Source organism: Carya illinoinensis, chromosome 14 (genome assembly GCF_018687715.1).
Source record: "Carya illinoinensis cultivar Pawnee chromosome 14, C.illinoinensisPawnee_v1, whole genome shotgun sequence".
In the NCBI taxonomy this organism is placed as follows: Eukaryota; Viridiplantae; Streptophyta; class Magnoliopsida; order Fagales; family Juglandaceae; genus Carya; species Carya illinoinensis.
Window position 1 is genome coordinate 25,707,154 of NC_056765.1, and position 72,089 is coordinate 25,779,242.

The following is a 72,089-nucleotide window of genomic DNA, read 5'->3' on the forward strand; positions in this document are numbered from 1 at the left end:
GCTCGTGAGAAGAGAGAAACAGAAATGAGAGGGAGAGGGGCTGTGACAAGAGGGAGGGGGATGCAGGATGGGGATCAGATTTAGGGTGTGCTTGATGAATAGTAGCTGATTAGTAGAAAGACATTTTAAAAATTTCACAACTCATAATACGTTGTAATAACAAAAATGCTAAAAAGAACAAGGGAGTAAGGCATAAAAATGCAAGAAAGACAAGTCATCATTATGAAATGACTCTTTTCCTTTTTTATTTTAGAATTCATTTTCAAATAAAAAATGTTCCACACAAAATGGAGGAAGAAATCCTACCAGAGAACTCTATATAGTGGAGGATGCTTCTTCGAAAAATGACCTTGACATTATGGTTCTCCCCCAACACATTTTCTGAACCTTCTCGTGGTTCCCTAGGTTTAGCTTTTCTATTTTTGTTTATGTTAATGTGAGAAGACGCAGTTTTCAAGTCCCATACTTTCTTCCATTTACATTTGCAACTCTATTGGCAGAAAACTTCGAAGACAATGAAGCTGCTAGATGAGCCAAGACCTTATTTACAGCTACCTTAGAGGTCCTTGACATCCTCTTGACATCATTCTTTCTTAGGCCACCACTTACTGTAGAATTAGGAAAAGATATTGGCTCTACTTTCAAAGAGTTTTGATTCAAAGAAGCATGCTAAGCAGACAAGTCCAAATCTTCTTTCTTTCTTTCTTTCTTTCTTTCTTTTTTCTTTCTATTTTTTTTTTAAAGTAAGAAGAGACAAGTCCAAATCTTTAGCCTTCAATGAACATTTTTTTTTTTTTGGCAGAGACTCACACCTTTTCAGCAAATGTCACTTCCTGCTTCACAGCTTTGAGTGTATTAGATGTATGGGTTTTTTTAATAGGGTGAAGATTTAGGTTGCGTTTGAATGTTAAGTTGAGTTGGGTTTTTCATTAATAGTAGTGAATTGAGATTGTTAAGTGAGTTTTGTAGGGTCCACTTAAGATGAGTTTAAGTATGTTTGGATGTTGATATGAGTTTAGATATATATATATATATATATAGAAAGTTGTAAAAATAAATAAATTTCATAATTAAAATCTATTATTTACCTAGCATTCCTTCTCACTATCAGTGCAAAAGACAATTTTTTTTTTTATTGTACAAACTTACCTACAGCCATGGCGCCAATATGCAAAAGCAATAAAGTACAGCATAAAGTAATAAAAAGTACGTAGGTGGTTTGCCAGTATGGTGCTAGCCATGTGGGCCCCATGAGAGAGATGGAAAAACAAGAGGGAGAGCCATTGAAGTTTGACAGTTATGGGCCCCACAATGAATTCAATTTTAACTGGACTCAAAACTGTATAAACCTTGTATTTGGATGTTGAGAGCAATCTAAAATAAGTTGCACTGAGTGCAGTCAAAGAACCAAATGCAGCTTTAAGCTTTAAGCATGACCCCAGATTTCTTTTTCCTTTCAACTAGAACTTTATTTTCCACATGAATTTTTCTATTAAATGGTTGTATTGACACTTCCTACTTAATACAATCAAACAAGCCCACATGATTTCTCAACCAGCAAGGCTGACCAAATCATCCTTCAGCCATTTGCTTGAGCCTAGAACTAATGTGATTGTAATTGGGATGCTAACACATAATTTCCAGATTCAACAAATATCCATTTTTGACAATTCTTACATCAGTAGACACTCTCATATTCATATTTGCTCTTTCAAAACCAATAAAACATATAATGTTCAAGGCCGTCATCCATTGATAACCAATTCTCTATGTAAATGATTATAATCACAAATGTCATAGTAACAAAGGGTAGATAGGTAACTTGCAAAACTATCAAGTTTCCAATGAACTATAATTATTAAGGTGGCTTATGCACATACAAAGAGCTCCCAATCTATTACATCCAAAGAGCTCCCTGTTTATCTATAATTGTTATGGTGGTTGTTGCATATCCAAGTTTTCATGCTAATCAAAGCTAAACACAAGTCTCATGGCAGCCATCAAAGCACGCATTAGAATCTAGTGGGTGATGTACATTCTTCTTATAGAGAAATAAATGGAAAAAAATATTAGTGAGAAATTTAAATGCATACAAAAGCACAAAAAACATTTTTCTTGCCAAGAAAAGCACAACAAAATACCGAAATTATTGCAGTTACTTGAGTTGGAGGGGTTGGTAGCATATCATTTGATTCACTTAGGTTGAGGGGCTGGGTGGAAATTAAAGGTGAGTGTCAATATAACCAAATCGCACGACAGTAAATTTAAAACCAAATATAAAAACAGTCACATTTTGTTTCTTGAGGTTATTTTTCTTCTTTTTAACAATCCTCTCAACTGTGCCCACTTTGCGCTGTGTTGGCAACCTTCCTTTACCTCTCACAACATTCAAATTGAGGACATCTCCAAAGTTACGACATCCCCAAAGTATAGGTATGATGCCCTACTTCGTGCATCAACCCAACATACATTTTTAATCTATTTTCCTCATCCAAGTATATAGTGGAGTTAAAATTACGATCCATATCATGCATCCAAGAGTGCCACCCTACCTCCTTTGTCTTGCCTTGTTAATGAAATTTGGGTAATCTTTTTCTGTGAACTCAAGGTTCTCATAGCCTCCCCCTTCAACAACGAATGTACCAAAGCTCTTATTCATTCTTATCCCAACTCTTTCATTCAATTCTAGCTTCTATTTAGTAAGTGAGTTTATTTTTCTATGGCATCTAAAATATCTAGATTTTTGTGGGCTCAATCCATGATTGTGTCAAATCCTATAATTGTTAAACACCACTCACCATTAACAAATTGAGCATTGATTTTTGCTTTATATTCAATCTTTGTTGTGGGACGTGGCTTCGATACATTACTATCGCTACTTGTATGCTTTCCACCTCTTGAACAACTAAGTGTAATATATTTCATTGTCCCATTTTATTCTCTTTTAGTCCTTTATGTCCTCACCCCAAATCTCTCCTGCTTTGCATAACGCTTGTAATAAGCATTTAGTGCAGCTTTATCCTTGAAAGTAATCCCAAATGAGGGTTCATCAACAAGCGTAGGTTCAGGATTTCCCGCACTACTATTCTCATTAGTACCCCTCTCAGCATCTATATCACAATCTTCTTCTGACATTTAATAACAAGCATATATAGTTAAACAACTAGAATTCAATAAGGAATTTTAAATGAAATTCCAAATACAAAATATTTCAAATTATTAAAATACTAAAATTATAAAAGAGACTATGTGGAAGCATTTGTTAAAATTTCTCAAACTTTGTTACCATTATAATCATAACTTAAAAAGCTATGTGCATAATTTAGGCCTTTTCTTCACCTCCTTAGCCAAGTCCCATGCTACATCTCCATCTTCATATATATTCTCACCTGACATATTTTAAAACATGAAATAAAACTAAAATAAGTCAAAAACTCAATAATAGCACATTATGCTTTAAACATAACTTAACTTGACCTTAGTCTTGTTTTAAAAACTTTCATGCATAATCATACAAATATTTAGCATATGGATCATTAGGCAATACATAGGAAAAATTTAAGAATAATCATGACATATAACATGAAGAAATGAATGATTAACTCCATGCATCTAACATGATTCATGCATAACTTGTTCATCTTGTCTTTCACTTGCATAGTGGTGATCATAACATATGTGTATCGGTTTGATTGCATATATTGTAGTTTAATATATGGTGAACCACGCTTAGGTTTGTAGCACCTCGCACATCATAGCATATGTATGGTGAACCACGCTTAGGTCTGTGGCACCATATAATCATAACATGTGTAAAGGCAAAAATTGGCTAGAATTAGATGACTAAATGATGAGATTTATTTTATCATTATTTGATTAAATTTGGATGAATATAAAATAAGAGATGACTTTATCTTTAAACAACATTGAGTTTATCTAGATATTTATAAGGTTGTTTAAATAAGTCAGTTACATGAATTTCGAATACATAAAAGTCTGCAATTATCAAGACCTGAAACTGAACACAAATAAGAAACTACAGTGAAGAGTTATCGCAAATGTTAGCAACCCGTTATGAAGCGTTCTCGCGATTGTCTCTACTCGTCAGTAGAATCCTACTGTGACTAGAACTCTTTCTAGACATTCTATTTAAAAGGTTTCGGTTTTGTATCTTTTGAGAGACTTGGAGCCATGAATTTCAGAGAATATATTCTGAGCATTTATGAGAGAAAATTCACTTGAGAATTTTCATCGAGTTTTTTTTATCTCTTCTTGAGTGTGATCATGCTTTGAGTGTGAAGGAACATCGATTGGATTTCAGCCTCTGGAGTTCCAGAAGGGAAGTCAACATTTGAAGATCGCCAGAGGTTCTGGTTGCTCCTGCGGTAGAAGACAAACGAGTCGTTTGTCTAGGCAAGTACTAGAGTCGAATTGCAAAGGTTTTGTAATTAATTATTGTTTGTAATTGTTCTTCAAATAATAAGATTGACTTTCCTAGATTTGGCTGCCTTGTAGGGTTTTACCTTTAAAGAGTTATTTAAAGAGTTTCCCTTCGTAATCAATCATTGGTCTTACAAAGTTGATTATTTATTTTAAAGTATTTTATTCATTTTATAATCTTGATAATTGAGATCTAACATATTTGTTCAAGGAGATTGGTAGACAATTTCATGTTCCACAGGGGTACCTTGAGAATTTCAATTGGCATCAGAGCGTGGTTCACTCATTCGAGTGTCATCTGTGCCCTTGTAGATCATGTTGACGTCATTATACGTTCCACCATATTTCGATGGGGAAAACTATGCTTATTGAAAAGTTCGTATGAGGACTTTTCTCAAGTCTTTGGATGAACGTGTATGGCATTCGGTTGAACGAGGATGGACTAAACCTGAGACATCTATAGATGCTTGGACAAAAGATGAAATCTTCAATTGCAATTTGAATAGCAAAGGACTTAACGCTATTTTCATGGCGGTATCTCCCGAAAAATTTAAAAGAATCTCCATGTGTGAGATTGCTAAAGAAGCTTGAGATATTTTGGAGGTTACACATGAAGGCACAATAATAGTAAAAACTTCAAAATTGCAGATGCTAACCTCAAAATTTGAAGAGATTAAAATGTTAGAAGAAGAAAATTTTAATGATTTTTATGCTAAATTGAATGATATTGTGAATTTCAGGTTTAATCTCAGTAAGAAGATGGAGGATTCAAGGATTGTGAGGAAGATTTTGAGATCTCTACCGGAAAGATTTCAGCCTAAGGTTACTGCCATTTAGGAAAGTAAGAATTTGGATACAATAAAGGTTGAAGAACTAGTCGGTTCCTTACAAACGTATGAATCCTCACTTCCTCAAATAAGAAAAAGTAAGTCCATTACTCTCAAAACAATAAAAGAGGATCAAGATGATTTTTTTGATGAAGAAAATCTTAACAATGAGGATATAGATCTTACAGTAAGAAAGTTCAGAAAATTCATGTTTAATAAAAAGTATATTGGAAAGAAAAAAAAGAGGTAAATAATTTTCTGCAAAGAAAAATTATTTTGAAAAATGGAATAAAGAAAAATATGATAAAGTAAAGTATCATGAATGTTCTGGTTATGGTCATATAAGAATTGCGTGTTCAAATTTTAAGAAAAGTATTGAATGTCACACTTAGTGATAGTTTAGAATCTGAAACTTTAATTTCATCATCTGATTATGACAATACTTTTGTGACTTTTTCTACTGTTATTAATGATTTTTCGATATTGAGCTAACAAAATCTGAAAGTGATGATGACAATAGTGATTCGAAGGTTGCTCTAGTTGTGGATGATCATGAGCTGAGTTTACAAGAAACTTACAATGATGTGTGTGAAAAAGTGATCAAATTAAAGAAACTCAACAAGAATTTGTATAAGAAATTCACTGATATGGAGAGTGAGAAAAATAACTTGTCTGAGACATTCAAAATTTTTGATATTGAAATAGCAAGATTAAGGGATCAAAAAATTGCACTAGAAAAGGAATTGGAAAAGATTCAATAAAAAGCAGCAACACATAAATTAGAAGAAATGTTGAGTTTTCAAAAATTTAGTTGTGATCGCACGGATTTGGGGTATATGACATCCCAAGGTATGGAATTTAAAAACTCATCATCCGCTGCCAGCTCATCAAAAGATATCATTTTTGTTAAAGAAAGTCAAGATGAGGAGACTCCAAAGAAGGTCGTGTCTAAAACTCAATTTCCAAGAGCCTCACATGATAGATCAATGACAAAAAAGCCCAATCAAGGTAAGTCCAAAGGTAAGTTTATTCCTACTTTTTATTATTGTGGTGTTGTTGGTCATATAAGGCCAAATTACTTTAACTTGAATAAAGTGAAGAAAAATGGAGGTGAAAGAAATCTAAAGAGGAAAAGAAAGAGTTTAGAGAATCAAGTTGGTGATATGAGTCAACAAATCAATTTTTTAAGTCTCAAACTTAGTGAACTAGCAGATTTTTGCTTTTCAAATATCATACAAAGTGATGTTGATAAAAAGAATAGGTCAAAATTTAAAACAAAGTGGGTGGTCAAAAAAGATGTCACGTCACATTAATTAATAGGACTACTTGCATGCTCTTACATTCTTTATATTATTGCATTAGTCTATGACATGCATTTTATTTTTTTGTTTTGCTTTTTTCTGTTTTTTTGTTTTTAAATAAGAAAAATATAATATATAAAAAAATTTCTTGTTTGGTTCAAAGCTTTTCTTTAAGGAAAGTACATGCTTGATATGTCAAAATTTGAGCATTTGTGTTATCACTTAATAAATTCTTGAACCTATGCATCTCTTTATTTTATGCGATTCACTTTGTGCATACTAACCCAATGGATTATCTTTGCAAATTTCATTTTCAATACACAGTGATGAACTTATATGTATGCATTTTATAATTAAAGTTCGTATTATTTAATGAGATGTTCATCAAAGAGAAAGTTCATGCCTTGAATTGACTGATATTAGTTGAACCTAGTACATCAATAAAGAGCTCTCCTCTTGCCAAACACAAAGAGTTGATCCATATAGAAAAAGTCGGTGTTAATTCATTGCGGAAAAAGACACACCCTACACGGATCTATCACCTTAATTTCTTACAGAAAAAATCGTTGCTCTAATCATTATGGAAAAAGATGAGCAACAAACATGAACACAAAAAAGGAGTGTACAAACTAGTATTTGGAGGAGATGCTCATATATCTAGGCCCTAGTATAAAGTTTAACTTTCAAGGTGAAGCAACAAACTCTTGTAAGCATCTATAAGAAGCAATCCTTCATAAGTAAAGGTATTAAAAATATATTGAATAAAGGAGTTCATAAAAATGTTATGGTATAAGTATACTCACTCACACACTCATATGAACTTTGACATTGATGATCTTATGAGGAGTGAACATCCATAGTGATTGTTGCAAATAAAATGGTGTACTTTATTGAATTTGTTTTGTGAGTTATACTATATTTGAACTAAGATATATTTAGGCATGTTATTTGCCCTATTGCTTATTCATATATTTATATATAAAAAAAAATTCAATTTTTTTTGTTATTTTTTTTCTAATCTCTATTTATTTGGTTTCTATAAATTAAATACAAAAATAAAAATATAAAGTTTTTTTTTGGTCAGTTTGAAATATGTGCCTAAGTCTGAGTATTGGACTCTTACGTTGATCTTGCAGTAGTCCCAGTGAGACTCTAATTTCTAGCACGTGCATAGGCACACGGCACTTATGTGCTTTAAGTTTTTTTCCCTTGCCTTGTGTCGCATATATGAGAGTTGTTCATTATGTCTTTTTTAGTGTCTTCATCTTGGCACACATAAATGGTATTTATTCTATTTTGTATCTTGTCAAATTAGTGAAAAAAAATGGGGAGTATTGGAAGAGCAAATTGGAATATTTTGATATTGTGAAATTTAGGGGGAGTTTAATGAATTTGCTGAAAATAAAAAGGGGGAACAACAAAATATTGAGGGGGAGTAGGGGTGTAACCGGTCTGGTTTGGTCCGGTTTTGTACAAAATCTAGGACCGAACCGGTAGGTACCGGTTTTGCATTTTTCAAAACCGATTACGCACCGATTTTCCTCCTAAACCGGTATTCCGGTTTTACCGGTTTCCGGTCCGGTTTTCCAGTTTTAATAAAATACAAATTTTTTATAAAAATTCTGTTTAAAATAAAAAACTGATTTAAAAAATTCTGTTTACCATTTACAAAAATCTGCTTTGCAAAAAAAAAAATCTGCTATGTAAAAAAATTCTGCTATCAAAAATCTGGTTTATAAAAAAAAAATCTGTTATGTAAAAAATTCTGATATAAAAAATCTGCTTTATAAAAAAAATCTGTTATATAAACAAAATTCGCTATATAAAAAACTACTATAAAACAAAAACTAAAATAAGAAATTTAGTGTAAAAAAAAATCTGCTATAATCCTATATTAGACGATTAGTATTAGTATATATATTAGTATTAGTTATAGCTATATAATATATTGGACAATATAATAGTATTAATATTAGACTATTAGTATAGTTATATGTTAGTGTTAGTTTTGATGATTTAGTATAACTATATTAATATGAGTATTAACTATAATCTATATTAGAATATTAGTATTAGTATATATGTGATTATTTTTTATGTGATTAAAAATTATATATAATATAAAATATATTATATATAATATTAATATATAAATAGTACCGGTCCGGTTCGGTCCAAAACTAACCGAAACCGAAACCGGACCGGTTCCGGCCGGTTTTTTATTTATGAAAACCTGTTCCGGACCGAACCGTTCCAAAACCGGCACAACCGGTCCGGTCCGGTTTGGTCCGGGCCGGTTTTCCGGTTTGCCGGTTTTTTTTTACATCCCTAAGGGGGAGAACTAACTTTTGATTATTGTTGAGACTAATTTCAAAGAATGTTCTATATCATTTCTTCTCATTACTGTATTTAATATTTTTTTCATGAGATCTTGGTCTGCTGGTTGTTTTGTCTTAGGTACACACTATATTCATCAAGTTAGTTTTGTGATCGATCCGCCAAAAGAGAATATTGTAGATGCAAGACATTCATCAAGTTGGTTTAGTCATCAATCCGCCAAAGGGAGAGATTGTAAATACAAAAATTGGTTAAGATTAGATAACTAAATGATAAGGTTTATCTTATCATTATTTGATTAAATTTAGATGAATGTAAAATAAGAGATGATTTTATCTTTAAACAATATTGACTTTATCTAGATATTTATAAAGTTGTTTAGATAAGTTAGTTACATGAATTTCGAATCCATAAGAGTCTGGAATTATCAAGACCTAAAACTAAACACAAATGATAAACCACAGTAAAGAGTTATCGCAAAATGTCAGCAACTCGTTAGGAAGCGTTCTCGCGACTGTCTCTACCCGTCAGCAGAATCCTACTGTGACTAGAACTCTTTCCAGACTTTCTATTTAAAAGGTTTCGGTTTTGTATCTTTTGAGGAACTTAGACCCATGAATTTCAAAGAATATATTTTGAGCATTTATGAGAGAAAATTCACTTGAGAATTTTCATTGAGTTTTTCATATCTTCTTGAGTGTAATCAAGTTTTGAGTGTGAAGGAACATTGATTGGATTTCAGCCTCTGGAGTTCCAGAAGAGAAGTTAACATTTGAAGATCGCCAAAGGTTCTGGCTGCTACTGCGGTAGAAGACAAACGGGTTGTTTGTCAAGACAAGTAAGAGAGTCAAATTGCAAAGGTTTTGTAATTGATTATTGTTTGTAATTGTTCTTCAAATAATAAGATTGAATTTTTTGGGTTTGGCTGCCCCGTAGGGTTTTACCTTTAAAGAGTTATTGAAAGGGTTTCTCTTCGTAACCAATCGTTGTATCTTAGAAAGTTGATTATTTATTTTAAAGTATTTTATTCGTTTTATAATTTTGATAATTGAGATCTAACATATTTGTTCAAGAAAATTAATAGACAATTTTATGGTTCACAGGGGTGCATTGAAAATTTCAATATGTATGGTAAAACACACTTAGGTCTATGTCACTGCAAAATTGAAATGTAAATAAACCCTCAACAATGTTTTATAGTTAACCAACTTGTAAATAAACCCTCAATAGTGTTTTATAGTTAAATAAACCCTTAATCTTATACTTCATTCGCGAAGGTAATTTACTTGTGGCTACATAGTATGTCCAATTTAATTCATACTTACATATCCCTAATGTCTCAATATTACTTGTAAAGACTTCCATGCCTATTATACTTTAATTTAAGATACTTAAAAACCTCTTGCTTATAACAATCCTCAAAATTTAAAATACCGCAATGATCTTGGACGTATGGGTTTCAAGTTTTCTACATTTCCAATGTGGTACTCTAATTATGCTTATATAGCATCCATGTATAGTCCATTAACAAGTGCCTCAATTATACACATAGCAACATCAACTAAAACTTCCAAATCAAGCTTCAAGATCTCGTGACATTCTTCGATTATGTTGGCCTAATCATTAAATCTATTATGTGTAGGACTAAGATATACAAGTGCTTTTTTTTAAATGAAGTTATTCTTTATTAATCAAGCCTCACTAAGGTGGAGGAATACATGTGGAACATTGACCCAACAAAGGAAATACCCCATACGAGAAATCAAGAAAGACAACGCCTAAGGACCAAAAAATAAATCCAGAGAAAAACATAACTATACAAACTATTTCCAAAAGCTTAACAAACCCAACTTATCCATCCATAGGATTCCACACAAATCTATAGGCAAACTTTCATTCACCCCCCACCTGCATACCAGACCATCTTCACCCCAATGTGCCAATAAATCTGCTGCGTTGTTTCCTTCACAAAATTGATGCACCAATTTGTAACACATTGCTTCCAAAGCCACCATCAGCTTCTACCATAAACCCCAAAGATACTAGAGATTACATCTTTTGCTTATCAACCATTCAACCACTACTTTCGAGTTGCATTCAAGAAACACCAACCGGTAGCCCAACTCCTTGCATAAATGGACTCCTCGAAGTGACGTGCGCAACTTAGCCTCATTATTAGTGCCTTCCCCAAAGTAATTTGAAAAGGCACTTTTGACATCACCATGGTGGTTTCAAATGACACCACCACCCCCACAAGTACCAGCATTTCCCCTACAACTTCCGACGACATTGAGTTTCCACTGACAAGTATGAGGCTTTGACCAAGCAACTAGGATAGATCTTGCAACCTAACCATTAGAAAAATTTATGTCCAATTCATGAAGGATCTTTGCATCAAAAGAAGAAATTTCCTTTTTATCAACCATCACAGTCACAAACCTTCCAAGCCAAAACCAAATAGATCGCCATACATTATCTATAGAGTCATAAATCCCTTCCATTCTTGTCTTACATCTCCTCTGCCACAACCTCCAAATGAGAATACTAGGGAGTATCCCAAAAGTATACATTGTTTGGATGATTTTCTCGCACAAGCTAGCCAAAGAGAGACATGGTGCCACCACGAAGCAGCCTGCATACATGATACACCTAGTGCCATTGATGATGACTTCTAGACATTGCTAGCAAACTCATCTGTGACAAAAATATGATCCAAAGTTTCTTCCTTAGAAACTAGACAACAATCACACTTAGATGCTAATGCAATGCCCCGAGATTTCATATTGACATACATTGACAAGCAGTAAAATCGAGCTCTCCACATGCAAACTGAGATCTTTCTAGGAAGAAATTTATGCCAAATCCAATCAAACCATGAAGATGGCTGACCCTTAACTCAAATCAACTCCCATGCGCTAGCCGTAGAAAAAGAAACATCCTTGTCAGTCTTCTAAATCAAAACATCATTACCATGTTGATCAGAGCAAATATTTCTGAGAGCATCCTCAGCAATTTCCTCACCTGCCAGCTAAACTAGCATATTCATATTCCATTCATTACCAAGTCATACTTCCTTGATCAACAGATTCTAATTTACCACAGTCTAAAGAGTCTCTAACAACGGGCTTGCTGAGAGCCATCTATCAAATTAGAAAGAGAGATGCCCTTCATGCACATTATATTTCATCTGTTCACAAACTTCAGGGATAACCAAGATTATTGACCAGTCGAGATCCATTAGCAGGCCTGGAAACCAAAGAGACATAACCCTATTTCACATATTTAGCCAAGAAATATCAGGACCATAAGAAATCCATAGACATTAATCTCCAAGTTAATTTCATATGAATAGTATGTTGTATTTCCACAAAACCCCTGATCCTCAAACCACTTTCAGTTATTGGCTTACAAATTTGTAACCAAGATCGCCACTTTGTTTTCAATCTCCCATTTTTCTCCCCCCAAAAAATGTGGAGAGAATATAATTTATTTTACAAATGATGACCTTAGGCACATTCATAACAGCAAGAATATGAGACACCATACAAGACAAAACATGCTTAAGGAGAACAAGTCTACCACCTTGAGATAATAATCTCGCCTTCCATCCCATCACTTTTGATCAAATTTTATTAATAAAAAATTTGAAACGACAAGCCTTGAGTCTTCTATTCACAAGAGAGGCTCCCAAATAAATCACTGAAAAGTGGCCTTAAACCAAAACCTAAAATCCTTGCCAAACCTCTTCTTCTTATTGTACTAATGCATTGAGAGGGAAAAAAACTAATTTTTCCTTGTTAACAAGCTGTCCAGACCATCTCTCGTAAGAGTTTAGAGTGTCCATAAGCCTTCTTGAAAACCTTTTTCACCATAGAGAAAAACCAAAACAACATCCGCATAGAGCAAATGTGAGATCAGTGGTGCTCCCCTTGGATGATAGAATTGACCAATCCTTCCCCCCTCAAATTGCTTCCAAATCAAACAAAAGAATACTTCTTCCATCAAAATAAACAAATAAGGCAAAAGAGGATTGCCTTGGTGGAGTCCTCTTCTTACCTTGGAAAAATACTTAGAAGTCTCATTCATCATAATAGAATACTACGACAACTTCACATACTCCTCCACCAATTTATGGAACTGATGAGAAAATCCAAAAGGATCCAGCACTACGAAAAGAAACTCCCAATGCACTCTATCATAGGCCTTCACCGTATCAATCTTTACCATGATATTTCCACCTTCAACCCTCTTGTTCATGGAATGTACCATTTCCTGGGTGAGAGAGATGTTCTAAAAAATACTACGCCTAGGGATGAATGCTCCTTGCTCAGGAAAAATCAAACAAGAAAGCTAACTAGTTAATCTTTTCACAATAATCTTGGAGAAAATTTTGTAGGCCACAAAACATAGACTAATTGGCTTAAATTTGTCGAAACTCTTCAGATCAAGAACCTTTGGAATGAGCACAATATAAAAAGAAGAGTAGTACCTTGGTAGCTCCCCCCCCCCCCCAACACCTCCCAAAAAAAAAAAAAAGAAAAAAAAAAACTCTTGAGCTGCCTCTACAACATCCATTTTCTCAAAATCCCAACATGAGATAAAGAAAGATGAACCAAATCCATCTAGTCCTGGACTGCTTTGACAGTGTATAGAAAATAACGCCTCTTTAATTTCATCCTCCAAAGGTGGTTTGCAAAGATCAAAATTTACTTCATCTGTAACCGCCTTATACAACAAAACAGAGATATCAATTTGTTCCACCTCAGGAACCAAAGTAAGAAAACCCTGAAAATAGGTTACTACCCCTTGGTGTACCTCTTTTGGACTCTCTACTAAATTACTATTCTCAAGCTGCATGTGAGAAATAATCGAGGCCTTCCAACCTTGATTCACAATTGCATTGAAGAACTAGAAATTCTGATTACCCTCCTGGGCCCATTTCTTTTTTTGCTACCTGAGATAGCCTTACCTCTTCTCTTGTCTCCCATACATCTAATTTGACTCTAGTAAGTTGAAACTTGGCTTCAACCTCATGAGAAGAATCAGATTGCAATTGAAATTCTAGCTCTTTAAGCTTGTCCTCAAGTCTCTTGATATTTAGATCCACACGACCAAATACCATTATATTCCAGTTCCACAACACCATCTTCATTTTCTTGAGTTTAGCCGCCAACTTTACCAAACCAGAACCATGTGTTGGCTGCTCCCAAACTCCTTGCACAAAACTAGAAAAAGAAATATGTGTACACCTCATATTGTGAAAATGAAAAGGCAACAGATACCTCATTGCCATATCAGAAAATCAAATCAACATAGGACTATGATCAGAAGCTTGTTGTTGAAGGTACTCCAAACTAGCCAAAACAAACTTAATTGAAAACGACACATTAGTTAATGCCCTATCCAGCCGTGCCCACCTTCTTGCTGCCCCTTCTTGGCCATTACACTAAGACATATTATTTCTCAGACTCCTTAGTTGTACCATCCCACAAGTATCAATACATTCATTAAATTCATCCATAGCCTGGGAGGGCCTCGGACAACCACCAATTCTTTCTCTATCCTCCCTAAAAAATGAGACACGAAATTTCGTATTATCCAATGAGAACCACCCAGAAAACATCTAATTAGACGACATGAATACCTTAAAACGATATGGATTCTTCCAGAGAATCCATATTTTGCCCCCTATCTGCTCAATACTACAATAACTAGAAAAGCCGAGAAAACTTGCTAATCGAGGCAATTTATTATCTCTAGCAAATGGCTCAAACAGAGCCACCATAAAAACTTGCTAATCAAACTAAGCAACCTTTTCAAAATCTTCGCAAACCTCTTATGTTCCATACAAGAAATCCGTTTATCATAAATTTACATTGGCAGTGCGAGTAGACACTCATTGGGAATGATGTACACTCAAAACTTTTTTCCCCTTTTGCTTAATAGAAGAAGTCTAATTTACATCCAAAGTCTTTACACCTTAAAAATTTATTGACTCTACAAATTCTTCCCACAACCCTATAGATATGAAAATTTAGGATACATAAAAGTTTCCTGAAATCCTTTAGGTCCACCATTCATGCTAGGCAAGAGAATCACATTACCTATAGAACATAATATACCTTCCACCAGTCAACTTGAAATACCAACCACCATACATAAATCTATGTCATAACTCCAAAATCTACTAATTATATTTCTAATTTCTTTGAATAAAAACTCCATAAAGTATAAGACCATTTCCATTCATTCTTATGAACAACATACACCATCAATCTTAAAAGCAGAAGTGTCCTAATTTCATCTTTCTTCTTCTAGTCTAAAAGTATACAAAATCTTTAAACCTTTGTCCGCCTAGGGCCCTATAACTAGTCTACTAGTAATTGCCTCAATTAGCTATACAACCATAACCATAAAATTTTCAAGGTCCCATGAGCTTCTTGCACGGTTCCTACCTCATCCTTTAGAACCCTTCTTAGCTAATGTGCTAATTCTTTTTCATGTAGCAGGTGTCATTTTGACATGCATGTGTCCAAAATAATTATTCAAACATTTCAATAGAACAATAAACTAGTAACAATTCAGATACTTACTACAAAGCAGGACATGCCTTGAGGAGAATTTGGCCTAGATTTCTTACAAATAAATTAATAATATTAATATTCTTACTAATAAATTAATAATATTAATAGTATGTGCACTATCAATAATTAATAGTTAATACATTGTCTTAAAATTCTTAAACTTTAAATTTTATATAATCTAAGCATAAATAATTAGGTTAAAATAGAATTAAATAATTAAATATAATTAGTTAGAAGAAAATTACATAATTACTTGCTTTTAATTTATATAATTACTTAAAAAAATTATAAAATATCATATAAAAATTTATTTAAAAACTTATATATATTGAATTCAGTCAGTTTGGTTTGTTTTGGATCATGGTGAAAAGCCCTACCCCTCGGACTGAAAATCTAACTTCTTTACTTTCTTGGACAGAGATGGACTGGTTCCCTAATCGGTCAATCCAGTTTTCTTGATCCGAAGGAAAAATCTTACACTCTTAATTAATCCCCTTCAACTGGTTTAATAGTTAGGCATTTAGGCCCATCCGGGGGTTATATAGCCCCTCCCCCCATAGAGTGGGTTACTTCTCTTACAATAAATGAAAATCTCTCTGCCAAAATGTCTATCTAGTTTTAGCATTTAGGGTGTGGAGTATGCGAGTGTTGCTTTGGTTTTTACTATATGGCACACTCCACTACTGATGAAGATGGATACGGATGAACAATAATGATAAAAAAGTCCATGGAAAAATTGCATCCAATCCAAAATTTTATGCTTGAGACAAATGCTTCCACTTTATACTCTAATTTTGAATTTTTAATAGACCATATGTTGTTGAAAGGATTCCATTTCCTACTTTCTATAGAAAGTTTTTTTAATAGTTCCTGAGACCTTTAAACTTCATATATTCCTTCATATTTGCTATTGCACTCAGAAAGCAATATTAGATACATAGTGTGCAAGTCATATGCACTCCCTTAAAAAAAAAGTATAGGCTACTATAAAAAATGGATTTTTTTTTTTTTTTAACTTCCGAAATTTGCCCCTTTTTTTTTTAAATGAGTGTACGTGGTTTGCGTATGCTAGGACTATCTAGCACACTTACAGTCAGATGTCTCCCTTTTTTTTTTTTTGCTCCATCTATTATTTCCAAGTGATTTGCACTTTTAACCGAGAACAAGCCATTTGCATACCCCTTCAAAGTCATCTTGTCCTTTGAGTTTCTAAAGTTTAGTGGCATACGACAAATAAATTTTGCTTCAGTTTAAAAATGTCCTTTATTAAGCACATTCCACTGGCCTATATCCTCATCCGTCATATCTTTCACTATGGATTCTTCATCTAACAACTTCACAGGCAATTGCACTCGAAAAGAGGAAGGGTTTGGAAGCCATTTGTCCCTCCAAACACTCTGTGCTAATTGGTAAATTGTGAGACTGTCTTGATAACATTATCATAATTATACTTTTTCCACTATTTTATTGAGTTTTGGCCTGTTAGGAATTTGATATTGCTGCAAGAAGGATGTAGAGTACCTCCATTTTATAATCCAATTTAATTTTGGAGTTAAAACATTTGCTTTTCTAATGTATGTTGTTAAACTCTGCCCTTGTTATAGACTTTTTACCATACCAAGGAATGAGCATGAAATTTGTAATGGCGTCCATCTCTTAAGCAGAATAATACTAAAGCATTTAATTCACTTATTGTAAGTGGTTTGATAGCAACTTGAACCAATATGTATAAAAGAATATTTTTATTCAATATGTTGCTTAATATATTATAAGGAGAATAGATGGATCATATCTTAAGGGATCATATCTAGAGGGAACATAAATTTAGTACTCTATATATGAAAAGTTATTCTATACTATAAACATTACTATATATATTTTTAGAAAAAAAAATATATATATATATATATATATACAGATATAATATATAAATAGAGTTTTGAACAAACTCATCAAGTTGAGTTTAAATCACATGGGTGTGATTCAAGAGTTTAGATCAAGCAGAATTGAGTTTATTTAATTTGACTCGTTTAATATTAGATCTAAAGTTACTTTTTATTGAAAATTTATTCATTAAATCATGACTTAAGTTCGAGTTGAGTTTGAACTATTTATGAACAACTTTTGAGTTCATGTACTATCATGCAGGTTTTATTAGCCTTTTGTAGGAGAAAAATAGTTGATTTCATGGTAAAAATGACATTAATTTCTTATACTAATCCAAAGGTAAGAAAATGTACCTCAAAAGTTGTAAGCAAATGGAGGATCCCGCCTCCTCCCCCTCCTTCCCTCATTCCTCTATTCACCTATCTTGTCTATCAAGATTTCTTTAGTTTAATTTTATTTTGCTTTCATTGATGTTGAAAAAGACAAATATATAGTTTTCTGGCAACTCTCTTAAGACAGGTGCAGCACAAGCAGATTCACAGGTCGAAAATTGTAGGAAAAAAGTAGTATTTTGCAAAAATCACTACACGTGGTTCTCACGCACCACCCATTCCAGTAGCTCTTATTAACACATGCGCCAGATCACCGAACTCACCACTACCAGACATTTTAGATCTGACCTTTGTGGCTGAAAAGAGACAAGTGTGTTGCATTCATGGGCCGTCACAGATTCTAGAGTCTATCGGAATTGGTTTAAATTGTAATTTGTCCTTTTTTGCATTTATTCTACTGTTTTCCTTTTTAGTTTCCTTATTGTTAATTAAAAAAAAAAAAGCAGTAGTGAAGACCAGACCGGTCACAAAAGAAAAAAGTTTACTGGCCGGTGGAACTCCAAATTTATTATTTTAGTTTATGATGTCATGTTTGAATTGAGGACATCTCAGAATATATCTAATCACAGATGTCAGTTTCTTTAATGAATGAATGATAACAGTTTTCTTTAAATAAATAAAAAAAAAAAAGAAGTAATAATGACATGCTTTATTTATTTATTTATATATTTTGTCTTCAATATAATTTTATTACTATAAAAATGCTAAGAGGTTAGAAGGCCTTAACATTCATTCAAAACAAAAATCTAGCACAAAAAATAAGCATAAATCGAAATTTGGTTCAAATAATTGGTCTAGCCTTATAATTAAACACTATTGAAGCGATTATTGGAACAATTCATTAGTCGGATTTCTTTAAAACATCCATTACAAACAGAATCCTCGAAGAAAAGTAGTGCGTTATGTTTGGATGTGTGAACGAAGGCAATGTTTGAAGATCTCTAATTTCACATCCTTTAAATTCTCAAATCGAGACAGAAAAAGAAAACACCAGCATGCTTTCAAAAATGAAAGGAGAACTAGTCATCTTAGAAGCAATAATAGATCTAACTTTTTAAGAAATTGAAAAAAACAAAAACAAAAGAAAAGAAAGAAAGAGGAAAAAAATACTGCTCATATGAAAGTCGAAAGGGTGAGCCTGCCCACAAGCCTACACCCACTGACTGTGTAGCACAAGAGAAACTCCCGATAAGGTCAAATGGCCTTTTTTTCATAAATTTTTTTTAATATCCTTAAATATTTAAAGAAAATTCAAAACATCATTAAAAAATAATTCTTTAATCATTAAATAAAAAAAATCGGTAGACTTTCTCGATGGACTAAGTGCATGTTTAGGATTACGGTGAAAAATATAGTTTATAATTTTTTGACTTATAACTTATAATTTAAGTAATAAGTTCTACTATTAAAAAGTTATTTATTATTTGGTAACTATATGTTTAAAACACTTTCAATCATGTTACGTTTGTTTGGAAACAAATTAAAAAAGTACTTTCAAAAGTAGAAATGACGATTATTTGAATTTTTAAAAGTTATGATCATATTCCTGAAAGTTTGAAAATTGTAATTATCTTAAAGTTGTATGGATATTTTCGTCCATTGACAGTCTTTTTAAAATTCGAATTACGTTTTGCATTATCCGTAAAAGCACTTTTGAGAAAAAACATCAAAATGATAATTTTCCTTAAACGTACTTTTTAACTTATTTGAGATTAAAAATACTTTAATATGTAATAGCCAAACAACCTAATTTTTTCATTAAAGAGTTTTTAACAATATTTAAATATTTTTTAATATTCCTAATGCAATCCCAAATAGGCCCTAAGCATTATCTGACTATTGTCTGTAAAATCACTTTCTTTTCTTTATTTTCCAGTCATCTTATTAGATACTTCTATAAACTATTTTATGTCATTAGTAGCTATGAATACCTAAATTTAACTAACACGTAGATGAGGGACAATTCAAATATCTGAGATTTTAGTGCATACAAGATTTCTCCTTGTACGATGACTACACTAGTCTGTTAAAGTTTATAAATAAATTTTATTTATGACGTGATGGATATAGCTTAATATGATCTATCAGGTTGAAAAATAATCTTTATTATAAAGTATATTTGACGAGTCCACTAAACCTAGTCTGATTGTAAACTTGCTTGTATAAAATTTATATGTAGACCAAACATTTCTCTTAATTATAATATTAACTGTCATGATAGCTTAAAATTTAGAAATCCTGATTTTGGGCTTGCCTTAGTTGATAAGATTTGTCGTACAAAAATTTATATTTGCAAGCCGGTGTGAGGCATAAACCCTTTAAACTACTGATGTGGCAAGATTTGATTTGTAAAAGAACTTAATTCATTTTTTTTTTTTTTTAACAAATCAAATCTTGTCATATTAGTATTGTGAAGTTGTCTTCGATGCTGACTTGTAAGTGTGTGGAGAAACTCTTGTTGTATAGTGTGTTATTGTTCTCCTAACTTTAGTCCTTTAGTTATGTTTCCTTCATAGATTCTTGTAGAGGCATTCTAGACTTGCAATCTTTCAATACGCAGACAAACATAAGGCATGAGATCATTTTGTGCCATGTTGCTTTAATGTTTTCTTTGTCAAGGAATTGTATTCGGGGTACAAGTAATTGCTGCAATGCAAAGCCAACACTATGACATTGACAGAAAAGGGCTCATGTGGAACCCATCCTGGGAGCCTTGTCCATATTTTGGATTATTAACCATATAACATGTACATTATCCATTAACTTATGGCCGCCCATCCTGGATGTCTTTGTAAGAGCACTCTCATTGAAATAGCCAAAGTCAAACCAAAGTTCTAGTTAATATGACATGAATTTATCTTTGTCTATTCCATTCACATCAAATCCCCCATTAGATTAATTTTTTTATTTTTTTTTTAAATTGAAACCTTCATTTATGAAAATGAAGTTATATCTGTGACCCGATACATAGTACAAGCCAACTAATTTTTGTTGGGGCTCCTACTAGTACGAAAATTTATTTGAGACTGGTTTGATTTTAACTTCTATAAATTCTCAATAGACAATGTTGTAGAGGCAAATTCTCTACAAAAACACAAAGATAGCTTTGATCCCTCTCTCTCCCCAGAGGAGGAGAGAGCTTTCATCCTCATACTCCAGAGGAAGAGAGAGTTTTCCTCCCCCATACTCCAAAGGAGGAAAGGGTTTTCCACCCACATCCTCCATAGGAGGAGAGGGTTTCCATCCTACACTCTCTAGAGGAGTGGAGGGTTTTATTGCCACCTAAACCACACACACACAAAAAAAAAAAAAAAATACTTACAATGAGAAAATAACGAATTAAAACATATAAAATTGTAGATCCGAATTTTCAATCTTAAATAAAAACAAACCAAAACAAAAATATTGCATGAAAAATACTGTGGGGGCATGTGAGGGACACATGCCACCCTAGAAGAGTGGTGGATAGGTCGGTCTGAAGAAACTGAGGGCCTTGGTCCCAAAACTGTCGCTCATGGTGTTGTAGGAGGCTCCCCTTGTGGTGGCACATGGAGGCCCATGGATCACACGTGTAACTTTGACTCACATGTGTGCCTCACGCACCACTCATTTCAGTGAAATTCTTTGCCTGTCTGAACAATCTGAGGTTTGGGAATCCTACGGTGGGGCGCATGGTGGTCTTTGGGCTCTGAAAAGTAGCAGATCAGCGATTCGTCACCCTTTGAAATGAAAAACCAAAAAAAAAAAAACTGGAAAAAAATAAAACCCGCACTAGTTTATTTTATTTTATCTTATCTTATTTTACCATTTTGTTGATTGTATGTTAATTAGTAATTATATTCTAATTAAATTATTAGTTAAAAATCCATATTTTCAATAGTCATTTAATGCTAATAGCCACAAACGTCTAATTAAACTCATCTAAAATTCTATATAAATATCTTAATTACAAATAAAATTTATATATTCCCCATCCAACTACATTTAGTACTATCATGTATCCACATTGGATACTGTCATGTATCACACTAACTGACTTACTTAGTACTGATTAACCATAAAAGTATATGCAGAAAATAGTCTTCACTACACAAAGTTCATACATTGACAACTTCTTCCTAGGAGCAAGTTTCGTAATCTTCTCCTCCTTGCCTTCCTAACACTACTTATGCGCGGGGAGAGAGAGAGAGAGAGAGAGAGAGAGAGAGAGAGAGAGAGAGAGAGAGAGAGAGAGAGAGAGAGAGAGAGAGAGAGAGAGAGAGAGAGAGAGTTCTCTAAAAGAAACAATAAAATACAGATTTGGTTGTTCTAGGGTATAAGTGTAGCTAAAACTAACTGTAGTTACACTTTGCCTAATCCAATGCAGTTCACTTTCTTGTCCTAATAGCTATTTAAAGCATTTTATTTACATATAGTTATTCCAATAAGAGTGCTCTTAACATGATGAGCTTGGTTTTGATCTGGTTTAACAAAAGAGAACAATGTATTTCATCAAAACTGTCTTTGTGAACTTGATTGGTAAAAATGTCAGAAGGCTCTGCAAATTTATGATCAATGGATAATTTAGAATATATACCCAAAGTTTGAATGTGCTCCATTAGATTGACTTTAACTGTGATGGTTCCTATATGTTAGTGAATATCAAATATGTTGAATGCAGAGTCAATACCCAAATGTCAAGAAATTTCACTTGGTTCTGCATTATAATTGTAAAGCATTTATCTTGAACAATTTCGAATCATTGGCCACTATAAAAGTATTAAGTTATAGTTGTAGCTTGTAAGTTACCATCTGCACTCTGCAGTGTAACTGTCATTCAAAACTTGTGATTTTTCCTAGCTTCATCTCCATCCAGCAATATTTTTCTTTGCATTGCTGCTGGTGTTACCTCTGATTGGTGTCTGAACCATATCCCGAAAACTGCAATCGCTACTCGTAATTATCTCAATTAAATTGGTGCCATTGCAATGCTCTAAAAAATAATTGTGTAGTCTGAGATTCTAATTTGAACACTTCATGATTCTTTATAATGCCAATATATGCAATGCAAGTGTAAGAAATTTAAGAGGGGATATTGGCAATAGCCTCAAGTCACACAGCTTCTATCACTTATCGCTAAAATACACAACATTGGTGTCGATGAAAAGGTCATAAACTATATCATCAAAATGAAAATCTTGAGATATTCTCTATGAAATATCTTAGAACAAAATATTCAGACCTAATATTCTAGTTGTTTCAGTTGAAAATAGGAAGTATTGATGGCATCAAAGTTTCAAATTGCATATCCAAATTCTTTGTTGGCCCTATCTGAATGACTTGATAGAATTTCGAGAACTAATGCACCTTCTCTCTCTCTCTCTCTCTCCAATAAATCAGAGTTATAACGGCTATAGAAACAAGAATCGTTACCATTCAAGTTTTCCAGTAGCAAATGTAATGTACATATGTTTCAATCTCTCAGAGAACAAAAAAATAAATCACCTACACATTCATCAATTTGAATGATGAGAAGTTGTGACAACTTTAAGGTAGTACTCTGGATTTTCTAGGCCTATATAAAACTGCTTCTTCTCTAAGCAAAAGAGCCCTTAAGATTGCCTCGCTAACACCATTGTAGTGCACAATTAAATGTCCACCATCTGGAACTTCATGATATCGAATCCAGGGAAGCTTCCCTGAAACAAATCTTTGAAGCTGAACAGGCACAACCTTATCTTCATAGCCTTGCCATATGTGCACAGAGCTTTCATTCTTTGGGTATGGATTGGTTATACCCATTGGATCAAATTCCCATTTGCCAAAAGCCAGCATAAAGTCACGACGGAGAGTGTCAAAAACGCCTTGTTCTCGTAACTTATCCTGTAGGATGAAACAATAACTTTATTAACAATCATCATAAATTTTCTATGGTTACACATTGTTTAGCATAAAGTTTGAATCGCTTGAGCCAAGTATATCACCAAGAACCTTTTTAACTTCCTCTTTTGTGCAGATGGAACATGTAGTTACCTGGGTGAGCATTGGGAACCCTGATATTGTCTTCAAAGTATCTATGTCTCGTTCGTTAAAGAATAATGGGTTTCTTTCCAGGACAGAAGTTGAAGGCAGCCATTTCTGAGTAGCCCACCAGTATAGTAATCCAGGAGCATGATTTGCAAACCAGATGGACCACTGCACAAGTTTTCTCCTGTAGTCCTCCCTTATCAGACTATCAGGGAGAGAAGGCCACCGATAATTCACCACTGGGACTACAAAGGCCACACCTGCTAGCCTGGAAAAATTGTTTTCAGGTAAAACATAACAATATGTTCTTGACATGGCCGAGTGGGGAAAAAAAAAAAAAAAAAAACTTGAAACTCTAAATCTGAAGACTGTGTTTTACCTGTCTGGTATGTATTTGAGGCAACTCCATGTGGAGTATGATCCCATTGAGACTCCAATCACATAGAACTTGGATCCTAGCTGCAGTTGGTCTGCAAGTTCTTGAATGTCAAATGCTTCACTCTTTACTGTGTGCTTTGGGTCAGGATCACTTTCTCCATATCCCGCTCGATCAAATAGCAGAAAGTATATGCCCAAGTCATCTATTAGTTCCTGGAAACTAAAGCAGTTTGAAATTCACCTCCTTCAATAATTTTAAGGTTATTTCTCTTAACAGATTTACCGAAACATTATTGCTTCCTTGACTGGTAGGCATATCAGGATTCGAATTTATACCTGCTATGTATGAATTTTGATGATCTCTAAACAACCCAAAACAAATAGAGGACATTGTAGCATATATTTTATATAACAAACACCCCTTGATATGTGCACGTGTGATAAAAATTTCTTCCCAGGCCCTTCTGCAATTCTTTTCCTTTACATTCATTCATAAGTTTGGTATCATTTGCGTTTTGCATATGCTTCTTCAGCAGTTTCTATCCGTTGAAACGGTTTTCTACTATTAGTCATTCAATGCAGACATTTCACCAGGATGAGCCAAAATTCTCCTAGTATTTTAATCGAGATGCAAACCAACAGAGAATGTCTAAAGCTTCAGGTTCTAATAAAATAGGTTGAGAAGAGACATTGATGTGCGTACTTGGGGTGCCAGAAAATTCATCTCTTTAGAGCTTCCAAGGCCATGCACAATAATGATTTTGTGCCTTGCATTTTCCTTTGGGACACCTCTTTCTTTGTAAGCCAGATACCTTCCATCTTTGAGCCTGATTCTTGATGAGGTCACAGGTGAATCCTCTGCCGACCCATTACTTTGAGGAGGGGGTAGTTGTGTTGCCTGATAAACCATTCCAAGAAGACCCACCAGCAAAACGACGGCAGCTTTGGAAACCATCCCTGAAGGAATAAAAATGGTTAGATTTGGCTGATATCTTTCAACTCGAATGATCAAAGCAATATCCCAGAAAGAAGCAAGAATGATTGGAAGTGAGCTGCATACCTGACACAGATTGTGTTCTCTATTGGAGGGGACTCCAAAAGATTTAAGATGGTCTCCGATTTCTTGTTTCCTTCTCCACTCGACTCGTAGATGGAAGGTGGCTTAATTTTCTAAGGTGTCAGTGCAGGGCTGCAAGGATCTTGACAGCCCAAAACACCAACCTTGCAACGTCGATTGCTTATAAAGTTTTTAACTTCTGCGGGCATCCTATGAAGGGTCGGCGCAATGGGCATTTTCGTTGGCCTCCTATAGCCATATTATTTATTTAAGAAAAAAAATTCCCACTCAGTAAATATTTATAGAAAATTCTTTATTGCTTCCACCTGCAGAGAATTTCAACAGAAATTTACTAAAAACTCTGTTTTGTGGGGGCTGTAGGCAGTTCTTCAACCCCCCAAAAAGCACACGCCCCCATCTTCCTCAAAAGATGCAACCGTCTTTGCTGAGTATAAATTATTATATATGTATGTATGTATATATATTTATATTGGGAATTGCTAATTTTGAGTATGTGTTAAAGTTGGAGAATAGGCCATTACATAGCTGGCTGATATGAACCTGTGGCAGATCTTGTCTAGGAAACATCGATCTTACACATCCAACTCACATGGCTGGTTAATCATGCAGCGTAAAATTAGTAGCTTGAGCCATGTGTATTTTATACACTGTAATTGGCAAGTCCGAAAAGTTGTGCTTTGCATCTCATTTAACAACTATATAAAAATAATTATATATATATTCTCCAAAATTCTAAATTTTCTTAAATAAAACTGACTTTTCGTTTGAAAAATTTTAAAAATTTCCATAAATGAAGAAAATAACTTATGTGATGGTTGTGAAATATAATTGTTAAATTCAAATGGGGTGATCTCTATTACAATTCACAACTCATTGGCAAGTTCGCTAAAAGTGAATGGAAGTCTAGAATATATTGTAATGGCTAATGCGAAATGACCAAAACTCCCCATGTTCTATCAAAATAGATCCCTTCTATTACCTAACCGAAATGGATGATTCTATTTTGAAGAACGATAGAGACAAAATAGGATACTCTCCATTTTAAGTGAAATTGATAAGACTCTATGTTTTACACTAAGTGGATACTATCCATATCACTTGAAATAAAGAGAATCCTTGTCTAGATAGACACATCATTTGAGTCTTACATAATTTAATGCTCACAAGATTTTTGGTCAATATACACCCCACATGAGGAATTAATGTGAAGAGAATCTCAATTACATGTTCTACACTACATATTTACAATAAATGATGTAGAAAGAGATCAAAGCAATTTGACATTTTGCATGTTACATTAGTGCCAATGTATCTCAAAGGGAGAAATAGGGGGCCCATACGGTAGGCCCAAGGATCCACAGAAGGCCCAGAACCCTAGGGCCAACGGCCCACCCTCCCCCTCTCTATGAGGGGCCACTGATGGGAAAGAGAGATCCCTTGCATTTAATGAGGCATTCTAGGATGTGTGCAAATGGGACTTGGGAAAAGAAAGGCATTAGATAGACCAACATTTCGGGAAGTGCAGGAGTACGAAAATATGGGAAGATGGGTCGAAACGGAGGGAAAGAGGGATGGCATTTAAGTAAGTAAGATAATTTCACATTCTCTCCCTGAAGGTTTGAGACTCCCTACGTCAATTGACTTTGGTATTGGAGGCTTTTTGGTTGTAGCCACCCTTCTTCTTTTCCCCTTGTAGGTACTGGTTAGCTGCATCAGTGGACATTACAAAACACACCTCCACAATTGATGCCATCTATGGGATCCGAGTTATCTTGGTCCAATAGCATCAGCATGCCTTTTGTAACGCCCACCGCGATCCTCCAGTGTATGACTGAAGTGTCGTTAACCTTGACAGATGATGGGCCCTCACCCCTAATGAAGGAATGGACGACAGAGCCTTTCCCCGAAGTGGAGAAGCCTAAGTAAGGTGAGGGGGTGGGATGGAGCCAACATACCTTGCCCTGCCGGCTCTCCCTCCATTTCCTGGTCATCGACTAGGAGATGGAGGTCTGAGACGAGAGAAACTTGAAACAAGGAGAGATTGACGAACCTCTAGAGCTGATACCCTTGGACGCTGCTTGCCTGGAAAGAAGGGTGAAGATTGAGACAAGAATGGGAGCGGAAATGAGGTCCCAGTTAATAAAGCTCCTCATGGGTCATTAGGATGTGTTTGCCTAACAACACTCAAACATGCGCAGCATCAACAAAGGAATAAGCAAGCATAGCTTGAGCATTCGCCTGGACGCTAGATAGGTCCGAAAAAAAAGGTGGAGTTTTAGCTCAGAGAAGTATTTCACGATCGTGGAGGAAGTCGATCAACTACTGGCGGTAGGGTTCATCTGGGAGGCTCACTACTCGAAATGGCTTTCCAACATGGTCCTGGTCTGAAAGTCGAGCGGAAAATGGAGGAAGTATATGGACTTCATCGATTTGAACAACGCTTGTCCTAAGGATAGCTTCCCCCTGCCACCTATTAACCTGATCGTCGACTCAATAGCAGGCCACAATGTGTTGAGTTTCATGGACACCTACTTTAGATATAACCAGATACATATGAGCCTGGAATATGAAGAGAAGATTGTTTTCCTAATAGACCGTAACCTTTACTGCTACTGCCCGATGCCCTTTGGTCTTAAAAACACCAGGGCCACTTAACAAATGCAAGTCAATAAGATGTTCAAAAAGCAGATAGGGCGCAATGTGGAGGTGTACATCGACAACCTCTTGGTTAAAATTTGGGACCCTAAAGGTCATTCAGATGATTTACAGGAAGCTTTTGTCATCCTCTGGAAGTATGGGATGAAGCTTAACCCCACGAAATGCACGTTTGGGGTTGGGTTGGGGAAGTTCTTGGGGTTCATGGCCTTAGAGAGAGGGATAGAGGTGAATGTGAAGAAGATTCAAGCCATGCTCGACATGAAGTCCCCCGAACCCTGAATGAGGTCTAGACGCTTACCGAGAGAGTGGCGGCCATTGTCTCCCCCTGGCCCTTCACGAGATTGGACATTGTCGGACCGATGCTGAAGGGAAAAAGCAAAGCTAAGTTCACCGTAGTGGTAGTGGACTACTTCACTAAGTAGGTCGAGTCAGAGTTCTATGCCACCATCACCTTGCTTAGCGTGACCCAGTTCTTGTGGAAAATCATGGTATGCTGGCATGACATTCTCCAAGTTATTATAGCCAACAACGACAAGCAATTCGACTTAGACCATTACAGAAACCAATGCACTGAGTTAGGAATAAAGGCTAAGTACTCATCTTCAGGACACCCGTAAGCCAACAACCAAGTAAGGGTTATAAACAAGAACCTTGTGAGAATTTTGAAGAAAAGCCTGGCAGCCAAGAAGGGGGTGTGGACAGAGAAGTTACAAAATCTCGGAGCGAACCCTCTTCGGCCTAGTATATAGAAGTGAGGTGTTCGTGCTCATTGAGGTGGGCATGCCAACCTTTCAGGTCCAACATTTCGAGGAGAAAGCGAATGACAAAGGCTGTCGGCAAAAGGAAGATCGAGTAGTACTTCAATCGAAGTGTTAGACCTCGATTGTTCAAGGAGGGAGACTTGGTATTAACGGAAACATGAGTGATAACACAAGACGAGGGAAAGCTCGGGTTGAGATGGGAGGGACCTTACATGGTGATGGCTTGCCACAACAATGAACGTACTGGCTTAAGGACGCCAATGGACAAGCACTACCATGACCGTGGAATGCCAAGCACCTCAAAAAATACTATGTATGGGAGTGGAAGAGTCAATAAGGGGGATGTACCCGATAATCAATGATATAATGGAATGGTTTAATCATATCTACACCAATGATGCATCCCTAGCCCAACGCAATCGATCCTAGATCCCTCCTAATCCTTAAGGCCGATGCTCTGTGCTTAGACCTATTGAGGTGAGGAGGGAAACACCTCTCTAAAGTGTCCTGATTCCCCCTCTTCACCCAATGCAGTCGATTCCGGGTCCTACCTGGTCCCCAAGGTTGATGCTTTATGCTCGGACCTCCTAAGTCGAGGAAGGGAACACCTCTCCAAAGTGCCCCGATCCTCCATTGCTGCCCAGCTCAGTTGATTCTAGATCTTGCCTAGTTCCCGAGGCCAATGGTCTGCGCTCAAACCTCTCAAGTTGATGAGGGGAACACCTCTCCAAAGTGCCCTAGTCCCCTCTCGCTACCCAACGTGGTTGAATCTAAATCCTGCTAGGTTCTCGAGTTTGATGCTCCATGCTCAAACCTCTCGAGTCAAGGAGTGCCCTTGTCCCCCCTCATCGCCCAACACGGTCGATTCTAGATCCTGCCTAGTTTTTTAGGCTGACGTTTCACGCTCTAACCTTTTAGGTAGAGGAGGGGAACACCTCTCCAAAGTGCCATAATCCCCTCTTGTCGCCCAGATCAATTCCAGATCCCACCTAGTGTCCCTAGTGTCAAAAGTGTCCTAGTCTCCCCTCGTCTCCCAACATGGTCGATTCCAGATCTTGCCTAGTCTCCAAGGCTGATGCCCCGTGCTTGGGCCTCTATAGACAAAAGGGGAACAACTCTTTTGAGTGTCCCAATCCCCCCTATCGCCCATTGGGCCACTCACAAAGTCGAAAAAAAACAAACAAACAAATAAAAGAGAGAAAAGGGAGCAGCGGAAGTGAAGAACAAAATAGGAACAATTGCATTCCTTTCCAAAATTGTGAATTACAAAGTGCCATAGTTCAAGAGAAGAAAAAAATAATAACAAGGATAAGTACAACGGGTACACATGGACATGAAAAAAAGTAGAGTGAAGAGTTGCTTGGATGCAAGGACCTCAAGTTGAGTTGCGGGAGGGTGACCTCGAGATTCTCCATGATGAAAGATGCATGATCTCCAAACCCTTCCAATATCCCTGGGCCTAGGCCTTGTTGCGCACCGTCCTCGCCACTGATAACTAGGGGGAGACCTTCATCAAATTCCCTTGTGAAGAAGCCAACTTGAATTCAAGTAAAGCCACCCGAGAACCACCATAGACGACCTAGGCATGGGTGAGTGCCAACTTAGCCCGAAGCAATTCCAGCTCCCCCACCCGCGATCTGATCTCCTCTTGACTTTGTCGAAGAAACCTTGCGCTTAGCTGATCTCTCAACTAGACATCCCTCTCAAGGTACTGACGCTCTAGCCTTGACTCACCCAACTCCCTTTCGAGTCTCTTGATCTTGATCAGGTAGGGTTTAAGACTCCAAGTTCCTGATTCCGCTTGGCAACGTCCATGCGGGAATGAGTGACTTGATTATAAAGATAGGCACACTCCTCATTTTCCAAGCATAGCCTCACACGAATGGCTGTGAGGGCTTCGACCGTGCCATCCCTCTCCAACTGAACCTTGGTCACCATTTCATGGGCTCGAGCCTTGAACTTCCATAGCTCCTTTACTTCCCTCTCTATCTCTTTCTGACCATTAACAATCCAAGCGGCCAGATGATCGATCCCCTACAATGCCCGAGCCATGAAACTATGAGAACCAAAGGAGGTGGAAGACCAAATTGGAAAGAGAAAAGGGAGGGGCATACTAGAGACAAGATCCCTCTGAGCTGGCATGCAGGCCTAAGCCATGTGCCTAAGCCAATTTTGGACCCTCCTATTTTACGCTGTCTCGCAACGAAGAAGGGCTACTCTAGCAGAGTCGAGGGGAGGTAATTGGGTAGAGTGATGAGGACTCCCCGACCATCCCTTTTTGAAGTTGGAAGGCCCGTGGTGGTTAGTCGAGAAGGTTCATCGTCCACGGGAGGTTCATCATCCACGGGGGGCCACTTGGCATAGGAGGCTCACAAGGTAAGAAGAGTTGTGTCCCTACGAATAGGCTCTACACCCATAACTACCCTAGCATGAGCAGTTGAGGAAACCTTGCCTGTCTCTTGAGTGATCCCCAACTTAATGCATGCCTGGATCTTAGCAGTAGATCGAAAGGATGGCATGTCCCCCACTGGAAAAATGGTCTATGGAGGCATGCAAGGAAAGGGACCATTGTCTCCTGCATCCCCATGAGAAACTCCCATCACGGAAGGCCATTAGAGCACTTGAAAGGCTCACCCACACTTATTGGAACTAGTGGGGATGAGCCCAAAAAATTTTAGAAGAAGGCCAATTCTAGCTCTTGATCATCACCATTCGGTCCATCTGACGCAGCCCACCTGCGTGGGGTAGATTGCCTGACACCCATGGTGGCAAGATAGTCTGCCTTAGTTTGCTTCATAAGGATATGAATGTCGTCGGGAAGGGTGGTTGCCTCGGTCGAGTGTCTTCCACTCTTCTGTTGTAACAAAGCGGTGAACGGCACAGGATGAGCTATTTCTAAAAAGCTAGGTGGGTTTGAAGCCCTCCCCAAATCGAAGGGAGTTCTCGACCCTCTGTCTTGTGCTTAGGGCCCGTAGGGGACTGGGCAAATAACATGCGTCCCTTCTTGTCAGACCCCTTCGGTTGCGGACTATAGGTTTCTTCTCCCTCCTAGGAAGGGGCAACCCCTTCAAAAAGTCATAGCTTGAAATGCAAGACCGATCTGCCATCACTACGAATAGCTAGATGTTCCCACGAGTTAGCATGCCTCACTCCACACATCTTCAAGGTGTGCCTCAACCCATGCTCAAAATTGCTCAACGTGGGCTCATTCACGGGTGGACAGACTAACCGCATTGTCTCGATCGTCTGGGACAATCCCCCAAATAGCCCTAACGAGAAACTCCTAACGAACAGGGGGAAACTCCCAGCCTTGCCTCAACATGAAGTATAATTTCTTCGTCCAATTGCTCACCAAGTTGTATTGGGGTTCTAGACGAGCGATCCTGGATCTCGTGCAAGACCTGAAGCTACACACATTACCCTCCCAATGCTGGATCTAATGAAGGTATATGAACTCTCTCACGGTCAGATCTGGGTAATCCTCACTCATGTCGCACAACACTCAATGCCAAACCATGCAACAAGACATAAGGATCCTCCAAGCATTAGGATGGAGTTGTGTCAGGGCCAGTCCGAAGAAACCCAAGACATCTTAAATCAAGCAGCAGAAAGGGAGATGTAACCCATTAGCGAACATCATGGAGCAGAGGGCAAACTTTATGATGAACCCCCCCAAGTCCACGGTTCCCTCCAAATCAATGTACTCTGATATCTTGTATGAGTTGCATCGAGGTCAGCTCTAGAAGTGGATGCAGACCAACGGTACCCCTCGAAATACTGCGAGGCCTCACAAGGTACTTTGTCTTGCCTCTGAGGAGGGGCCTTAGGATGCAACGCTCTGCCTGGGAAATGAGAGGAAGGTCTGGGGGCCATTTGTGTCAATCTGGGTTCAGACATGCTAGAGAGGAGAATAATAAAAGGAAGAAATAGCCTGAGATTTAGAAAAATGGGGCCCAGACTTGTCTTTTATAAGAAAGGTGTCTCGGCATCCACTGGATGGCTGACGAGAATAGGCGGGGTGAGTGTAAGAAAAAGGGTGCATACAAATCACGTTGCTTGTGCGATGGAAATTGGTTGGTTAACTAGAAAGGGGAAACATAAGGCCCAGACGGCAGGCCTAAGGATTCCCAGAAGGCCTAGAACCCCACGATTGATGGCCCACCATCCCCCTCTCTACAAGGGGCCACTGATGGGAAATGGAGATCCCCATAATATAATGAGGCAGTTTGGGACGCGTGCGAGGAGTGCTGGGAAAAGATAGGCCTTATGCAAACTAGCATTTAGGGAAGCGTGGGCTTATGAAAATCTAGGAATATCGGTTGCAATGAAGGGAAAGAGGAACAATATTTAAGTGAGTAAGATATCTTTACTTTCTTTCTTTGAAGTTTGAGACTCCTCTCATCAACTAACTTTGGCATCAAAGGCTTCCTGACTGTAGCCAATCTTCTTTTCCCCTTGCAGGTATTGGTTAGCTACATCAATGAACGATTATAAAACACACTTGAGTAGTCTCTATATGAAAATAATATTAGGTTTCAATCTCCTTTTACTATATGGGACTTGTATATCTTATGACTGTATGTAGTATAATTCTATCTTTTTTGAAAAAAAGTGAGATCCACTATTTGAAAAATAATTTTTTATGTAGGTATCATATTAATTTATCTACTTTTTTCAAAATGAGTATACGAGACTTAGACATTTTAAGATTGCAAATATTATTTTTCAATAGAAAAATAATCTTTTTTAAAAGTTGTACAGGTTATAAATATCTGTTGAAGTTAAGTGCTTGTCTGAGTATATTTTATTTGAGTGAAGCTATGCCTCATATTTTAATGTCATTTTCAAAATCAAATGTCATTATGGCCTGCACATTTATTTTATACTTTGGTGTGAGAATATTTTGTATTAATGTAGTTCCCTATCATGTTATGTAGGCTAACCAACATCTTGATTGAAACGTCTTGTACATTTTTGTGTGGTTCTTTCTTGCGTAAATGGAATCTTCCATTTTCAAAGCAATCTAGTTTCTTTTATTTTTTTTGGTAAAATATACTTTTCGAGCATTAACTGTTAACTAAGATATTAAAATTAATAAAAAGATAGATATATCAAACGTGTCTTAATTTATTATTTTGAGTTTTAAAGGTTGACTGATTAAAATATCTTATTCTTAAACACACATTACTTTAAATTTAAATGCCAATAAGTACAGATAATGTAAAACATTCTATAGTCCAGCATTATGGCCTAGTGGTCAAGCTTCTCAAACCATGAGACCATGACTTTGGTTTAAGTCCTAACTCTGCTATTTGAATTTGTAATTTGTAACTCTGCTAGTCTAAAGAAAGCGTCCATTACATAATGTGTCTCAATATTGGGTTCTCTTTTTATAAATTAAGCCTATTATTTTTTTTCCCTAATTTATAAAGCATATGAACAACTTATTTTATATTTATTTTTCCAACATATTGCTCATTGTGTGACTTTTTCAAGTAGCATTAATTAATACGCTAGGGTTGCCTCCATTCTCTCTCTCCCTTTTCTCTTGAGTCTCGCCTCCAGCAAAAACCAGGCCAGAGGGGGTGGAGCTTCGGCTGCTCCCTCCCTCCTCCCATTTGTTTAGACCAGCCAATGTATAGTTAGTTTTTTTGTTGTGTTTTCCATCCAAAGTGTGGCGAAAAGTCAATCTGCTGTTCTCTAGAGCCTAGCGACCACCACACGCCCCACTGTAGGATTCCCAAGCTGTCGATCCTTCAGACGAGCAAAGAATTTCGTCAAATGAAGCGGCGTGTGAGTCACACACATAGGTCAAAGTGTACGTGAGTTCCACGTGCCACCATATGAAGAAGCTCCAACTGTCGCCATGTGCAGCAAAGATCAGGGCCCTAGGTTTCTTTAGGCTCGACCGCCAGCTACACTTCTAGGATGGCAGATGTTCCTCATGCACCACTACAGTCTATTTGTTTTTGTATTTTTTTCCTACAAGGCCGAAAACGTAGATATATAGTTTTCTAAACTGTAATTAGTTATTTTCACATCTATCTTTTTATTTTTGTTATTCGCTTTTGTTTAGGTAAAAATAACATTTTATCCATAGAGTGAAAGTTCTCTCTTCCTCTGGAGAGTGAGGTTTGGAATCTCTCTCCTACTTTGGAGGGTGATGAATGAAATTTCTACTTTATGTAGAGTATTGTCTCTCATTCGATTGTTTATAGAGAGTTATAGAAGTTAAGACCATATTAATTACAAAGGAATTTGTATATTGAGCAAGCCCTAATTGTGAGTAGTTGGCTTGTAATTATATTAGGTCACAGATGTAACTTCGTTTTCGTGAATGAATGAAGTCTATTTTTAAAAAAACAATGTAGAATTAATTAATGTTCAATAAATTATGAAAAATTCCCTCGTATATCTATCTCTCTTACACTTTAAATTTAGATTTCAAGTAGAAAGTGTAACCTTGTCAATATATCTAATTAATTATTCTGCAGTATGATATAAAATTTAGGTGTAAATTCCCTTTGTCTCTTTCTCTATGTGGAACCTTCAGCCCTTAGTGATGTACTTGGCGAGGGTCCACAATACCAGGGATGCTAGATGGTCCACAACATCCCAATCTTTACTCAGAGAACCACGTGCATTTAGATAATGAGCATACACTAGGTGTAATAAATTACAGTGGAATATGTAAATGTGTTAGTCAAAGAATAATGCTAAATGTACCAGAGATACGTACAGTTTAAAAACCTCAATTAAAAGTAAAATCTATATGTCATTATAGCTTATTCCCAAATAATATTATTATAAACTGTCATCCACTCATCACTTACATCAAAACATAAAGAACCATACATGGTCTGTTGCCTAACTAATAATAACATCTTAAAATACAAAAATGCTAATCGTAGACAGGCCTCTGTAATTACTCCTCAGGCTGGGTTGGTTCTTCTTTCTCATAAAAAACTGCCTATGCAAAATCTGCGTCAAGATCTACAACTTCAATGGAAGTACTAATGATCTATAAAATGAGTATACATTGAAAATATTAAAAACGGAAGAGATATTAGTGTCAAAAGAAAATATTACAAAAATCACAAACTTGGGTTGAGAGAAAAAAAAAAAAAAATGACTAAAAAATAAAAGAGCAAAGAAATTATTAAAAATAATGATATTAAAAAAAACGAGGGAACATATGTAAAGACCTTTTAGATTTTAGAATTAATTAAATTGTTTCTACAATTAATTAAAATTTATAAAAATGTCATCTAAACTCAAAAAGATTACAAAACTACCATAAAACGATCTGGAATGAAATAGGGTTTGGAATGGGTAAAATTTGATTGGAATGTCCAAGATGAACTAAAACTTGGAATGAAAAGAAACAAAACAAAACGAGGAGGTATAATGTACCAGGTACTACACTGGAACATGAAATTTCGGCTGGAACAGAATGTAATTGAAACTATTGTCTTGACGCTGAAACCCTCAAGGCTTCGTGCGGAGACCTATGCCTTTGTGCTGAGAAGTAGTCTGGAAAATAAAGCGAAGAAGAAGAAGAAGAAAATGTAGGAGGGAGGAGAAGAAGAGATGGAAGGGGGAGGCATGAGGGAAGAGGAATGCAGAGAAGTAATGGGAGGCTGAACGAAGATGGGAAAAGAATGACAATATAGGGTTATTTTTCTTTTACAATGAAGTGTGGGTGAGCGGGCAAGCAGCTAAAGTGAGGAAAGGTAAAATCCAACCCGTCATTTGCTTGCTTTACACTTATTTTTTAGCACTTTCAATGAATTCTTCATTCTATCTTTTAAAATATATCATTAAAATTCATATTTTTTATTTTACATATTAACTTTTACAATATATTATCCATCAACTTATTTATTTTTTCTTTATATAATTTAAATATTTTTTTTTATTCTTTTTAGATATTTCATTTCTACCAATAAATTTACAATATTCATATATTTTTTTATATTTGCAATTTTTTTTTATATACAACGTAAAATAATTCAATCCTATGCACATAAAACAAAAATATATAAGCCAAATAAAATTTAAAAATAAAATCAAGTTAAGAAAAAACTGGTTTAAAAATATTTCCAAGATATTTTTAAAAAAAAAATGAAATATATATATTTTAAATGATGAACAATAAAAAGAATTTGATTACATGATAAAAATCAAAGTAAAAGAAAATGAAAAACTAAATGAAATATAAATAATTAAAAAATGTTTAAAAGATGAATAGTACAATATATTTTACATAATCAGATGGAGCTCTTTTTTAGAGCAGTTCTTCAAATAATATATATTTTTTGTATAATACAAAATTCATTGATAGTGCCTTGCATCCACCAGCCCACCCAGGTCAATGGGTGGATTTCTACCCCTATGGGACGGGTCGATTGGATGGGCCGGCCAGAATGCGGGTTACACCGTCCAACCCTACTCGTGAGTTTTGATGCAAAAGATACCGATCCATAAATAAAGTCAACTTTCATCAGGCTTTTCCCAAGGCATTGATAAACAAATGTCAAATGAGTAAACCCCACTGAACTAAAAGAATGATAGCTTTAAAGGAAAAACGAACCTAAAAGAATGATTCATCTATTACCTTATAATACATACATTATTTACTATCCTTCTTCATACACAAAAAATTAAAGGCAGCTGTGCTTCTCTCTTCATGTGACCCATCTTTCAATAGCTAAGAATCTACAGATGAGAGATCAGCAGTAAAAGCATCAAGCCCTTCCCTGGTGATGGGTTCTTCAATTACTATGACTCAATGGTTTTGATTGTCTGAAACGAAAATCAAGCAGTATTTTGAGAGCAACTCCATAGGTTTCAAAAATATGAATATAGGAATCTTCCGAACTGATCTAGCATGTAGAGATAATGTAGGATGTAGATTGTGCAAGAGGTCAAAGCGAAATTATTTTCCTTATTCCTCGGCATCCAAAAACCTCTCCATTAAATCTAGTTTGTAGCTTTTCTGCCGTGCTTGCCTGGTGATCTGACCAAGCATCTCATATATTGAAGGTGCATGCTTATGGTCCCTGTCACCGGCAACAAAATCATGCACGACTCCATTAATTTGGACCCAACTTCGGCCTGAAGGCTTTCTTACACCCATCTCAACCATCTTCTGTCTCACACCAAGAACATCATGCCACCTTTTAGCGGTTGCATAAACATTTGACAAGAGTACAAGATACCCTGCAGCTTGCTCAGGGTCTAGTCCAACTGCAAGTTTCTGTGCAACATGGGAAGCAAGGCCAGCATTCTTGTGAATTCTACAACCACCAAGGAGAGCACCCCAAACCGCATCATTTGGCCTAATGGGCATACTCTCAACTAGCCTATATGCTTCATCTAGGAAACCAGCACGGCTTAGGAGATCCACCATGCACCCATAGTGCTCAATTTTTGGGCTGATACCCCAAGTTTTACTCATATGCTCAAAGAGATGGCGGCCTTCATTAATGAGTCCAGCATGGCTGCAGGCACACAGAACCCCGATGAAGGTTATTTCATCAGGTCTTACTTGATTTGCTCCCAATCTTAGCATGGACCAAAAGACATCAAGAGCAGCTTCTCCACATCCCTGCTTTGCTAAACCCGTGATGATGCTAGTCCAAGAAACATTGCTTTTACACGGCATTATGTTGAAAACTTTATAAGCTTCATCAATCACACCACAACTAGCATACATGTGTATAAGTGCATTGTTTAAAGACACAGACAACGTCTGGTTCCTAGCACTGATTCTCTCTTCAATGTACCAATGAATCTGCTTTCCCAAATTCAAATCTCCTAATTTAGCACATGCCGATAACACTGCGACCAATGCAACCTGATCCACTTCCACATGAGCCCTCCTCATCTCACCAAACAAAGACAAAACTTGCTTATACCTACCATTCTGAGCACATCCTGAAACTATGGTTGTCCAAGATACAACATTCCTCTCAGGCATATCATTAAATATTTTCCACGCCCCGTCAATGTCCCCACACCTTATATACCCTGCAATCAATGAATTCCAACTCACAACACTTCTAGCACTCATTTCCTCAAACACGCGCCGTGCATACCTGATATCATTAACTCCACCAACAGCATACAAATTAACCAAATTCGTCTGGACAAACATATTTGAGCAATACCCATTTGCCAAAACCCTCCCATGCACCTGCTCTCCTTCTCTCAACAACTTAGCTCTCACGCAAGCACTTAAAAGATAAGAATATGTAAACCCATCCGGCTCAGCCGCTGCCACCATTCTATTGTACAACTCGATGGATTTTCTTGGAGTTTGACTCTGAGCATGCCCTCTGATAATCTGATTCCAAACAGTGGCACTAGGCTTTTCAATACCTTCAAAAACTTTTAAGGCATGCTTGAGATAACCAGAAGTAACATATAAGTATAACAGCTTTACGAGGATATAATTCTTCTGGGTAAAACCGTTGATGACTATTTGGGCATGGATTTGACAGAGCTTTTTGAGGGTACTGCAGCACTCTAGCAGAGAGAAGAGGTTCTGTTGTATATATCTGGAGTTTCTTGTTGGAATGGGGGGAATCGATACTCGCTCTAACATTGAAAAAAATATTCGAGGATCTGGAGGTGAAATAAATAGTAAATCATATACATACATACATATATACATATAGAGATACATAGAGAGAGAGAGAGTTGGGACACTCCAGGCAAAACTCAATTTATGAAGATGTTAATTAAACACTTGTTTGGAATTTTGATCGAATTGAGATCAATTCAGTTTAGTCTAATTTTAAATTGAGTCTAACATTCAAATATCTAACTCTTAAATTACTAAACTCATATCAACTCAAAACTTCTTTACATGTAAAATATACAATCTTTTTCAACTTAACACTTCTTTACACACGGGATTCACAATATTTTTTAACTTATCATAAATACATCTAAACTTATTTTAGATAGACTTTATAAAACTCACTCCATTATCTCAACTAACTACTATTTATAAATAATTTAATTTATCTTAACTCAACTCACCATCTAAATGGGACCTAAGTGAGCTAATCATGCGAATTGCATAAAATCAAGAAAAGTAGCTACTTAAAAAATGTACATACAATATATTGCAAAATGGATCTAGACTTAGAAATAACTACGAGTACCTAGTACAAGATTATTTACTTAATGTATTCAAGTGTTATATTAAAACTGCCTTTCATCCCTCCCTCCCCATTTCAATTTGTTAGGTTAAAGTGATCTGAATAATGCTATATACAATTTTAAAATAAGTAAATTTCACACACTTTCTTTGAAAAAATAATCTTGGAAACCCATAATATTATGGAAGTAATATTTAATTAACAGATAATATTCACTAGACACTTAACAAAAATTTTAAAAACCAAGCACAATGGGAGGAAGAAGGACGCACGGTTCAAAAAAATAAAGAACTGAAATTTAAGATATATTTATTGTAGTTATGATTTAGCATGATTTGGGTACAATTTTTGGAATTTGATGAAGTGGGTCTGTGTGGGCTCAACTGTTTTAGTTAAGATTATGGATTTGAAGTTACACATGGGACGGTGGGAGATTAAGTAAAACAGAAAGTATCAAGTTTCAATTTAAGATCTGATTGTGGTGGTTCATGTGGTTTTGTGACAGTGAAAGACTCGTTCTAGGTGGTAATTAGGACTCATATAGAAACAAATATAAATCGTAACTTTAAGCATGGTACATTTCCCCCTTCCTTGGCGAGTCTAGATAAATATTTGCTCTTTTTTAGTACTGTTCAACCGGGTTCTAAACTAGGAATCCTTGTATGCCCGGCCTGGAATTTGAATTTCAAATCCTGGATGGGTTTCGGCCTGGGTATTAGTCGGTTTCGGATCCGGTCTGAAATTCGGGTCAATCTGGATTTCAAAAATTCAGAAATCCAAAACATAATACTAACATTTTCTAGAATAATAAAAATATATAAAAATGAAAAACTAAAATACATGCAAGCCACTACATATTACATTATTTTGTTATTTACACATTACATTACAAAATACAAATTTACAAGATATGAATTACAAAATCATTAGCATGGTCTTCTGTATCAATGATTTAATCTCACAATAAGTAGCAACTTCAAGTGATCTGATTGAAAGAGAGCCTGGAAAAAACAAAAGTTTTGAACAAACATGTTACAACATAATCTTATCTCATGTATCATATAAATGTAGCCTGAATGTCGTATACAGAAAACAAACCAAATGCTCTACTTCAGGAGAACCTCTACTTAATACTTACTGCTAAGGGCTTAGTATTGCTGCATCACCTTATATTTGGATGCATGACTTCCCAACAAAAGAAATCAGCCAACCTGTAACATTACTCAATAAATATTTAATTAAATAAATAAAAATAACTAAATAGCCAGACTGTAAAGGTCAAGCTATTCATAACAGATGGCATAAGCCACTAAATAGCCAGCGTGCAAAGGTCAATCATCCCCTTTGGGGCAATCTAACCATTCCCAAACTCAATTAACAAACATTTTATGATTATAGCCTTTAAAGACTCCTGAACTAACATTTGTTAGTCATTTCTATTGGAACATGCTGTGAATGTTAATTTTGAAGGCGATGCCATCATTTTATGAACCAAAATCTCAAATTTTCTTTTCCTCCAAATAATAGGAGTCTTTATGGATCTTTATGACAATAGGATGTCAGGAACCTATATTTGAGAAAGAGTATAAATTATCATCAGTAGCTTAGATTCTCAACTTGCCCATTAATTGCATCACAAACAGATAAAGAGTTTCAGAGCTAGCATTTTTTAAGACCTTATTTGCATGCTTTTTCGTGACATTCCTACTTTATGGTTTAGAGCATAGCATTGACATGCATAAAATGCCAACTTTTGATTTGTTTGGTGTCTATCTTGATGCACATAGAAAATAGCAGCAATACAATGATGTGTGCTTGAATGCAGCACTTGATTGTTATACCCTACAAGCAATAGTGATCATATATCTTTTGTAATCTTTAACCATGTGTAGGAAATTAAAAGAACCAGAACTCCATATCAGGAGAAGCCATACTTTTGAAACATACTCAACATACTCAACATGCTTCTGAAGCCAACCCACCTCTCAATGATCATAAAACTTCTTGGATTCGAATCATCATTATGTAAGCCCATAAAATAAATCTCTAGTCCCTAAACAAATTTCACACTTTATCAAGGTTATCAAAATTGATTTATCTATAACCAAATTCCACAAGCTTCCATCAAATATTTGTTAGATTTCTTGGTACATCATAAGTGAAAAGGGGACATCAAATATTTGAAGCTCAGTCACTCGATTACTATCTGCCCATTGGAAAAACTTGCAGAAGGGTAATCCCTGAGCATTAGAAGACACATTAGTTAATGTACACCTTAAGAAATGTCAAATGTAAGGGACATGATGTAATTATCTTTGTGCTGTACTTTGCATACCCTAAGAAGGGTTGTCCATAATTTTTTGTTGTAGTTGACTATTTCAGTGTGGCTTTGACCCCATAGAAGCACAATGGTTGACCTGTGGTACGTTTAGCAAAAGATGAAAAAGACATTGATGAGGATGATGACATTTCTAAGATGAACCAAAGAAGGAAAAGGAAAAACTAATTTTTCACAATTAGTTAGTAACAGACATATATTTTGGAAGAGAAAATTATTAGTGGTCAAAATCCACAACTAATTTGCCACAATTATTTGGTAAGAAAATAGTGTATAGTTGGTAACAAAACAATTAACACCCAAACAATTATTTGGTAACAAAACAATGTCTCCACAAACCTATAAAACAAACATAGTCCCACGGAACATAGGTTGAACATGACAAATGAATCCAAGATTCCCAGCTCATGTGACACTTGAAAAATCAATGGCAATACATTTCCTACCCCAGATCATGTGAACCCTCTCATTCGCCCCCCCCCTCTCTCGCCCCTTGTCTACGAGTCTGTTTTGCTACGTTGGTTTTATTTGAGTTAATTACCGTAACAAATTATTGGTTTTATCTCTCATTTGTAGAAAATGAAATATGTTTAGTGAAAAATATCATCATTAAAAAATAACTATTAAAAAAGAAATGTTTATAATAAGCTTGGTATCATTCATAATGATCCCACACCAAATTACACAAATTCGTGACTTGTCATGTAATTTATTGCTACAAATTGAGTTATGGATTGAAAAAGTAGTAGTATTACTTCAAATATTTTCTTAAATTTTCTTTGTATGGCCTTGCTTTATTATTCAATAGTAGGATCTAGAGATCAAACTTGACAATATATATATATACCAGTCAAACAGGTAGAATCATCAATAGAAATGTTAAAGTCACACAGGAGAAGACTGACAAGAATCTTGATAGTAGTTTTTTTTTTTTTTTTAACTCAAGAGTTGAACCAATAATTTTTTAATGATGTTGTGAATTTTTTTTAAATATTCAAAAGATATATAACATAAAAAATAAAAATAAAGGATGGTTATAGAGCCACTATTATCATCAATTATGTTTATTTGACTCGAAGCAATCAAAGTAGATAAAAAAATCAAAGTGGTTGTGTGGAATTGACCATGAATTTTGGTTAGGCATATCAAATTTGGGTTAGGAAGATTAATTTGGATCAGTTTCTTGTCAATTTATAAATAATTTCAATTTTAATGACCTAATACTAACCCAACATGACCCAACCCGATTGTAAGCAACCTTGACTATAATTTTCTAATTATTGCAAACCCATCTCCATCTACACATTCAATTTCAATTTACCATATATTAGTGGTTTAACATACAATGTTGTGAAATTATTATAACTTAGAGGAGGAATAAAACAAAAAGGACCTTTCAACCACAAATTAATAGACATTTTCAACAAAAAGGACCTTTCAACCACTAATTCATAGACATTTTCAGTAAATGAAGCAGAAGACATTGACTTGTTAGCTATGTTGAGAAGTCTACAATGGAGTGTCAAATGGGCATATCAAATTTAATAGTTTTATTATAAAAAAAACATTTTATATATTGGACCCAAAAAATTAACAATGACATATGACCAAGTATGTATAGGCATGAGAATGTTGGAAACCAAAACCAAAACACATAAAAAGGAGAAAACTAACCTGATTTGAAACTCGGTGTTAGGGTTAGATTTTCTATCGGTGTTAGAGTTAGCGTTAGGGTTTTGGTACTATGTGGGCTTCACATTTCAAATCTGGTGGAGAAGACGACAGGGCTTTGTGGGTTCAAATCGGGTTTGTGGTTTGTGGCTCTTTGGTACGAGATGTGAAACGTGGGTTTGTGGGTCTTGGGTTCGAGTAGAAGACAAAGACCAAGTGCCTACGGGGACTGCTTTGTGAGCGGGCTTCATATTTCAGATCTAGTGAAGAAGATGATAATGCTTACAGGCTTTGGTTTGTGGGTTCAAAACGAGTTTGTGATTCGTGGCTCTTTGATACGAGCCTGAAACTTGGGTTTGTGGGTCTACTGAGGAGAAGATGAAGAAGAAAGTGCTAGAGACTGGGATAGAAGGCAAAATGGGGAAGTCGATGGGAAGAGGGGAGTGTCTCATAGTCGTAGGTGTGTCTTCGATTTGAAAGTGAAAAGCAAAACAAAACTTAAACGAGCTGCGTCTTTGATTTGAATTAAAATCTAAACGACGCCGTATTGGAAACGTGTCACGTAGGACACGGTGACGCGGGTTCCCCAAGACCGGTTGTAAGTAGACTTTTTGTAATCCTAATTGTAGTTTTACTCACTAAGACTATTCCATGTGCTTATATCGATGACAAAAATAGCATTTTTTGTGAATTAAGTAATAACAAGTAATGCCTTCCAATGCTCACATGAATCCACAAAAACAGTGCAAACGTGGAAAATCTACAATTCTTTTTCAAATTACTACGGCAAAATGGGGTAAACCTACCTACAATGATTATGAATAATGCTAAAACTTATCCAAGCCTTAAGTTTCTTTATTTTCTCATCTCTTTCTCTTGACACCATCTCCTGCACCTTGCCCACCTTTCTTCTTTGTAGGTCTGGAACCACCTTTTCCTCTGCCAACTAGTGTTTTCTTAGCACTTGAGTTTCCTGTGCCCTTCAGATCCAATTCTACTTGCACTCCTACAATATGACACAACGCACAGACAGCATAACTAAGTAATAATTCTCATCCATTCAAGAAACCAATCCAGACTAATTCAAACTGACATTAGTATTTAGGTGAATACTCCAGACATCAAGTGCAAGTCTCACCATTGGCAGTACTATCTGACAAAATCAAAAGGAAAATAGAAGTATTAACCATTATTCCGTGATCAAACAAGCAGTTAATATACTAGGAACTAGGAAGAAATATTTCTATAAATAAATAGATGAGACAAAAACATATGGCACATTTTCTTAAATGTCCAGAAAACAGCTTCCTAAATTAATATAGATAAGGGATAACTTCAACTTTTGCCATAAATAAGGAACCTAGAAGGATTCAATCTACATAAATAAGGAATTTGACAAGACTTTGATCAAATTCAATTTTTTCATATTTCTAGCAAATAACTGAAAAAGCAAAAACTGGGAGAATCCTAAAACAGTTTGCCAAGAAGACAGGCGGCATTCTGGAAAATTTTGTGTAGTTTTATGATATGATTCGAGAAGACAATTTCCCAAGAACTCAAATTTGTGCTAGGCGCGGGTCTCATTTGTTTTTAGAGATGAGATGAGATGAGATGAGTTGAATAAAATATTATTAAAATATATTATTTTCGTATTGGGATTTGAAAAACTTATATTGAAATTTGAAAAAATTAAGTTGTTTATTTTATTTTGTATAGAAATTTAAAAAAGTTATAATGATTAAGATGAGATGATATGATGTGAGAGTTTTATTAAAACAAACGAGGCTGCGCAAGTGTCATTTAGAGCCTAGGCACAGAGCTCAAGCAATCGCCTGATTGAAGTAAAGCAAAGATTTTAAAGTTAACGTATAGTAACAAAAAATCCACTAAATGCAATAACAAAAGGTTTAAAAACAAGATGATAATATGTTTAACCTGTTAACTCAATTTAATAGAGTATTCTGCAATATGAAAACCATGTACCACTACAACAGATTGTTGTTTTTGCCGTGAAAGCTAGTGGTCGGAATAAGTAATCCCTTCATGAGATAAAAATTATTCCCACTAATTCCTCTGGTGGCTCCTTCGTGGCATATACTTCATGAGCATAGATAATTTACCCACCAACTTCCTCATTTCGTGGCAAAAAAAATATTTTTGCCATGAAAACTAATAGTGTCAATACGTAATTTCATCCGTGGGAAACTATGTTGCCAACCAAACTATTTTGGTGCAATTAAAACTTCTTCCCATGCGAGCATCTAATCGCTAATTACTTTTATCCACAAATAAGTATGTGGAGATTTTAGTGACCTAAAGTTTTTTCCCATCCACTACCTCTTGGCTATAGTTAAATTTGGGTTGAAAACTTTTGGTGGCAAAAAATCCTATATGCATCAAATTAGTAGTCGGGTAAAATTTGATGCCATGCATCACTTTGTGGCTGGTTTAGTGGGTTAAAGTGTTTCCGCATCAATATGAGAACTATAGTTCTTAGGATGCAGTATACTTCTTGGCTATAGCCAGTTGATGCATATATAACCTGTTATTCAACAACAATAACTAATCCCAACAATATACATGAACAACAATTTTAGAAAAAAGGAAGGGCTACCCAGTCAAAATATCAACAACAGATTGTATATTCTGTGTGTTTATAATCTGTCAACTCAGTTACATACATAACCACCAACAACTAGTACAAATCTGCCAACATTGTTCTTGCACCTATGATATAGAAAATCTCATACAGAATATCCATAAGGGTGTTTACTTGAAGGCCATGAACCTAACTAACACATTTGGCAGCATGTTATCCAAGTACCTCCAATGGGATTAGTGCAGAGCAGGAAAAGAAGACAGATTCGTATGAGCATTAATGTAGAACTGGAGCCTATAATTTTTCTTCTCCAGACATTCAGATTTACCAATATCCATCCACATAGCATGGTGCCAAATTGCTCCTGAAAGTGTAAAAAAGCAAAATCTATCAAATTTGACATAGTGATTTCAATGGGTTAAACTACATGACTAAAGCTAAAAGGTGGGGGAGCTTCTATAGTATTCAAATTATATCCATACCAGAAATAATAATTTTAATGCTTCTTTACTTGCCAATCATATTATATACAGGTTTGTGTATTTAGTTTTCTTGACTCTAAATGCAATTTTGGACAATGTCAACATCAAGCAATATCTATTCCCTGAGATTATCACTATATAAGCCACTACCAATTCTATGCCAACTGCTATTGCAGGTCCAGATTGCATATTAGTAGATTTAAGTGTGCTATTGCCTCATCCATGCAAACAATTAAATACCAAATGTTATATTCTATCCCAAAACTATTAGTACAATCAAGTATATGAAGTAGTTATTCTCAGAGAATGAGTATCGAAATTCAACAAACTTAACTCGCTTCATATCATATCTTGTTAAGAATCCATGACATTAGTATGAACTGTGGGAACATATACTTGCTATAGCATGGGTAGCTGATTCCATTTTCTATTTTACCCAGTAATTCATAATTACTTTCAGATTCTCACAGTTCATAGTCGCTCATCTGTTTGACATTGACATACTATACCCCCGTGTTTGCTGAATGTAATTGAAGTTTACTATATTTAAAATCCACTCATGCTCCAAACTGTAAATATTGGTTGTCACTATTCTATGATAAACACAGCTCTATTTTGGCTTCTAGAGTATACTGTTATACCCTATAAGGAAGTTTTCATGTGGTACTTTTTTATAGGTACCATGCAACTTAATTGTATACATTAGTATACAAATTGTTTTATCATAAATGGTCCTAACCAAGCACCACTCACAGATTTCTGATGGAAATCTATCCTAAGTTAGAGAAATTTGTTGTTTAACCTACCAAAGCTACTTAGTGTGTATGTTATCTAGCTAATCTAAACTTCTAAACAATTTTATCCCAACTACCATGTTAAATTGTGGAAGAAACTATGTGTGTGATATTGAATACTAACATGGAGACTTTTCAAAATTCAGCAACTAGAAATCTTAACTGATTTCTCAATATTTAAAGACACATACTTAATTAAGTTTTCTGAAGCATACAGCCTTGAAGATTCTTGTGAATCTGAAACTGCTCTGAGATCTCCACCAACTCCTGCTCTACATTCCATCATCCATATGCTTCAGCTGTGCTTTTCCCCAACCTGTTAAAAGGCACCCAAACATATATAACAATTAGCCTGAGCAGTATCTTACTTATGTTACTCAGAAATACATGTTTGTATTCAAAAATACTTAAATTCATTATAACTTACCCTTTCAATCTGGACCTAATCTATCCCAGTCAAGGTAGTCAATTCCAAAAGTCATATTACTGCACCCCCAACAAGGTGATACTGAATACAAAAGAGTCTAATCCTAAACCCACATTACATAACTTCTATTGGAACTGTCTTATACATATCCAGGCTAACTATACAAAACGACTACCAGAATTAGTACCTATTTTAATATCCAGTCCATGGCAATTATGGACTGTTAATCCATAATTGTAGCATTCCACAAAAAACCCCCACCACCTACCCTTCAAAAAAAAATATATCCTTCCCTGAAATGCCTAAGCATCTTGATGAGTCTCTCTATGAGACTCACTTCCTCTCTCTAACTCACTTTGGCGATAGCTCATTAACAGTTTCTCATGCTCTGAAAAATTCTGCCTCAATGCAGCAATATCACCCATCATTTGATCTAGCTTGCTCTTGTACATTTCAGCCTCACTCTTGTGGCGTTGATTCTCCTCCGCTAGACGAATAAATGCTCGACTATTCTTCATTGAAGGAGACGGGTCCGGAATCACCATATGCCCCATCCCTTGAGCATAACCAGATCTTTGTCCCAACACTTCTTTGAAGATGCTCTCAGCTGCTTCGACTACATCCTCATCACTATCTTTCTCAGCTGCTTCAACTACATCCTCGAATTGTCGTACACCTTGATCATACTCAGTGGAATGCAATCTATCTTCAATATGCACCCAAGACTTATCCATCTTATGTATCAAGGTGAATTAGCAGCAAGAGGCTATTTAGGACAGCTTTGGCACATGGACATAATGACCTTCGAATAGAAAATTAAATGATATTAGTCTTCTATCATAGCATGATGAGCTTTGTATACTCGAATACCATCATGAATTCTACATTAATTAACTCGCACAGTGCTGTAAACCAGTAGTAGTATCTGAAAATTCTTATAATCACAATAACTAAGTGAGATCTCATTAATGGGTTTGTCACATTCAAAGGATGAAATAAAGTATATGCAAGCATATACTTGTAACCTAGTATATGATTCCAAACCCACGAAGGTGACTAATGTTTAAGCTTCCAATAGTCATATTCTATGGGAATTGATGAATTATACATACGAACGTATTTTAACTTATAATTTAGCCAGAAACTGCAATAAAGCAGTGCAGTACGTATACCAAGCCAACCCAAAAGCTAATTGAATAGATTTTCCACAATCATTTAGAACACAGCATTATGGATAGTTTGAGACTGGTTAACTACTTAACTATGATAAGCAATGTAGGTAATTTTAAATCCCAAATTCCAGCATAAATTTGGGATGTTTCAGCAAAGAATTTCAGTTATATCCATAGCTGCTTCTTAGAATTAGTTAACAAAGGGAAATTAAGGTCTATATGTACATCCTATGGAGAAGAGTACAGATGGTAAGTAGTAGGTTATCCATGGTTTATATAGTGGGCTTCCCCTCTATATAGTGATAATGATAACAAACAAGAATCTCCTATGTCATAGTAGCATAAAGTTTCCATCAATATTGCAAGATTGGTGGGGACCCCAAGCGCATACTGTTTTATGGTGAATGAGAATGGCTATAAAACAATATAAAAACCTATTCATGCATTTAAGACTGTAGAAAATATGTATCCTAGAGTTAGGGGATGAATTAAGTGGCAATAAATTGGGGCTGGATGAGTATGAAGGGTCTGGATAGACTAATTGATCTCGACCCTTGTGTAAGCATTGTTTCTATCATACCTACTTGGAGTTGGAGCCCAACAATTAGCGAGTACATAATATATGCCTTAAATATTTAACAATGAGATTGTGTATACTTGGGAAACAAGAGCAATAACACAGTCAACGCAAAGATATAGGTTTGGGGCTGCTCACGAAACACCATCTTCTTACCTAGTGTTATTTGGACCATAACTGATGCTATCATCTCTCAGTTCTTGTTTCCATTAAAAAAATCCAAATTAAAAACGCCATTTCTCAGTTATTTTTTTCCATTACAAAAAATGAAAAATAAAAACTAAGTTAATCATCATTGAAGGCTAAAATGATGATTAATAATAGTGAGTTGTTCCACTAATCTGTTTATAAATTCCTTAGGAACTAATTAGCATGCTAAATTAATGGCATTTTAAGGAACACAATCTCAATAATCCTATGCTGAAATTGCCAAAAAATAGTACAGGAGTTTAATTGCAACAGAGTTCTAGCATTTTCAACATAAATTGAAAAAAAAAGTGAGAAATCAGAGGTATCGAATCAATTCAGAACTCCTCTATAGAAAATATTGGGCATATGTAGAAAATCCCTCTCCAGATTTAGGGCATTCGAAGCATCACAGAATTACAAAACATTTGTCACAACCAAAACTTTTTCTATACCCGATCTGTAAACATCATATAATAGAAATCAAATGGTACACAAGCTGTAAACCAATAGAGAGAGAAGACGGAGGGAGAAGAGAGAGAGGCTTACCGTGTATCTCAAATGAGAGAGAGAGGGGACGCACCCAGAGATCCACTACCTGCGGAGGAGCTTCTACAGGCTAGGGATTGAAGGAGACGGGTTTATGCTGGCTGCGGCGGTGAGGTTGCGAGGTGGGGTAAGTCCTAATCTCCCTGCGAATTCGCCGCCGTCTATTGGTTGAGGGCCACGGTGATTTTCGCGAGGTGGGGTGGGGGGATGGTTGGGGAAGAAAGGAAAGGGGAGGCCAGGGGAAGAAAATAAAGAAAGGGGAGAGGGGTCTCGCGGGGAATAGGCCCGGGTGATGAATTTTATTAACCCCTTTATCCGGCCACTTTCAGTCGTGGCAAAAACCACAAGTCTCGTGGCAAAAAATACACTACCGACCTATACATAAGTGCTTAGTCACGTTGTTTTTGCGAGTAAGTGCATTTCATGGCAAATAAATAAATTTTCTACGTTAAAGGATATAATCCATGAGGACCAAGAATTAATTGACAATTGTTTTTCCTACTAATATAAACTGGTGGCAAAAAACATATAATTTGTGATAAAAATATTTTTTCCCACTAACTTATTCCAACCGAACTAATTTCATGATAAAAAGTCTGTTCTTTTCCCACGGATTGTTTTGGAGACAAAAAGTGGATTTTTGCCACCAACTTGTGTCATGGAGAAAGAAATCGTGGGAAAAAGCATAAATTGTTGTAGTGTACGTACTTAACTAATTAAATAAAATTTAGAAAATTTTAGTCAAACACCCTTGTGCTATAGGGTACTTAGGGTGCTTAGGTCAATTAGAAAGGGGACCCCATGTTAATTTTGTCGTCCATCAAATTTAATCAAAAACACGTGGCAGCCTTACAAATTGCCACATATCAAATTTTAATTTTTTCTTAAATAATTTAATTAATTTTCTAGAAAAAATAATCATAAGTAAATATTTCATATAAAGAAAAACAATTTATCATTTTAAAATATCAAACTTAAAAAAAATGGAATAATGCACCCCAATGGTGGCCAAGCTTTACTTAAACATAACATTTTATATAATCCTCTTGTGCTTTACCTAATATCAACATGATACTTGATAGCCACTCATACAAAATACTTATTTGATAGCCATAATTAAGTTAAAGTACATGGCTAAATTAAGTCAAAATATACCAAAAATGCCATGACCAAAAAGCTTAGGAATTGTAGGCACTGACTTCCATGCTAACATAAGCAATTAAATACCAATCCATCTAGAAAGCCAACTTGGACTATTATATCGAGTTCAAAGCATATACATCATGTATGGCTATATGTGGCACCATTATACATAAATAACCTTCAATATCAACTAAATACTTTGAGAATATTTGTTACATCATTTTCTGGGTCTTAAAATGATATTTTAAAATTTTCTTTTAAAAAATAGCAAAAGTGCGCTTTTTGGCACTTTAAATTCACACAAAAGGCCCCAAAAAGCATGCTTAAATTAGCTCACTTTTGTAAATGCACTTCGACCTTGTGGCTTTGTGCTTACGTGCACCTTTAACAACACTGGCTAAAAAAGTACCTCACATCTCTGGGCTCATACTTCAGATCTATGCCAAAACGGAAGTTTCAGTAGACCATCTAGTAATGATGGCTAAAGCACAAAGCGCCAAAAGCAAAGCATACTTACACTAGAGGACATAAAGCGTGCTTTTTGACAGTTTGTGCGCTTTTGCAAATTGACAAAAAAAAAAAAAAAACTATAAACATTAGTTCAAGACCCGAAAAATGATACAAACAAATATTCTTACATATTTAGTTCATATTGAAGATGATCTACGTACAAGGAGCCACATGCTGCCATATGTGATGTATATGCTTTGATTGAACCATCATTCTTGAGCTTTTTTGGTCATTTTGACTGAACCATGTATTATAATTTAATTATGGCGATCAAATATAGTAGATATGTAAATTTGGTAAAGCATAAGAGAACTTAGAAAAGGTAAATATGGTTATACATCCCTTATATTATGGCTCACAATATCACCCCTTTGCTAGAAAAGATAAATATGGTCATACATCCCTTATGCTATGGCTCACGATACGGGACATAGCAGAGGGGTGATCTTGTGAGCCATAGCATAGGGGATGTATGACCAAATTACCTTTAGAAAATTGGGTTTTGGTTAAATAGAAAATAGTCCTTCTTATTTGTCTCAAAATCAAATAGCTCCCTTGGTTTTTCAAAATGGCCCTTTCATTAAAATCAGTTCGTAAACCGATAATCATGCTAATGTGGCATACGCCGCATACCGCATGAAAGGATATTGATAAAGAACAAAAAGTGTCAAAACATATCTTAAAACGTAGGTTAAAATTAACAAAAATGCACGCGAGAGAGGAGCATCCCCTCCTACAACCAACCCGTGGGGACTGCAATCTACCATGAGATGCCGGGGGGGGGGGGGGGGGTGTTGGGTAAATCTTACGAAAAAAAATAGGTGCAAGTATGGGAGAATTGTTAAGAAAACAAAACAAATCTTGAAGTTTGAATAAATAAATAAATTATTATTATTATTTTTATAAAAATATTAAAAATAAAGAATGCCGAGGCATAGGAAACTTGTTAACCAAACAAAAATATAGAAAGTTGTGCCTTGGGAGCCAGATTATCTGAGTCTATGGCCACCTTCAATCAAAAACTAAGTACATGGTAAGGTTTTTTAAAAGAGTTTTACTGTGTACAAGCAAATTATCACACTAATTTGCGTGTCAATAGTGATTCCTTTATATTTAAAATTTGAATTAGCACTAGTTTTAATAAAATCTACTTTCGAACCATCATATTAGATTGATGCACATATTAGTATACAATTATGCTTGTAACTAGAATTTTCTTTTTTAAAATATTTTTGTGGGGGCCCATCCATGGTTTTTTTTTGTTGGTTTTTGTGTTTTTTGGGGGGGGGGGGTGGGGTATTGCTAAATTTGCATGCCATGCCAACACGAGTTAGCGATTTATTATTATCAGAGGGACCGATATGATCAATCCTAAAACTATAAGGAGTAAAAAGTTCAACTTAAAGATACGGGGTGTGATACTCCATATGATAAGGGTAGGTGGTGTAAGTAATCTCACATTACTTGGAAATAAGAAGTTTTTACTCTTTATTAGGTTCTAATGTAACTCAAATTATATCATTGATTAGTTCTTGTGAAGTATAAGAAGCTGTGTGGTTTGAGCCTTTCATTGAGGCGTCACAAATATTATCAGAGTATATCCCAATCAGAAATGTGGGACTTGAGCCATGCCGCTTAAAATAGACAAGCCCGATGAGGACATCAGCATTTGATCATTTTTTATGTCCTATATCAGCAATCTGTCATTCATCCTCAACGTTGCATATAAATACTCCCTATCATTGTAGTTAATCATCAAGAAAATAACCAAATCCATTTTGATGATTGAAGCAATGGAAAAAGTCCCAAGAAGTCAAGTGCAAGAGCATGGATCCAATTGTTGAAAGTATCCACTACATATAAAAGTGCTGAACCTCAAAGCCATATCCAGCTCTCCCTCAATGATGATAGTTTGACACCTCTACATACTAGCCTTTCTTTATTTTGTTTGCATTTGGGCATATTAAAGTTAATACATTTTTAGTTTGCATGAATTAATGCTGCATTGCAGAATGGGTAACTAGAAGTTCACTTAGAGATGAAAGAATAATATATAAGAAATAACACAAAATTCAACATCCAAAAGAGCCCTTAAAACATCTTGCAAAAAAGATTTAAAATGAATTTTTGCTGCATCTCTCTTCATACATCTTATAATGTGAAATCATCACTCATGCCTAAAGTTTGATATCATGTGAAATTACCACTATCCTAAAAGTTTAACCTAATAGGAAGATGTAGATTTAATTATTTATATTATATTTTTACCCAATAACATAGACTTCCATTTTCTTTCTTTGCATGTCATTCAATGATTTTGATTATTGTTAACTCAAAAAATAAAAAAAAAAAATAAAAAAAGAAAAAAGAAAAAAGAAAAGGAACAAGCTAGGATTTTTCACTCACTTTTCTGTAAAATCCAGATGCGAGTGGTAATTTTTCCACCTAGTCCTTCAACCAGAACAACTCAAGGACAGGTAGATCAAAATCTTTTGAGCTATGATAGCCATGAACTACAATGATCTTGTACTTTGCCTCTTTTTAAACTTTTAGAACTCAAGGTTCCCTGTAGGCCAAATGCCTTCCATCACTGAGTTTCACTCTTGGTCATGAAGTGATAGAAGGGCCATCTTTTGATCCGTATATCTTTGAAGGTGGAGGATTCAATGCCAGATAAGTACACCCAAGAAGACCCAAAGCTAATCCCACTACAATTTGTGCAATCGTTGTTAGGAAATGTGACATCTTAGTTACTACTGTATAGAAACGTACAAGATAAAAGGACTAACCATGAAAATTGTGTTCTATTGATCTAGGATTGTTTATCACTTGTTCTGTTATGTTATTTAGATGTCTTGGTAAACTATAATTTACACGAACCATCAACCTTCAAAATCAGTCTGTCCACATATTAGCAGGAATCCAGATAGTGAGATCCAAAGACACTAATGGAGATAGAGCAAGTGTGAGAGCACATTGGGTATTAGGTTTGGAGCTGTTTCAAGTGTTTTGATTTTCCTCATCAATCATAATCCCGCGTAGAAAATAGTGCAGGGGTGGGGATGATTCTTAGGGACAACAATGGTAAAGTTATAATGACAGCTAGTAAAAAAGAGCAAGCAGTGGTTGATTCCTTTGAGATTGAGCTTCTTGCAATTCTAAGAGGTCTACAACTTAGCATTTCTCTTGAATTTCAGGAAATACATGTTGAAAGTAACTCTCTCTTAATGGTCAAAGAAATTACAGATTCTGTAACTTCAAGCTCAATTCTTGGAAACATTGTAAAATACATCTAGTAGCTCATGGAAAGGTTCTCGAGATGTTCTATTCATCGTATCAATAGAGATCAGTGCAATGCAGCAGCTCACAATCTTGCTAGATTTGCTAGGAATGCTAATGCCATAAATGCTTGGTGGGACTTTGTTCCTCACTGTATTCAACTACTCATTTGGACTGATATGAACCTGTAATGTTATGATGGTATTAATGAAATTTCATTTCCTATTAAAAAAAATGAGTACATTTTTAAATATTCTTCCAACAGATACATATAGCTCGAGTCCAGACTCATGTATCTTTTATATATATATATATATATTAGTTTGGAGAACAAAAACAAATCGATACGATGGTATACTACAAAATTTCATGAACTTAGACACAAATCAAGGCTTAAAGAGATGATTAAACACACTCAAATTAATAAATAAGTATATTTATAAGTTAGAAGAACGTATCCCACATAGTTAACATGACATAATTTAATTAACAAAAGAGTTTGAACTTCTCGGCCGGTCTTGAGAATTAAAGCCTATTGTGCTTATGGTATAATGGACGCATAGTCTATATCGACTTACAAATATAAAAAATAAACTTGAAGTATCACCCTCACAAGCGGTTCAAGAGACCCACCAATTACAAATTTCGATCCTCTCCAAATAGGAGAACATTCAAGACATCAAATATTTAGAAGAAATAATTATTTCTTTGCTCTACTTGTTATTTTTTGTTGGACAAGAAATACCAAGGTTACCTGAAAAAAGAAAAGACAAGAATACTAATAAATAAACACAATTTAGATATAGTTAGATATATTGTTTATTCAAAATAACAATTTGAGAAAACTAGCTAAGTTTATATGTTATAATTTTCATAATATCTTAAAGAGTAATTCTAGATTCAGTCTTAAGATGTGCAAGTCTCACGTACTCTATTTGAAAAAAAGTGGAATCCACTATTAAAAAATAATTTTTTCATATGGGTCTAAGATTTATCCACTTTTTTCAAAGAAAGTATGCGGAGCTTGAAAACTATGCTAGATACAATCTTAGGGTATACAAATTTTGTGTACTCAATTTGAAAAAAAGTGAGGTTTACTATTAAAAAATAATTTTTTCAAGTGATCCCAGATTTACCTACTTTTTTCTAAGTGATTGCACGAGACTTGTATACTTTAAAACTACAAATATCATTTCTATATCTTAAAATAGTTATAAGATCTTGACTATTATAAGTCTCATAATATCAAAATATTTATAAAGAACATACTGAAATCTATAGTCATAAATGTTCTCTACACTTGATTAGAAAATAACATACACACCAAGAAACATTTTCTCTCACTTAACCCTTTGATCTTTAGAATACACAAACTTATGGCTAGAGAGGGGACCAATTTCCTTCTATAATTACAACTCCACTTCCCATCAAAGTAGGAGTTTTAATAGGAAATCACTTCTCTTGTTTAACTGTGTTGTAAAAAAATTAGGATTAGAAAACCTTAAGTTATTAGAAGTCTAATAGTGGCATACGCATCATGTCATATGGGACATCAAATTTTAACATTATTCTGATATTTGGTCAATATGAAAAACATTAGGCTCAATAAGGTTAATATTATGCGTGCAAAAATCTAATCCATCTCATTTGCTCGAGCAAGAATTTGTGCAATTAGCAAGTTAGGTTCTACTGAACTTTTTAAGTGACTTACACAAACTTTAGGTATTTACATTTTATTATGCAGTACGTAAGGGTTAGAGAGAGGCCACAACATCTATTTTCATTATATTCTTAGAAGAAAACCTTAAGGAGATCGGTTGAGACTTTTTGAAAACTTCTTTCCTTATAAACAGAGCTCTCTATCATTTCATGATTTCATGTTCATGTTGTTTGCTGGTAATCCATTGATGTGGATGATTGGCCAAAGGTTCTTTCCAAAGATGTCGAGGTATAGAGATCGAGTGGGTCACTCTTGATGTTGCAAGCTAGATTTTGTTACTTCAAGTATCTTGTAAGACAGACCTAGTGTGCCCTCCTAAGTTATATGCTCCACCTACCTGACCTCAAAGGGAATAGAGTGAGTCACCCTATGCTTTTGGAATCAAGCAAATTTCGAAGTGAGGAGGAGTAGAAAAGGGACATAAAACCATAATCATAAGAGGTAGGATAATAACTAGGTTATTGTACTGCAACCTAGACCCCCAGCCTCCTACCTTCTAGCCCCTCCAAGCATAGTTGAAAGCTCACTCGAGCAATAAGGATATTAGAGAATTGCTTCACAACAAGTGAATAGTGGAAAACCTCTCCCCATATTATACAAGCTTTTTTTTTTAAAGCACATGGCCCTTCTGAATGTAGATGATGATATCTATACCGATGGATCTTATATATATTGTATAATTTATATGAATAAGAATCTTGGGTACGGAGCCATCTTTTAAGTGAAGTATAGCATTGCAGGGGTCATGGATTATGAGTTTCCACTTAGTTAGAAAAATTGTTGTCTTGATTTTTTATGTTTGCTTTCGTTGATTTTATTTAATGTTAATTTGAATTAATAAATGGAAACTTTTAACTAGACAGAAATTACCTATTCACCTCCCTCTAAGCGCATTAGGATATATGGTCCATTGAATTTTCAAGATCTTTCCTCATTTTGTCTAAATCATTGCTCAAGTGTTGCACAATAAATAAAGGCTACCCTATTTATTTTATTTGCCCAATTTGCTAATGTGTCACCTCAGCATCATAACTGACCAATGAGGTCCACTAGAGAGAGAGAGAGAGAATGTGTGAAGGATGGAGACAGAGTGAGGCTTACCTCCTAGGAATGGTGGGGAGCCTGGTGGCACGGATAGGGAAGGACGACATGGAGAGAGAGAGAGAGAGAGAGAGAGAGAGAGAGAGAGAGAGAGAGGGGGGGGGGGGGGGGGGGGTGTCCTGCGCGCAGAAGAAATGAAAGAGAAGCGCAGAAGAAATGAAAGAGAAAAGGAGAAAAGAGAAAAGTGGGTTTAAGGCTACTGATGTCAAGACCATGATGTAATAAACAATCTTTGTTACCATCAGTATTATCTATAATGATAAAAGGCAATTTTTTTTTTTTTAATTTTTTTTGTGTTATAACGTAATAAACAACTTTTGTTAGTACCGCCAGTATTAACTGTAAACGTAAAAGGGTTCATTCGATCGTGATGTCGTATATACTTTTTTTAGAAATGCTACACATCATCCCACACCATATATTTTATATATTAAAATATTATTTTTATTTAATTTTATTTAATTTTATTTTATTCTTATTAAACTAATTAAATTATTCTATTTATCATCCATACACTACATATTTATTATAAAAAAATGAAAAAAAAATTAAAATAAGTGTGGTGTGTGAAATGTGAGGATGACAAGAAGATTTTTTCTATTTTTTATTCAAAAATGTTATGCAAACGTGGATTACCGTTAAAGAGTTTTACTATATACAAGCACGATCGCGTACTAATCTGTTTACTAATATTAATTTATCTATATTTAAAATTTAAATTAATATTATTTTTAATAAAATCTACTTTTTAACCAATTACATCATATTAATATACAAATTAATATATAATTATACTTATAACTATATTTTTCCATAATTAAGAATGTGAAGAAAGAGGACACTTGATGTCAAGATGACGTAATAAACAGCTTTTGTTACCATCAGTATTATTTATAGTTGCGAAGGGGTTTATTGGACCTATAAATAAACAAAGTAGGCTTGGGTTTATAAAAAGGAAAAAGGTTTGGGCCTTACACTGTGTCTCTCACGTACCAATTACACTACCAGACATCTCTAATCCTGTCGAGGTGCTTGATTCATTATCTACTCCAATTTATGAACCCCGTTTCCAATTTATGAACCCCGTATGTCACACCAATCAGATTTGGGTTTAGGTATTGAGAAGCGTTGAAATATATTATAAATAATAGTAAAAAATAAGTAAATATTAATAATAAAATATTGAATAGTAATAAAAAGTGATGAATAATAATAAAAAATAGGTGAAAAGTAATAATAAAATAATAACTAGTAATAGAATATATTGAGAAGTGTTGAGAGTATCTCAACCTTCCCATCTGATTTACTCCACCAGACATCCTATCAAATATAGAAACACGTGAAAAGGAAATATTTTTAGTGTGTATTCATTTGTAAAATAGTACAATGTATATTTATACTACTTACAAAGAGTAAAGTAAAAAATATGTAATTACATATAAAGACATAGTAAAATAACATATTACAATAAAAAATTTATACAAGATATTATAGAATGTAATACTCCCCTTCAAGATGGAGAGTAAATGGAATGAACTCCTATCTAGATTATCAATGTAGAAAATTGTTGGCTGCCCAAAGATTTAGTAAGGACATCAACAAGTTGATGCTGAGAAGGAACATGAAATGTCTTAAGAATCCCAACTTGAAGTTTGTCCAATAAAAAATGGCAATCAAGCTCAATAGATTTTGTGCGCTCGTGAAAAAAGGGGATTGGCAGCAATATGAAAAACAGCTATGTTATCACAAAATAAATGAGCAGTATCATAATGAGAAACTCTAAAATCTGAGAGTAGAAAAAGAAGCCAAACAATTTCACAAGTTGTAGTGGCCATAAATAAGCACTACTGCTTGTTGTTTATTAGACTTCCAGGACACCAAGGAATCTCCAAGAAAAACATAGTAGCCCGTGATAGATCTATGAGTATTAGAGCATGAAGCCCAATCTGAATCTATACAAGCTTTGTTATGAAATGAAGAGTTAGCTAGAAAAAAATAAACCATGTCCTAGAGGGGACTTGACATACAACAGAATACGATAAGCTGTTTGTAAGTGAGGCTCATGGGGCTTGTCCATATACTGATTAAGCCGATGAATAGAAAAGGTGAGATCAGACCATGTAATGGTAAGATATAACAATCTACCAATTAATCTTGTAAAAATAGTAAGATCAGCCAATAAAGTACCACTATCTTTACTGAGTTTCAGATTCTGTTCCATTGGAAAGGCTGCTAGTTTAGCACCAAGAAACCCAGCATCTTGTAATATCTCAAGTGCATACTTACGTTGACATAAGGAAATATCTTGAGAAGATCTTGCAACTTTCAAACTAAGGAAGTATTTAAGCTGACCCAAATCTTTCAACTTGAATTTAGTGTCCAATAACAGTTTCAAATCATCAATAGCATGTGAATCATTACTGGCAATTAAGATATTATCAACATACACAAGGAGTGCAATAAAAGAAGCACAATTGGAATGAGTAAACAATGAATAATCAGCTTTGGATTGATTAAAACCAAGTGCAAAAAGAGTATTAGAAAATTCGGAAAACCATTGACAAGATGTCTGCTTGAATTCATAAAGGGACTTGTTTAATTTGCACACTTTAGACTCCCCCTTAGTAAGAAAATCAGGAGGAAGTGTTATATAAACTTCCTCAAGTAAATCACTATGTAAAAAAGTGTTATTGACATCAAGTTGAACCAAAGACCAATTATGAACAGTAGCTATGCCAAGAAGAGTATGAACAGTAACCATTTTTGCCATAGGTGAAAAAGTTTCAGAATAATCCAACCCTTCATGTTAGGTATACTCCTTAGCAACCAATCGAGTTTTGTAACGCTCAATAGAACCATCAGCTTTATATTTGATTTTATAAACCCATTTACATTCAATGGATTTTTTTTTGGTAGGTAAAGAGGTAACAGTCCAGGTATTATTAATTTCTAAGGCTAAAATCTCGGCAGCCATAACATCTCTCCAATGGGAGTGCTTGACTGCCTGATAATAAAACTCAAACTCTATATCATCAGTAATAGCTAAAGTAAAGGATTTATATTTAGTAGATAGCCTATGGTAAGAAAGAGAATGATTAAGATCATATGGAGTACCTATGGGTATAAGAACAGAACCTGTGGAATTTGATGCAGAGTGTATAGTAAGAGAGTTGCAATAATAATATTGCAAATAACCAGGAGCTCCTCTATGTCTAGATGATTTACCGATTGGAAGAGAGACTGCTTGAGGTTCTATTTGAGATTCTGTGAATGGGTCAGAATCTGTATGAATATGTGTAGATGATGAGGGTTGTGGTTCAGGAATTGTATGAACTTGAGATGTATTGGGAGAAGCTGTATTTGGTGAAAAAATTCTCAATAGGGGATGAAGACTCAGTTGAAGGTATATGATAATGTTCAAGTGTTGATGATGGACTTGGAACAAAATTAAAATGCTCTGGAGTGGAAGTAGGAGGTGAAACAAAAGGAAAGGAAAATGGAGATTTATAAGGAAAGACATGCTCATGAAAAACAACATGTCTTGAAACAAAAGTATTGTTTGTAGCGAGATCTAAGAGTTTATAGCCCTTAATGCCAAAGGGATAACCAAGAAGGATACACTATTGGGCTCTAGGATCAAACTTAAATCTTGATCTAAGTAGAAAGGATGCAAAACAGAGACAGCTAGAAGTTCTAAGATGATTATAAGTGGGAGGGGATTGAAAGAGTAGTTCACAAGGTGATTTATTTCCAAATAAAGACATAGGCAATCTGTTTATAAGATGAGTAGTTGTAAGAATGGCATCACCCCAGAAGGGAAGAGGTAAACTGGACTGAAATATTAAGGCACGAGCAGTGTTTAAGAGATGTTGATGTTTACGCTTAACATAGAATTCTGTTCAGGAGTTTCAACACAACTCAAATGATGGATAACACCTTTAGATTTAAGAAAGGATGTTAGCAAAAATTTAGTACCATGATCAGTATGAATTTTCTTAACTCTTGTGTGGAACTATGTTTTAATACGTTTGAGAAATTGAGGAATAGGAGAAGAAACTCCAGGCTTGTATTTTAAAAGATAAATCTATGTGGCCCATGTACAATCATCAACAATTGTTAGAAAAAAATGATGACCTTCAACTGTGGGGGCAGAAAAAGGCTCTCATACATCACAATGAATCAAATCAAATGGAAATGTAAAAAATGAGAATTATTAGGAAAAGGTAATTTCTTTTGTTTGGCCGGAGCAGAAACAAGGCATGGAGAATCAGTATTCAACATATCAAGCACAAATTTATGTAGAAATTTCATCCTAGAAATAGAAGGATGACCTAATCTATTATGCCAAAGTTCAAACAATGTATGTTTTAAGGATTTTGAGCAAACAAAAAATTGTCTAGCTAAATTGGAAGATATTACAGGGAAAGAGTTTCAGTGAAGTAAATCACTAGAAGAGAGCTTGATTGTTGCAGAAAGTAAGGACCTCCATTGTGTCTACCCACTCCAATTAGCTTCCATTGAGTCAAGTTTTGTATAAAAACAAAATCATTAAAAAAAAAAAAAAAGACAGGCAGCAAGTCAAAGTTGATGTTAACTTGCTAACAGAAATTAATTTGAATGAAAAAGCTGGAATACAAAGAACATATCTAAGTATCAAATCCTTAGAAATGTGAACAGTGCCAATATGTGTAATAGAGACACTTTGGCCATTTGGAAGCTTGACAGTAGTGTTAATGACTGGAATGAAGGAAGAAAAATAAGATGTGGATGGAACCGTATGATCCTGTGGCTCCTGAATCAAGAACCCAAGAAAAAAAAAAGGATTAGTAGGTACAATACGATTGGAAGAAAAAACAGATGGAATATGAGAGAAGCCTATACCAGCAATTGGAACAAATGATTTAGGGGAAACTACATTAGCAGTGTGTTATGCATTAGAGGTAACGGGATCAGATGGCTAAAGCATAGTAGTAACTGCTAATATTGAGACTTAGTTAATGAAATAGGAGAGGTAGTCGAAGAAATGTTGTCAGAGACAACTTGATTGGCCATGGACTGTTGCCCTGGCTTGAACTTATATCTAGGAGGAAAACTGTGAAGCTTGAAGCACTTCTCGATGACATGACCAACAAGGCCACAATGCTTGCACACAAGACGCTCTTTCTTGAACATAGGCTTCACAAATCGATTAGTATCATATTTAACAGCAAAAGCATGATTGTCACATGAAGATATAGGAGATATAGAAATCTCATGCTGCTTTTCCTCTTGTAAAACAAGGCTAAAAACCTTTTTAAGATGAAACAATGGATCCATTAAGAGAATCTGAGCCCTAACAGAGGTGAAGGACTCATTCAAACCAACAAGAAATTGAAGTATATGCTCTTGTTGGAGATAAGAATTAAGAGTTTGAAAAACTCCACAAGAACAAACCAGAATTGGTTTGTAATTGATTAGTTCATCCCAAAGACCTTTTAGCTTAGTAAAATAGGCACAAACAGTTAACTGGCCTTGAGAAAGAGTCAAGATGGACTTTTGTAATTGGAAAATATGGGGATCATTCTTCTAAGAGAATTGGTCTTTGATATCATTCCAAATCTTATGTGTTGTATTGATGTAGAGAATAATAGCAAAAATCTCAGACGAAACAGAGTTAAGAAGCCAGGAGATTACCATATTATTATAAAGCATCCAATAAGCAAGCATTGGATCGGTAGAATTTGAAGGTTTGAGAATGGATCCATCGACAAGCTCTAACTTGTTCTTTGCGGACAACGCCATGTGCATTGATTGACACCATGAGTGATATTTATCACCATTGAGAGATTGAGTACTAAGAATAGTACCAAGACTATCTCCTGGATGAAGGAAGAACATACTTGATGTTTCTTTCGTGGGAGAAGAAGCCTTCGGAACCATGGGAGAAAAGAGAAAATCTCGAAAGTCATGTAGAAGAAGTTTCTAGAACTCTGATACCATATCAAATATAGAAACAAGTGGAAAGGAAATACTTTCAGTGTGTATTCATTTGTAAAATAATACAAGGTATTTATACTAGTTACAAAGAGTAAAAAAGAGAAATGTGTAATTACATGTAAGGACATAGTAAAATAACATATTACAATAAAAACTTTATACAAGATATTATAGAATGCAATACATTTTATAATGGCTGATAAAGGATATTTTCAGTCTTAGAATATGTAAGTTTCACTTATTTCTTTCGAAAAAAATAGATAAATATGAAATCTATATGAAAAAAATAATTTTTTTAATAGTGGACCTCATTCCTTTTCAACGGGGAGTGCTCAAGATTTGTATACTCTAAGACTATATCTAGCATTACTTATAATGGCCATATACTCTATTGTTCCAGCCACACCAGTCAACTTCTTTTAAGGCCCACTAGCACCAAGCTATGCAAAAAGAATTTCTACCATACAATTAAACCACAGCCAGACTCTTTCTTCACATCTTCCTCATAAAATATCATTCCTTCAATGTTAAATAACGATCTCATGGCTCTTTTGATCAATTCAAGGCCAAATTAGAGGCAAAGGGCCTTGAACAACAAGAGCGATTGAACCATAATGGCAATTGCACTCCACTTTTGTTGGCCTCTTAAGCAACTGGATGTTTTCAATACTTTTCTCCATGACACATTTGAAGAAGAAGTTTTCATTCTGGAACAACCCCCAGGCTTCATTGACGAAGACCATCCCAATAATTTTTGCAAACCATCCAAGGCCATCTATGGACTAAACCAAGCTCTATGATGTTGGTTGAACAAGTTAGCTGCTACTCCTCTCGATCTCAGCTTCAAATAATCCAACGTTCTCATCAAACCAATGTTACTCTCTTGATTTTAATTTATGTTGTTGATATAATAGTGATAGGGAACAATTCAAGTTCCATATCTCAACTTATAGCTCATTTGCAACAAACTTTTGCTATGAAAAATCTCGGGTCACTCCTCCTTTTCCTTGGCATTCAAGTTCACTACACAAACAAGGGGTTGCATCTAGCTCAGGATGAATATGTTCTTGATGGAAATCCTATGAAAAATGCCTACTTGTGAAAAACTAACCTTGTGGGGTGCTGGGGCAAAACTATCTCAACATTATATATGGTGATCCTCTTGAAAACGCCTCTAAGTATAGACAATTGGTTGACTCTTTGCAATATTGTACACTCACTCAACTTTACATTGCCTTCTCTATATAGATCAACCATGCCAATTTATGCACAATCCAACCATAACTCATTGGACTGCCTTTAAGAGAGTTTTGCAATGGCATGCTCATCAAAGAAAAGGTGTTGGAGACAATTGAGTGGATATAGTAATCATAAAAAATAAATACAACTTTCAGGTGCGTAATATACTATCTTTAAGGTGATAATTGCCTTCACTCGAAAGAGCTTGCTAATGGATTACTAGCAATTCACCTCCAAGATACAACAAAGTCACCAATTGCATATAGCAATTTCAAAGTTTTCCTTTAGAGTTTCTCTACAGAATTTACAAAATTGTGTATGTGATTGAAAATCTGCAAATAAATAGAGTAGCTCGTGAACAGATCGATTCGAATTTTTGTGTATACTCGATTCGAACTCAGTTTATTTAATAAATGAGATGTTCATAAACACTAATATAAGTTCAAATATTAAACGAGCACAACTTGTATAAACTTGGCTTGACTCGGTTTAGACTCGTGAACAAAACTTTTAGAAGCTTGGCTTGACTCGGTTTAGACTCGTGAACAAAACTTTTAGAAGCTTGGCTTGACTCGTTTGAGCTCGTTTTGAAACTCATAATATATTTTATATATGTATGTATTATATATATTACATGTTAGTTATATTTTATATATTTAATTATATATTATTTATTTATTTATAGTTTACCTTATTTAATATAAATACATTATGTTCCCAAAATGTGTATAGGATAATATGTATAATAATATATCATACAATTACAACTATTGATTTATTATATTATCTATATGAATTAAATAGTTTAGTTTATTACTTTTATCTTGTGTATTATTCCTTTAATTTATAACAATAAGTTATTTTTATATATATAAAAAAAAAAGCTATACCATAAGAATTTTGAATCAAAATTATTTGGTTGAATAGTTAAATGGTTTGAGTTCATTTTTTTTTTTTTGTAAAATTTGAAAAATTTTTATTAATCAAAAGATAAGATTAGAAATTTCAAAATAAAAAATTGAGTTCAAGCTCGAGTAGCTCGAGTTCAATTCGTTTATTTAGTTTTAGTCGAGCTCGAGTCGAATTCAAACAACATTAATGATTAACGAACTGAGTTCGAGTAAGGATATTTGAGTTTTATTCAAGTTTGAGCTAGTAAACATGTTAATCGAGTTTGAATACCCTTGTTCGAATTCGATTTGACTCAGTTCATTTGCAGCCCCTATATGAAAATAATAGGAGAATAGAATAATAAAATTCATGAGTTTTATCCTCCATCTATAGAGAATGAAGTGGCACGTTGTAAAAAATCACAATCCATAACTTGTAATTTTTCAAGTGGCAGTTATTAGTTTAAAGGATATAACGTTTCATTTATGGACAAAAAGGCAGATAATTTTTGAAGCACTATGCCTCTTTCAACTAGGCCGTGTGGATGAAGCATTGTGCCTGCTCGGGTTGTGTAGACGAAGCATTGTGCTTGTTTTGCCCATAGGCAAGACTTGGTCTGCCCAAGCATTGTACCTGTTTCTCCCATGGGCAAGATCTGTTTTGCCCAAACCCAAACCCAAGCCCGGAACATCATTTATTTCACAAAATATAGATAAAGTGTTATTGTGAAGTTTCAAACCCATGCCCTGAAAATCAATATACTTTACCATTAGGCCATACATTTCAATTGAGATAAATATTCCAAGTGAATCTATAATAAGCCACACTCAATAAACCTACATGTTTAATTTCAAAATCTGGAAAAACTATAAAAAGAAAAGATAGCTCGGAAGGACATTATCATCCAATATCTTCCTACTCTTGAATAAATTTCAGATATCTTTACCAAGGGATTAACTTCAGCCAATTTCTTACTCTCTGTGACAAGCTAGGGTCTGTCGCATTAGCTTGCATGTAAGGGGATGCTAAGCCCATTGTTAGCCTAATATATATCATGCCAGTTGAAATACAGTACTTGAAAACCTCTACACGTGTCCCACCCTTTTTTTTTTTAAAGAAAAGGATGGTACCCCAATTTCATTTATAAATCTTCACTTGTGATAGAGGAATACTATGGTTACAACCTGGTACTTGGGAGTTACAAATAAGGAAAAAAATCCAAACCCGAGCATGCAAAAATCACTATAAATAAACCAAAGAACAAATTCAATTACAAATACCAAAACCTTAATAAAAAAGATTAAACCTAAAGAAAGACAAATCATGTAAATAACCTGTTCTTATTTCATTCTCAAATATGGCAAACCGCCCTTATCAAGTCTTAGGAAACCTCTAGCCATCCGTGTAAGATCCAACGCAGAAGAATAAGTAACATTACTCCCTTTAGCACCAGATTTAGCCAAAATGTCAGTGAGCACATTGCACTCCTGATAGATTTGTCTACAAGTAAAATGAATTTGACCAAGAAAGCTTATGATTTCTTCCCAGTAGTCTTCTAGATACCACAATCCACACCTTCGATTTCCAATCCAGTCAATAATCAATCTTGAGTCCATCTCAATCTCAATAGCATCAAAACCTATATGCCTAGCATGCCTCAACCCATAAAATAAACCCATAACCTCAGCATGGTTATTGGAATAGCAATAAACAGGAGCAAAAAAAACACAAACACAACTCCCCATCATGATCACAAATTACTCCTCCTACTTCTGGTGCACTCGGGTTTCCCAATGAGCAGCTATCAACATTAAGTTTAAACCAACCAATCTTTGGTTTCTCCCACTGCACAATCTTACCACCCTTTATACAAGCTCTCGGGATAGGAAGATGTAAAGACTGAAGCAACTCCTCATCCCTTTTACTGATATTGGTTTGGTCTTTTACTTTTAAAACCACCCAGGACAACCACTATTTAATAGAAATCCATACCGTTTCAATAGATTCAAGGGAACCCTCCATCTGAGCCTTACATCTCCTCCACCACAAATACCATGTGATAATAATAGGAAGTAGACCAAGAATCTGTCTACTACAAGATGAGCGTTTGGCTAGAACAAACCAACATGCCACACGCTCTTTCCAATTTCTTCTGATCAAATTTGGCATGCCTAACTGAAGACATGCTCGACTCCTAACTATATGCCGCAAACTCACCCAAAGCAAGAACATGATCTTGATCCTCATAGGCTCCAAAAGTACAACAATCACACTTTGAAACCAAAATAATACCCACTTGATATAAAGCCTCCAGATAGCAAGAAATTCAAGAATTAAGTAGCTCATTGCATGGCATCAGTACTTAAAGAATCACACAAAATGGAAGGCTAGCTAGTAGCAGTCGCAAATGTCCCTTATTGGAAGATCAAGCTATAGATGGAAGGATAGCTCAAATCATGGATTCTCTGTAGTCATAGCAATAAGGAAAAACTTGTCAATAGCTTAACAGATTTTGTGCAAATTTGGTATTAAGAACATGAGTTTCTCTTGTACACTTAGTAAAACAAAAAAAAGACAGCTTCTCTTGTACATTTAATACAATAATAGAATATAATTTATTTTCTGGCTTTTGCATTCACTTGAGATACTTTCTCATATACTAGTTCATTAAGAGCACTGGAATCTTGGGGGGGGGGGGGGGGATATGTAGTTTGGCACTTCAAAATATAGAAACCCATGCGTGCATGCACTGATCTCTCTCGCCTCTGATCCTTTATTTCACAAATTTAAATGACCAAAAGAAAATAGCTTTAAGTAAATAAAGTCAAATTTGGAAGAGTAATTAATGCCCCAACCTCTCTACAAAACATCACTAATGCCAATAACTTGATTGTGATTAGTAGTGCTGAAATGGTTAGGTCGTAATAGATAGCTGCTTCTATACCCCATCATCTATCTTAGGAATTTATTCGATCTTTACCTAAAATATAGACATCCATGAGTCTTGGAGAGTATTGAATATCTGTAAGGGCTTGAGTCAATCTAGGCCGTCAACTAGGCATGCGGCCCACTGCGTTTGTAAGAATGGGGACCAGTCACAGAGGCACAATTCTTAGATCCAGCCCATCCCCTATACTGACAGGTAACCATTTAAAAGCTACATGGGATAAGGGTGGTACTATTTGATTTAAACCTCAAATGTATCCATTATCCACAACCTTGAATTTCAAATAGCAGATAAGTCCATTATCTCATAAACAATGAATTGATCATAAGCCTTATAGATACAAAAAGCCCAAGTATGTAGAGGCATTTGATTAATTAGGATCCAAGAGAATTTATTCGATCACTGATTTAGGTATCGAAGGCATTCCCATGAACCCCCCAAGCCATCTTATTCTTTGGTTGCAGGTGATTGGGAGTTGGTGGTGGTGAAACACATCCATAATAGTTGGCGTCGTCTATGGGATACTTATTTCCTACAACCAGCATGCTTTTCACTTGGCCACCAAAATTCGATCATAGGCAAATAAAGATCAATAATTGTCGTCAAAAAATATGGAAGGAAGACTTTCAGAGATGGAGGAAGTGATGAGAAAACTCACGCCAAGTTGGAAGTAGTGCAAAAGGAGATAGAAGCACACAGTGCTAGCATAGGAAAGACCCCCCCCCCCTCTCCAGGAGAATGAGGAGACAAAGAAAATGCATCACGACCTATGGAGCTTAATGGAAAAATATGAAGAAATGACCAAAAAGATAGGGACGAGTTGTTGTCTAGCACAAATCTGCCGAAATCATGGTGGTACCTTGGCCTTCAAAGTTCAAAGTCCTCTCTGTAGATCTATATGAAAGCTCTAAAGATCCTATGGAACATCTAGATACTTTTAAAGCCCAAATGACGCTCCACGGATTTCCCTGGGAAATTGCATGTAGGGTTTTCCCATTGACCTTGAAGGGAGTGGCGAGAGGCTGGTTCGGGGAACTACAACCAAGTTTCATTGACAATTTCGATAAACTGGTTAGGCAATTCTTAACCCAGTTCATGGCTAGTAGAAGGTGTAGGAGACCAACCGCGTACTTGTTGACCATCAAGTAGAGAGAGGATGAAAGTTTGAAAGTATATCTGACTCATTTTAATAAAGAGAGAATGCCAACTGATGATCAAGATGAGAAGAGTATGCTGGCAACATTGCTTGAGGGTATTTGGCCGAGGAGTCCTTTCATGGCCAAATTGGCTAGGAAGACCCATTCTAGATTACAAGAATTTATGGGTAGGGCTGACGACTTCGTCAATTCCGAGTACACACTTATCATTCTGACTACTCGATCAGGCATAGTGGCGGTTACATACACTACTCTAGTGTGCACAACTGAGATAAGACAAAAGAAGTGGGGCAAGATGACGATAACAGGCGACAAACTGAGAAGTGTTTTTACCTATCATAAAATGAATGGGCATAGAATTGAGGACTACCATAACTTGAAGCAAAAAAATTAAAGATATGAGAGACACTGGCAAGTTGGAGTGACTAGTTGCCAAAAATGCTACCCCTTCACAGCGTGTAAATGACCAAAAACCTGAGCATAAGACTTGACAAAGTGAGAGCCCTAGGCTATTGGAATCCCCAAGAAGAAGAAGAAGGTCGTAGGAACCTCGGGGATCAGAAACCAAGGGCAGAGATTGATCGAAGAAACCCACCCTTGGGTGAGATACACACGATTGTCAGTGGATATACTGGAGGTGGTCCAACCTCATCAGGAAGAAAGGCATATGCAAGGTGGGCAAGGTATGAAGAAGTTTACAACATGGAGAGACTTGTCAAATAGCCTCGAGTACAGGTGTCTCCCACAATATCTTTTGGCAATGAGGATTGACATGACGATGCTTTGGTGGTAACGATGTTAGTGGCAAATTATATCCCAAGGAGGATACTGATTGATAATGGAAGTTCAACAGACATCCTATTTTGGGATGCATTCAGCAATATTGGAATTAGTGTAGATCAACTGTGACCTACACTGACTACATTATAAGGGTTCACCGGGGATCTAGTATAGCCCGTGGGGTCCATCGCATTGCCGATATCCTTGGGCATGGATCCCCATTTCACCACTACCATGATAGAGTTCTTAGTGGTGAAAACCCGATCAGCATACAATGCAATTATTGGTCCTGAATGCGCTAAAGGTGATTACCTCGACACACCATCTGAAGATGAGATTCCCAACGAAGATAGGAGTGGGAGAGGTGCACGGTGAACAGGTCTTGGCTAGAGAATGCTATGTACAAGAACTCAAGCAAGGAGAAAGAGAAGTGAGTGTAGTAGAGTCAGGAGAAGTAACAGACGTGGCTTTTCCACTGCCACCCCAAGTGTTGATGTTCGAAGTAGAAACAAGGGATGACGATGCCTTGAAATAGGGAGAAGCGGATGAACCTCTAGAGCTGGTCACTTTTGATTCAGTTCATCTCGAGGGTTACGCGAAAATAAAAACCAAGCTAATGAAGGAAGAAAAGAAAAAATTGATCAACCTCCTTTTAAAGCACAAAGATGTGTTCGCATGGTGTCACAAGGATATGCCTGAAATAAGCAAAGAGGTTATTGAGCATAGGTTGA

At 35.5% G+C, this 72,089-nt stretch overlaps 3 protein-coding genes and 1 long non-coding RNA gene across 7 annotated transcripts; 1 reads left to right on the forward strand and 3 right to left on the reverse strand.

Moving 5' to 3' along the window:
• Nucleotides 1-23,163: 23,163 nt before the first annotated feature.
• Nucleotides 23,164-25,602, reverse strand: LOC122295111. Of its 3 annotated transcripts, none has more exons than XM_043104160.1 (5): nt 25,213-25,602; nt 24,842-25,109; nt 24,154-24,372; nt 23,781-24,042; nt 23,164-23,630 (listed from the first exon to the last, which is right to left on the reverse strand). In XM_043104160.1, the coding sequence occupies exons 2-5, from the start codon at nt 25,105-25,107 to the stop codon at nt 23,295-23,297; spliced, it is 1,083 nt and encodes a 360-aa protein (XP_042960094.1). In that variant the 5' UTR covers nt 25,108-25,109; nt 25,213-25,602; the 3' UTR covers nt 23,164-23,294. The 3 variants fall into 3 exon arrangements, with proteins under 3 accessions (XP_042960094.1, XP_042960095.1, XP_042960096.1); XM_043104161.1 differs by having other exon boundaries at nt 24,154-24,365; nt 24,856-25,109; nt 25,213-25,597; XM_043104162.1 differs by lacking the exon at nt 25,213-25,602 and having other exon boundaries at nt 24,856-24,996.
• A 2,043-nt stretch (nt 25,603-27,645) lies between these two features.
• On the forward strand, nt 27,646-28,167 carry LOC122293730. The gene is made up of 2 exons (XM_043102221.1): nt 27,646-27,810; nt 27,919-28,167. Exons 1-2 carry the CDS (start codon nt 27,646-27,648, stop codon nt 28,165-28,167), a joined length of 414 nt encoding a protein of 137 aa, XP_042958155.1.
• A 7,151-nt stretch (nt 28,168-35,318) lies between these two features.
• LOC122295113 lies at nt 35,319-36,500 on the reverse strand. 2 transcript variants are annotated; one of them, XR_006237859.1, is made up of 2 exons: nt 36,063-36,500; nt 35,319-35,630 (listed from the first exon to the last, which is right to left on the reverse strand). It is a non-coding gene; the product is annotated as an uncharacterized LOC122295113 (long non-coding RNA). The 2 variants fall into 2 exon arrangements; XR_006237858.1 differs by having other exon boundaries at nt 35,319-35,670.
• Nucleotides 36,501-37,243: 743 nt separating this feature from the next.
• LOC122295110 (pentatricopeptide repeat-containing protein At5g66520-like) lies at nt 37,244-39,305 on the reverse strand. Its single transcript, XM_043104159.1, has one exon. It carries the CDS (start codon nt 39,256-39,258, stop codon nt 37,597-37,599), a length of 1,662 nt encoding a protein of 553 aa, XP_042960093.1. The 5' UTR covers nt 39,259-39,305; the 3' UTR covers nt 37,244-37,596.
• Nucleotides 39,306-72,089: the final 32,784 nt, after the last annotated feature.

Coding starts and splice junctions, on each gene's coding strand:
- LOC122295110 (XM_043104159.1), bottom strand. CDS start 39,258: ATGTTAGAGCGAGTATCGATTCCCCCCATTCCAACAAGAAACTCCAGA.
- LOC122295111 (XM_043104160.1), bottom strand. CDS start 25,107: ATGGTTTCCAAAGCTGCCGTCGTTTTGCTGGTGGGTCTTCTTGGAATG. Junction 24,373..24,841: donor CCCCAAGTACGCACATCAAT/GTCTCTTCTCAA, acceptor AAACTGCTTTAG/TTTCCAGGAACTAATAGATG. Junction 24,043..24,153: donor CTCAAATACATACCAGACAG/GTAAAACACAGT, acceptor CAATTTTTCCAG/GCTAGCAGGTGTGGCCTTTG.
- LOC122293730 (XM_043102221.1), top strand. CDS start 27,646: ATGGACTTCATCGATTTGAACAACGCTTGTCCTAAGGATAGCTTCCCC. Junction 27,811..27,918: donor TGGAATATGAAGAGAAGATT/GTTTTCCTAATA, acceptor TTCAAAAAGCAG/ATAGGGCGCAATGTGGAGGT.